The 72,089-nt window shown below is 39.1% G+C and overlaps 1 protein-coding gene across 1 annotated transcript; it reads left to right on the top strand.

Moving 5' to 3' along the window:
* Positions 1 to 46,897: 46,897 nt before the first annotated feature.
* Positions 46,898 to 71,049, top strand: OCIAD2 (OCIA domain containing 2). Its single transcript, XM_072620730.1, has 7 exons — positions 46,898 to 47,202; positions 53,517 to 53,629; positions 60,254 to 60,353; positions 63,155 to 63,208; positions 65,156 to 65,203; positions 67,678 to 67,795; positions 69,850 to 71,049. Exons 2-7 carry the CDS (start codon positions 53,561 to 53,563, stop codon positions 69,929 to 69,931), a joined length of 471 nt encoding a protein of 156 aa, XP_072476831.1. The 5' UTR covers positions 46,898 to 47,202; positions 53,517 to 53,560; the 3' UTR covers positions 69,932 to 71,049.
* The last annotated feature ends 1,040 nt before the right edge of the window (positions 71,050 to 72,089 follow it).

Genomic DNA, 72,089 nt, shown 5'->3' with positions numbered 1-72,089 from the left:
ATAATTAAATTTATTTATTTAACTTTTAACATTCATTTTCACAAAATTTTGGGTTACAAATTTTCTCCCCTTTTATCCCCTCCCCCCCCCCCAGACCCAAGCATTCTAATTGCCCCTATGACCAATCTGCTCTCTCTTCTATCATCCCTCTCTGCCCTTGTCTCCATCTTCTCTTTTGTCCTGTAGGGCCAGATAGCTTTCTATACCCCTTTACCTGTATTTCTTATTTCCTAGTGGCAAGAACATTACTCGACAGTTGATCCTAACACTTTGAGTTCCAACTTCTCTTCCTCCCTCCCTCCCCACCCCTTCCCTTTGGAAGGCAAGCAATTCAATATAGGCCATATCTGTGTAGTTTTACAAATGACTTCCATAATAGTTGTGTTGTATAGGACTAACTATATTTCCCTCCATCCTATCCTGTCCCCCATTACTTCTATTCTCTTTTGATCCTATCCCTCCCCATGAGTGTCGACCTCGAATTGCATTCTCCTCCCCATGCCCTCCCTTCTATCATCCCCCCCCACTCTGCTTATCCCCTTATCCTCCACTTTCCTGTATTGTGAGATAGGTTTTCCTACCAAAAGGAGTGTGCATTTTATTCTTTCCTTTAGTGGAATGTGATGAGAGTAGACCATGTTTTTCTCTCACGTCCCCTCTTTATCCCTCCACTAATGAGTCTTTTGATTGCCTCTTTTATGAGAGATAATTTGCCCCATTCAATTTCTCCCTTTCTCCTCCCAATATATTTCTCTCTCACTGCTTGATTTCATTTTTTTTTAAAGATATGATCCCATCCTATTCAATTCACTTTGTGCACTCTGTCTCTATGTATGTGAGCGTGTGTGCATGTGTAATCCCACCCAGTACCCAGATACTGAAATGTTTCAAGAGTTACAAATATTGTCTTTCAATTTAGAAATGTAAACAGTTCAGCTTTAGTAAGTCCCTTATGACTTCACTTTGCTGTTCACCTTTTCATGGTTCTCTTCATTCTTGTGTTTGAAAGTCAAATTTTCTTTTCAGCTCTGGTCTTTTCATCAAGAATACTTGAAAATCCTCTATTTCATTGAAAGACCATTTTTTCCCCTGAAGTATTATAGTCAGTTTTGCTGGGTAGGTGATTCTTGGTTTTAGTCCTAGTTCCTTTGACTTCTGGAATATCCTATTCCATGCCCTTCGATCCCTTAATGTAGAGGGTGCTAGATCTTGTGTTATCCTGATTGTATTTCCACAATACTTGAATTGTTTCTTTCTAGCTGCCTGCAGTATTTTCTCCTTGACCTGGGAACTCTGGAATTTGGCCACAATGTTCCTAGGAGTTTCTCTTTTTGGATCTCTTTCATGCGGTGTTCTGTGGATTCCTTGAATATTTATTTTGCCCTCTGGTTCTAGAATCTCAGGACAGTTTTCCTTGATAATTTCATGAAAGATGATGTCTAGGCTCTTCTTTTGATCATGGTTTTCAGGTAGTCCCATAATTTTTAAATTGTCTCTCCTGGATCTATTTTCCAGGTCTGTTGTTTTTCCAATGAGATATTTCACATTATCTTCCATTTTTCCATTCTTCTCTCTTTGTTCTGTGATTTCTTGGTTTTGCATAAAGTCATTAGCCTCCATCTGTGCCATTCTAATTTTGAAAGAACTATTTTCTTCAGTGAGCTTTTGAATCTCCTTTTCCATTTGGCTAATTCTGCTTTTGAAAGCATTCTTCTCCTCATTGGCTTTTTGAACCTCTTTTGCCAATTGAGTTAGGCTAGTTTTCAAGGTGTTAATTTCTTCAACATTTTTTTGGGTCTCCCTTAGCAGGGAGCTGATCTGCTGTTCATGCTTTGACTTCATGTCTCTCATTTCTCTTCCCAGCTTTTCCTCCACCTCTCTAACTTGATTTTCAAAATTCTTTTTGAGCTCTTCCATGGCCTGAGCCCATTGGGTGGGCTGGGACACAGAAGCCTTGATTTCTGTGTCTTTGCCTGATGGTAAGCATTGTTCTTCCTCATCAGAAAGGAAGGGAGGAAATGCCTGTTCACCAAGAAAGTAACCCTCTATAGTCTTATTTCTTTTCCCTTTTCTGGGCATTTTCCCAGCCAGTGACTTGACCTCTGAATATTCTCCTCACACCCACCTCGCCTCCTGATCTTCCCAGCCAGCGTTTGGTGTCTGAGATTCAAATGCTGCTTCCAGCCTCAGGGCTTTTGGCGGGGGCAGGGCTGCTATTCAGTATGAGATTATGTTCTGGTGCTGAGGTCGGGGCAGGGCCACCTCTCAGGCTCAGTTCCCTCAGGGGGTTTATGCACAGACCTTCCACAATGGATTCAGGCTCCCGCCCGCTTGGGGAGCCCCTGTCTGCAGCCGCCTCTCAGATTCTACCTCCCGGGGGGGCCTGAATTATGGGGGCACCCCACTCCCCTCTTGACCCGCCAAAGAGACTCTCTCACCCACCCCCGTCACCTGTGGGTGGAGGGACTTGTGCGGCCGCTGGAGATCTCGTCCCTGAAGCCTGCTCGGATCTGTTTCTCTCGGTGCCGCAGCCGTGGCCGCAGCAGGTCTGGGCTGGGCTCTGCGTCTGCAGCGCGACGGACCTTTTGCAAGAGGTTTGCAGATCCCTCTGTGGGTGGAGGGACCCGCGTGGCCGCTGGAGATCCTGTCCGTGAAGCCTGCTCGGATCTTTTCCTCTCGGTGCCGTGGCCGCTGCAGGGCTGCACTCAGCTCCCAGTCCCAGTGCCTAGTCCGCAGCGCGAAGGACCCCCCGCGAGAGGTTTGCAGGTCTCTCTGGAACAGAAATCTCCCTCGCTCCAATGTTCCATGGCCTCTGGGTGCGGAATTTGCCGTGACTTACTTCCCTGTAGCCATTCTATGGGTTGTGGGTTCAGAGCTATGTGTATGTGCGTCTTTCTACTCCGCCATCTTGGCTCCGCCCCAAGAAATTTATTTTCTGATGGAGAAGCCAAGATTTAAGTAAGTAGGTACATAAAAAACATATGTGAACCTAATATGTGTATTCAGAGCAGATGGAAGGAAATCTCTGGAGAAAAGGTAGAGGAAGAAACTGGGAAAGGCCACCTGCAGATGTGGAATTTGAGCTGAATCTTGACAGATGCTCAGGAAATTAAGAGGCAGAGGTGAGAAGGGAGAGCATTCCAAGAACAAGGGACAACTGGTGCCAAAATAGAGACAGGAGATAGAGCATCATGCTTAAGGAACAGCAAATGGGCCAACATAAAGTGTAAGAAGATTGAAAAAGTAGAAAGGGGCCAAGTTGTGAAGAGCTTTACATGCCAAACAGAGTCCCAAAAGTCTTTGTGCATTTATAAGCTGTTAAAACTGAAGCCACTGAATCACTTGAGCTAGCTACAACTCTGGTTACAATTCTGGTCAGATATTTGGGAAATCAGCAAGTTATCCAAGGCTGTACCAAAATAAATATAAATCATAAGAAGTCAATCTTGTTTCCAATACAACTTGAAATTGAATTTGAAATGCTGTTTGTTCTATGGGATGTTTATCTGGAAAAGGTAAGGAGAGGAATACCAGGGGAAATTTTGGTGATGTAAAAAACAACAATAACAACAAAAGACATTAAAAAAAAATCTATTTAAAAAAAGCAGTTGAAAATAGAAGTTTGTGTAGGTTGTGAAACAATGGACAAACAAATCAAATTTAGAAGTATAAAGGTCCATCTCTTTCTGCTCCCTAACATCTACTAATAGAATTCATTGAATGAAATAGCAGCTGACATTTGTGTAGTGTTATTTTTTTTCAACCTATTTGTATCAGCCAGATATTATTAAACATGGGGACAGGCCTTTAAAATCAATGCAGGTGGCTAAGAAAACTGCTAAGCTAAATCTGAATGACACCAGATAAAATTCAAAGTTGCACGTAGGCTTTTTTTCCTCAGAAATCTTGGTCACTCTTAACTATATTTAAACAAAATATTTTATTGAAGATAATGAAATTGACTAGCATGTATAACTTCAAAGACTAATAATAATGAGAGGAAAGTTTATACTTAAATCATTTGTAGAAAGAATAGATATTTCATATGAGACATAATGCATGCTGAACTTATCATGCATAAAATTACTTGAAATCAACAAAACAACTGAACTCAGACTTTGTATAGCAAGCTTCACTAGTTTCTTCATGTTCTCATTCAACTTGCAATTTTAATCATTTGAACACATTGTAAGATTGATGGGTTTTAAACCGTGTGTTGATTAGTTAACATAAATGAAAGATCATCTGCATTTGGAAACAACTTGGAACTACTTCCATTCCTGGCACAGAATATTTATTAAATTTTCTGAGGGAGTTAGCCCTTAGCATAAAAATCAATATTATGTCTTTTTAGTTTGGGTTTGATTCATGATACAATATAATGTTGAAATTTTATAGAATTTAAGAACTGAAAAGACCTCAGAGATCATCTAAGATTAGGTGAAGAAGGAAGGGAGGAAGGAAGGAAGGAAGGAAGGAAGGAAGGAAGGAAGGAAGGAAGGAAGGAAGGAAGGAAGGAAACATTTGCTGTGTGCTAGGCAATGTGCACGTGGAAATAAACAAAGACAGTTCTTGCCCTTGAGGGGCTTACATTATAATAGGGGAAGATAATGCACAAAAGAGAGCTGGAAAGAGGGTGAAGGGGGACAACGGGACCCACTACTGGGGCATGTTTTTGAAGTACGGAAGCCAAGAATGGGATCTAGGGGAGAATGAAGGTCTTCTGAGGGCCCCTCCGCAAAATGGAGGCCCCAGAAAGAAATCAGCAGTGAGATGGGGCAGATCTTACAGAGGGTTATTCCAGCTTGAGAAGTCTGCAGGGATGACTGGATGTTCTGGGGAGAGGGCTCCCAGGTGCTAAGTGAAGTTCCATGATGAGACAGTGGTAGAGGTTTTGAAGATAAGTAGTGAAAGTATTATCATCCTCACATTCAATTTTAAAAATCTTACCTGTCATTTCATCAGTATAGAAAGCACTTGGTAATGAATTTCTTCTTCTGATGCAGATCAGTACCCCCTATGCAATTTATAGTCTTAGGGATGTACTTAGGCCACTGAGAAATTAAGTGATTTGCCCAGTAATATGCAATTATGTATTCAAGTATGTGTCAGATGCCACACTTGAACTCAGGTCCTCCAGACTCCAAGGCTAGCTCTTTATCCACTATACCTCAGTGCTTCTCATCCTCATTTTACTGGTGAGCAAACTGAAGTCCAGAGAGGTTAAATGACTTGTTGCTCCAATAGTATGTGGCAGCAAAGGAAGGGCTGTATTTTATAATTCTCTGATGGATTTGGTTGGTCAGCTAGGTGATGCAGTGGATAGAATATCAGGCCAAGAGTCAGGAAGACTCCTCTTCCTGAGTTCATATCTGGCCTCAGACACTTTCTATCTGTGTGACCCTGAGCAAGTCACTTAACCCTGTTTGCCTCAATTTCCTCATCTGTGAAATGAACTGGAAAAGAAAATGTCAAAACACTCCAGTATCTTTGCCAAGGAAATCCCAAAAATGAAGTCTTGAAGAGTTGGACATGATTAAAAAAAAACTCAGCAACAAAAGCATTTGGAATAGTGGAGAAAAGACAGGCTCTGAAATCAAAGGACGTTGGTTCAAATTCCACCTATGATGATTCTACCTGAATGACCTTGGGTCTCACTTTCCTCAGCCATAAGACAAAGGAATTAGACTTGATGACCACTGAGGTCACTTCCAACTCTATAATACCTTTCATTCCTGACTTAGAGGTAGTGTGGGATAAAGGAAAGGGCTGAACAAGAAAAAAGAAGACCTGAGGAACTAGCTACGTGACCTTGAGCTAATCATTTAACTTATCTTCGTCTTAGTTTCCTCATCAAACGTGATCTCTCCAGATGTAAGGTACTATGTCTAAAATATTCCTTAAAAATTGAATAAGAGACACACTTTCACTCTCTGTCTTGGTCTCTGTCTGTCTCTCTCTGTCTCTATCTCTGTCTGAAGGTCTCTCTGTCTCTGTCTCTCTGGTTCTCTCTAAATGATAGTCCTGAGAAAGAAACTCATTAAGAATCTTGCAGTTCTATTTGGAACTATGCCCAAAGGGTTAAAAAACTGTGCATACACTTTGATCCAGCAATACCACTACTAAGACTAGTCTGTATCCCAAAGAGATCATAAAAAACGGAAAAGGACCCACATGTACAAAAATATTTATAGCAGCTCTTTTTGTGGTGGCAAAGAATTGAAAAATGAGGGGATGCCCATCAACCGGGCATCTGAACAAGTTGTGACATATGATTGTAATGGAATATCATTGTGCTACAAGAAATGATTAGCAAGGTGATTCAGAAAAAACCTAGAAAGACTTATATCAACTGATACAGAGTGAAATGAGCAGAATCAGGAGAACACTGTACACCATAACAGCAATATTGTACAAAGAACACTGTGAACGAAAGCTATTCTCAGCAATACATTGATCCAAGACAATCTCTAAGGATTCATGATGAAAAATACTATCCACCTCCAGAGAAAGAACCAATGGCATCTGATTACAGACTGAAGCATACTATTTTTCCTTTTCTTTCCTTCCTTTCTTCCTTCCTTCCTTTCTTTCTTCCTTCCCTCCTTCCTTCCTTTCTTGTTGGAGTTTTATTCCACAAAATGACTTAATAAGGAAATGTTTTAAATGATTGCTAATGTATAACCTATATTGATTGTTTACCATTTCAGGAAGGGAATTGGGAAAGGAAGGAGGGAGGGATAGAATTTGAGACTGAAAACTGAAAACTGAAAAAAAAAATTAATTGTTTTGCATATAATTGAGGAAAAAATAATTTTTTAAAAGAACCTTCCTATGTTTAATTCTGCCTTGTCCAAAGACCTCTGAGGTTAAGGTTTGCTGAGGTCATCAAATTTTCCATATTGTAGCATAGGAATGAAAGAGGATATTTTGCTTTCTCCATTTCAGTTTTAATAGGTAATTAATACTCCCTTCAATAAATGTTAAATAAATGGAAGAAAGAGAAGATGTCCATAAACAGTCTTCTACAGTCAAGGGATGACAATGAATTATTAAGACTTTTCAGGATTAATAGTAGCATTAAAGGGTAAAAAAGTGTCCTAAGACAGGAGTTCTTCTGTAGATTCTGTGAACTTAAAAAATTTGATAACTATCTCAATGTAATTGGTTTCCTCTGTAATCCTCTGTGCCTTATTTTATGTACTTTTTGTTTCCATAGGCTTCACCAGCCTGCTAAAGGGTCCCATGACACAAAAAAAGATTAAGAACCCCCTGCTTTAAGGGGTCACCCCACCCAAACTACCCTCTCTAACAAAGAAAGATAACTATTATGTTAGAAAAAATGAACAGAAGAATTTAAATCAATTGTTACTAGGAATTTTTAAAAATTAATTTTACTTATTTTCATTGTTCTACAATCACTACCATATAACTTAGATTTTTTTCCCCTCCCTCTCCCCTCCTTCTCCGCAACGGCATACAATTTTATATGGGTTCTACACATACATTCCTATTAAATGCATTTTCACTATAGTCATGCTGGGTAGAAGAATTATAATGAATGGGAGAAATCATATAACAAACCAAAACGTAATACACACAAAAAAATGATCTGCTACATTCTGGATGGTTCTTTCTCTGGATATGGAAGGCATTTTGCCTTTAGAGATCATTGGGAATTTTTTTAAGTCCTTGCATTGCTACGAAGATCCAAGTCTACCAGAAAAAGCTCTTGCACACTGTGGTCGTTCCTGTGCACAAAGTTCTCCTGGTTCTGCTCCTTTCACTCAGCATCAGTTCATATAAGTCTTTCCAGGCTCCTCTGAAGTCTTCCTGTTCATCATTTCTTATAGTACAATTGTATTCCATTACATTCATATGCCTTAATTTATTCAGCCATTCCTCAATTGATGGGCATCCTCTTGATTTTGGCCACCACAAAGAGAGCTGCTGTAAATATTTTTGTACATGTGGAACCCTTTCCTATTTTTATGATCTCTTGGGGATACAGTCCTAGAAGTGATATTGCTGGGTCAAAGGGTATGCACTTAATGAATTTTCATTGACTGACCATACTGAATGACATCAAGTACTTTTGAGACCTCAAGCAAGTCATTACCTCTCTGGGCTTCAGTTTTGTCACCTGTAAAATGAGAGGGTTGGAGGAGGTGACTTCTTAAGTCTCTTCTTGATCTAGAGCTATGATTCTATAATGGTTTTATGCCACCTCTTGAGAGCAAGTTCTTGTTGGGAATGTACTGCAGCTCACCCCACCATAGGTCTGTTCCAATACCCTTAGGTAATCCACAATAATGATTCTTTGGAAATCAGAGTATTCCATGACTCACATACATATAACAACACTGGAATAATATCCATATTTAAAAGGGTTTTGTTTCTTTAGGGAGCAGCTTGGATGTTTTTTTCTTTTTAAATTCACAAACAACAAATACAACCCAGCTGGAACTTGTATTCCGTATAACCTCTTTTGGTCAACTGTATGACTGTAAGGATAGGGTCTGCTATGGAGAATCATTTGTGGAAGCACGCCTCTTCTCATGTTTTTGTCAAGTACACCCTCAATAATCCTGGAGAGGTTGCTCAAAGAGATTTCACAGACAAAGGCATAGAGGTTAACAGCTCCTGATACACTCTTTGGTCACCTTTTGGTTTTGTTTTTTTTTTTTTAGAATTATACAATCCATTTTCCCTCCTATCCTTTAGCAGCTTCTCCTCTTTCAGAAATCTTGAGGATCAATCCATCAATGCTTTTAGACTGTATCACCTCCAACACAGATTTCTTCTACATTTCCTTGGCTTGTTCCAACTGTTCTAGACTTTGCCTTATCTAGTGCTGCTTCCATTTGTTCACACAGTATATTGGGTCTAAATCCTAAGTTTGAGTCCTGGCTCTGATACTTAATTAGGAGGGACTGTGGACAAGTCACTTAACCTCTCTGAGCCTCAGTCTCCTTATCTATAAAATGAGCATAAGAATATTATCTCTACTTAACTCATCAGGTTGTTGTAGGATAAAATACAAACCACTATATAATATAAGTTGCTGCTGTTGTTACTGCTTTAAAGGTTGTTGTTAAGCAAGTGCTTTGTAAATTACACTGTATGGTATAAATATGATCTATTAATATGTGTAGGGAAATGGAAAATGGATGACTCTGAGGTTCTTCCCTCACACCCAATGAATTGGCAAAGATGATGGAAACAGTTGATGTCAGTGGGATAGGGGGAGGACAGTTACCCTGCCTGCACTCTTGGTAGAGCTTGGAATTGATTCAACCATTTTGAAAGTCATTTTCCAATTATGATAGGAAAATGATTAAACTGTCTTTACTATTTTTCCCCACTGACTTCATGATTGGACTTACATACCAAAGAGGTTAAAACGCACAAAAGTAGGAAAAGACCCATATATCAACTTTTTAGCAGTACTTCTGTGGAAAGGAAAAAAACCCAACAAACCTGGAAACAAATTGGATGCACGTCCACTGAGGCATAGCTGAATAAATTGTGGTGCGGAATGTAATGAAATAATTAAGACTAAAAATCAGCTCCATGAGCACAGCATGATGGAGATGTGGCTAGAAAACAGTTCATCCGAAAATATGTTATGAAGGACTTGAGGCCCAGTATCCTCACTATGAGTCAACAGTAGGTTGGAATAAGTCACTTAGAATGAAGAGATAACATTCCCAATGCACTCTACCCTGGTCCACCCTCATCTGGATTATTTTGCTTTGTTCTAATTACCACAGAAGGCCACTGATAAGCTGGAAAGCTTCCAGAGGAGGGCTTCCTCAGTAGTAAGGCTCCTGAAAATTATACCATATAAGCATCACCTAAAGAAACTGAGGATGCTTGGCCTAAACCAAGAGAAAACACAGGAGGAACATAATAGCTCTCTTTAAGTATCTGAAGGACTACCATGTGGCCTAGAGATTAGATTTGCTTTGCTTGACTCTGGAGGACAGAACTAGGACCAATGGTGTGAAAAGGCAGATTTAGGCTTGATGTGAAGAAAAACCATGGGATGCCATAGTGGATAGAGTGTGGGACCTGAAGTCATCAAGACTCATCTTTCTAGTTCAAATCTGGCCTTAGACACTTACTATGGGACCTTGGGCAAATCACTTCCCTGTTTGCCTCAGTTTCCTCATCTGTGAAATGAGCTGGAGAAGGAAATGGCAAGATACTCCAGTATCTTCACCAAGAAAATTCCAAATAGGGTCATGAAGAGTGGGATACAACTGAAACAAAGAAACAAACAAACAAAACAAAACAAAACAAAACAAAACCACAAACTTTCCAACCATAAGTCGAATGAGCAACCTTCAGAGAGGTCTTCAAAAATAGGGTAGATGATCATTTATTGGACATGTCAAAGCAGAGATTCTTGTTCAAAGACTGTGGGATCATGAGCAAGTCACACTTTCTCTGAGCCTCCTTTTCCTTGCTTAAACATAAAGAAAAGACTACTTGTACAACCCACCTTACAGAGTGGCTGGGAGGTGTTTTATAAGCCTCGAAATTCTGCAGAAATACAAGTTATTATACATGGAATGCCTACTATGTGCGAAGCACCATGCTAGATGGTGGATGTATATTGCATGTCTCCAATGGATTCTACATGACCACTGAAGTCTCTTCCAAATCTGAAATTCCCTTATTATTTGACCTCTTATAGAGGGTTGCTCACCCTCCCCTTCTAGATGTTCTCTCTCCTCTTGGTTTCTGTGACGTTACACTATTCCAATAGTTCTGCTATGCTCTCTGCCTGCTTTCTACCTCCTGCACCCAAAATAACCATTCTCCCTTTCATCGTCACTTTGTGGATAACTCGCCAATTCATATTTTCAGTGTTGACGTTTCTCCTGACCTTCAGTCCTGTGTTTCCAATTGCCTGCTATATATTTCCAGCTACCAATGTGACTAACTCCAAATGTCCAAAAATAAACACATTATCTTCCTCTCCAAATCAACTTCTGCTGCTGACTTTCCTATTTTTGCTAACAGCACTACTGCCAGATTTATCTTCCTAAAGCAGAACTTTATCCATTTTTGTCTTCTGTTCAAAACCCTTCAATGGTTTCCCAGTAATGAAGGAATAAGTCATTCTGCCATCAAAGACCCTCTGTGATCTGGCCCCAAATTACATTTCCAGCTTTATCTCAGGGAATTTTGTACTTTTGAGACCACCGTAGTAATTATGAGACACAAAACCCTAGGAGGAGATCATTCCCTTCTCCTTCTTTTGACAAATGTCACTGAGTGGCTAAGCTGTCATCAGATTATCTAGTTAGATTAAGCATCAGTTTAGCCAATAGTGACTTCAGTGGGTTGTTACAGTTTCACTGCCTGGTCCAATACTGCTGAGCCGGTAAGCATAAGAGGACACAGGAACCCTGGAGAAAGCTGGAAGTATCTCCTTTCTCCTTCTCTAGAAATGCCATAGTGTGATTATATCCTTACTTCTTTTCATCCTTTTTTTTATGCTTCTTAAAAAACATTGCTGTTATTTCACAATAACACCTAGAACTATCTCAGCCTCAAAAATGTAAATTAAGGATGGTGAGCTCCCTGCCTCTCCCCCAGAAGCACTGTATACTTGTCACCTTGATACCCTAGTATTATAGACAGTATATTTCTAGAATATTATAGATTAAATGGTCGGGTAGATGGCACAGTGAATAGAGTGCTGGGCCTGGAGTCAGGAATATCTGAATTCAAATCTGGCCTCAGATACTTACTAGCTGTGTGACCCTGGGCATGTCACTTAGCTGTGTTTGCCCCAGTTTCCTCATCTGTAAAGTGAGCTGAAGAAAGAAATGGCAAAACATTCCAGTATCTTTGCCAGGAAAACCCCAAGTGGGGAATGTGAAGAATCGGACACAACTGAAAAATGACTCAACAACAACAAAAAATTACATTGATTTTTGTGGGCTGGCATGGAAATCTTACTATATTTATAACATTCCCCCATTGGAAAATGTGTTCCAAGTTGGGGTCATATGCTAGAACCAGCATTGTTGTGGCTTCTAGCTAGCCAGGTAAGCATGGAAAAGTCACTTAACTTTTCTAGGCCTCAGTTTCCTCATCTGTATCTAAAGGAATTTTGCCATAGTGGCAAGACCCAGCAAAGTCCCACAAGCTCAGTCTCTACCCTTCCAGTATTTAATAATGCCTCCCTCACAGTTTGTCGTATGGATCAGATGAGATAATAATTGTAAAGTGCTTAGTATAGTGCCTAGCACATAATCAGTTCTATATGAACATCAGTTATTTCAGGTACTTTCTGAGGCAAGTAGGTGGTGCAGTGTTATAGAACACTGGGCCTAATTTCAGGAAAATCTGAGTTCAAATGCAGCCTCAGACACTGGGGCAAGTTACTTAACCTATCTGCTTCAGTTTCCTCATCTGTAAAATGGGAATGATAATAATAGCACCTACTCCCCAATGTTGTTGTAGAGATAGAATGAAATAACATTTATAAAGCACTTTGCAAACCTTAAAGTGCTATTAAATGCTAGCCATTATTATTTATTATTTCTGGAAGCTTATTAGAGATTTTGAGCTATTTGTATGGCTATGTATAACAGAGGAATGGAGACTGCTCAAATTTGCCTTTCTTGGTGAATTATACAGGGTTTATGCAGATGTTCTATACCTGTTTGCAGTCCTCCTTGTGAGAGCTTCAAAGGTCATTATATGCTACTTGCCTCTCTTACAGAAGTTATGGTTGCCACGGGGCAGGACCTGAAGAGATAAATGAAAACAAGGTGCAAGTCTTTATCTTTCATTCTCATAAAGATTCAGCAGAAAGTGTTGACCGTGTAGGAAGGACTCTGCAGGAAGAACCAGGGACTAGGGAGCCTGTATTGGAAGGACAAGTCCAAGTCCCATAGCCTTCTCTGTGGCAACTAGACAGAGCCATGGTCAGATCAAAAGAATGCTTAAGGATTAAGATGAGTTGACCTCTCGCCTCTGAGCTTCAGTCCCACTGAATAATGGACATTAAAAAGTCCCAGAGATATTTCAAATTCAACGTATTCAAAATGGAACTCATTATTTCCCTCCTCCCCAACCTCTCCTTTTCCAAATTTCCATTTTTATCAAAGTCACCATCACCTTTCCATTATCCCATGTTCTAATAGTAGCATTATCCTAGACTCCTCATTCTGTCTTACTGCATACATCCAAAAAAGAAATAAATCTTGTTTCTACCTGCACAATATCATGCACATCTGACTCCTTCTCTCCATCCATATAATTCTTACCTTGGTTCAGACCATCATAATCTCTTGATTAGATTATTGCAACAGCCATCTAATTTGTCTCTCTACCTCAAGTCTCTTTCCATCCCAGTCTATCCCATATCCTGCTGGGAAAGTAATTTTCCTGGAGTTGGTTTTTATGAGAAAATCAATAAAATTGATAAACCATTGGTTAATGTGATTTTAAAAAAAAAAGAAAGAAGAAAACCAAATTACCAGCGTCAGAAATGAAAAGAGTGAATTCACTACCAAGGAAGATGAAATTAAAGCAATTGGTAGGATTTGAAGGAAGCCAGGAGGGAGAGATGAGGAGGGAAAGTATTTCAGACATGGGAGACAGAGAAAATGTTCCAAGCATGGAGATGAAATATATTATCTGAAAAACAACAAGGCCAGTATCAAAGGGTCTCAGAGTTCATGGGACGAATAAGGTGAATCAATTCACAGCTTGTGGCATGGGGACCAGTAAAAATAATTCACTTTATATTTATGCTGTATATATGTGTGTATGTATATGTATGCATACATACATATATGTTGTCTTCCCCATTAGAAAGTAATCCTTATAAGTAGGAATTGTTTCATTCTTTGTTTTTGAATCTCCAGCACCTTGAACAGTTCCTGGCACATTGTAGGGGCTTGATATATATCTGTTGATTAACTGATTAACCTCTCATTTCCCTGGGCAATTCTGTAAGACAAGACACAGAGAATGTACTGATCTTTATTAGCAGAGAAAATTCTTCACTATTCCAATTAAATAACAATTCAGGTTAAAAACACCCACACCCACACAGTCTGCTAATAGTGAAAACACTCAGTGGGCATACAAGCTAAATACTGACCCCAACATCAAAATGAAGTAGCAGAATAATTATAGAGCTGAGTTGTCTACCTTTTACATGTAGCATGAGGGGGTCAGATAGATGTGCTCTAAGAATGTTTCTGGATCTAAAGTTTTATGATTTTAAGTGCTAACTTACAAATTAACTTTTAATAAGTTGGGGACTATCTGTACTTGCTAAACAGAAATTAAAATGGTCAAATTGTGTCTTACTTCAAAGATCCATGAATTCATTAGTGTGAGCATATTATAAACTCCTTATGCCTTGGTAAAGTAGATGATCTTTCTGAGTTACCATAGCTAAGAAATTCATTACCCAGTGACCAACCATGGTAATCAGCCTCTCTAGGCATATCAAAGGCATACAGTGCATCGTTGGGTCCATGGAGGTGCTGTTATAATATGAGGAGAAGGTGTGTCTTGAGACAATGAAGGACTCACACCAACAATATTAGAGGTAGTATTCTGAAATTATCGATCTCCTAAAGCCAATCTTTTTGCAGTGCTCATCATGACCAGCAGGTGGCAGTGATGTATAATAAATAATAGGTTCGGTCAATTCTAATTAAAAAGTCAAGTCAACAAGCATTTCATAAGCATTTATCTGTATATAGTAAGCACTTATCATGTGCCAGCACTGTGCTAAGTATTGGGTAGGCTTAGGTGAAAACAATGCCTGCCCGCAAGGAACTCCTACTCTAGTTGAGGAGATGACATGCAAACAACTATGTACAACAGGACGGATAAACAGGATAAATCAGAGATAATCTGAGAGAAAAAAGCACTAAGGGGGTTGTAATCAGCATTAAGGGAGATTTAACCAGCATTAAGGGAGACTGGAAAAGAATAGCAAATGGAGCATCAAGAGGAAAAGTTGTTTTGTGTGTATACCTCTTATACCTTGCTAAAGGAGAAATTTTGGGAATAAACTAATCTAAAAGTGATACAAATAACAAAATGCTCATATTTTCTACATTTGATTATTAGCAGTACATGGTACCTACCTGCCCATCTGATGCTTCAACATTTTGAAAACGATACGCTAGAGTGACTCAGCCTCAAATCAGATTGTAATCGAGAAAGAAAATATTTTTCTTGGGGATTTTCTTTGTTAGCACCCTACAGGATATGCAGGACTTTTTGGTTATTTTTGGTTAATTTTGCTTATTTTGGTTTTGCTCCTAGGAATTTAGCCTGTCTCAAATTCCGAAAAGAAGAAATTCATTGGGAAATGTTATTACCTTCCTCACTAAAAATAATTTCATAGTATTATAAAAATTATTGTAATATTCAGGCAGGTATCAAGAAGATGACAGAATAATTATGACTGTTGATTTCCTTATCTGTTTGAAATGACTTTGCCAATATTGACTGAATCTGTCTATACGTACTATAAAACCTATCATAACAGAACAGCTGAGTTTAAGAATCAAAAGTCAATACAATATCAAATTCATCTTAGACCTATCTAATTAGTTTTAGTCACAAAATACCAAAAGCACCTCACCATGAAACAGTCCTTGACACAGTTACCATGTGAGTAACACTTATGCATTAATTCATTATTTAATGAGCAGAGTGATTATCGATAGTAACAGTTTCTCTTTCCCTCCCAGCTGGATTTAGTTATTTTTTTCTTTTGCTCATTAAAAGGGACATTCTCTGACTACCTCTTAAAAAGACCTATTCACTCAATGAGCGTTACCTCCCTTAAAGTGAGTATGTCAAAAAGCATAGCCTAAAAAGGCCAAGGTCTCCTACTGCATCCTGGTCCATCTCCAGTCATCCTGATAAATATCTGGTCACTGGATCCAGATGGCTCAGGAGGAGAAAGTGAGGATGGTGACCTTGCACAGCCCTCCCTCACTCAAAACAAAGTCAAGTGCAAGTCATGTCATCATTTTTCTGCTATCATGTTCTTCTTTAAGAACAAAGGATGAATACAATAATATGTGAAAAGTATTATAATAGATATATGCTGGGGTTGATGGCTGGGGGAAAGGGAGGAGGAAGGAGGTAGCATAAAGATAAGTAAAACAAGTGTCTGCTCTTCACGAGTTTACAATCTAGCTAATAGAAAGTTCCCAGAGGATTTGTGTTCAAATCTTGCCTCTTCTACTTACCATTTTGTGACCTTGAGAAAGTGGTTCTCCCTCTCTGGAATTCAGTTTCTTCATCTGTAAAAGGAGGATGTTAAATTTAAGTCTCTATCAGATCTAAGTCTGGGAATCTTAGGCAAGTCCTTTCATCTCTCTGAGAGTGTTCTTCACCCATAGAGACAATAATACCTTCATTAAATGGCTCAGGACTATTGTGAGGATCAAGTGAGGTGCTGTATGTGGAAATATCTGTAAACTCTAAAACATTGTACAGGGTGTTCCAAAAGTCTTAGTGTAGTCTTAAACTTTTAGACCTTAAAACTCTCATATTATTAGAACTTAGAACTGTTACTACTAATAAAGTTTCAGTGGAATTGGAGCCCAACTCAAATAACACCTCCATTAAACCTACCCTGATCTCTACAGGGACAGGAAACGACCATTTCCTCCTCAAAGCTCACTAAGCACTTTACTTAAATCTCTCTTAAGAATTTATCATTTATTATATCTCCTTCAGAGAGGGGAGATGGAGAAATGGATAGAAGATGGATGGGATTTTCAGGCAGGAAGATCCTTAGATATTGGCTATCTATGTCACCCTAAACAAGTTACCTAATCTCTCTGGGTTTCCATTTCCTCACTTGCAAAATGAGGATAATAATAGCACCCTATGTCAAAGGGTCATTGTGAGTGTCAAGTGAATAATAATAATACCTGACATTTATACTGCACCTACTATGTGCCTCCATTTATATTGCACCTACTATGTGCCAGGCACCATGCTAAGGGTTTTACAAATATTATCCCATTTGAACCTCACAACAACCCCGAAAGGTAGGTGTTACTATTATCTCCATTTGAGATATGATGAGATGGTTTATATTAAAGTGCCTTGCAAACTTTAAAATCCTATTTAAGTTAGAATAATTTTTTCTGTAAATATTATATATATAGACTGTCATCTAAACTATAAGATTCATGACAGCAAGGATCATGTCTTATGGAAATGCTGAATGCTGTACAGGGCTCTACACACATGAATTGCTTAATAAATATCATAACCCCTATGACAATAGTCTGCTAGATTCTCCCCTCCATTTGGAAGAAGCCATATTCCCCCAAGTACAAAAGGAAAAGCAGTTTTGTCCACTGGCCTTTTTCCTAACTATCAGCTCTTAGTCTCACTCTTTCTACACTGCCTTCAGGCTTCCTTCAAAGACATCTATTACGATGAAGAGTTTAGTACTTTCATTCTCACCCTATGAATAGTGACCACGTTATATAACATATATAGGAGCATCTTTGAATTTTTGCAATTTTCCCTTTTCTGGGTTGGATAATTTCCTAACCTAGTACAATAAAATCTTGGAGTTTTGATAAAAAAGAACCTAGAGAAATTGGATTTGGAATTATCTGTGTTGAACTCTGTGTAGCAATTGTACTGCAGACTAATAGCAGAGCCAGTCAGAGAGGGAACAATGAAAACGACTGCTGAGGCAGCCAGTGTCAGATTACTGAGGCTTAATTACCCTGTTTTCCTGATAATATTATATATGGAGGAAATAGAACGTTACACTCTATAAAACATTAATTAAAATGCAAACTTGGTAATCATTTGAAACGTCACGAGTACCAACAAACAATTGGGAAGTTAATTGAAATAATAGCTAAGGAACCAAGGGCATGTCAAGGTCATTTTAGAATATTTGCTGGCTTCAGTCAATTCTATTATGCTCTATAAAAGGAATGTCCTTTGAACAGCAAATGATGTCCACAGGAGGAATGCCACCATCCTGTCTCCCAAAAGAAGGTGTTTCCATATGGTCAGTCAGCAGATGCGATGACAATGAGAAGCTAAAACCTTTTTTTTTTTTAAGTGATTTTCTTTAAAAAAAAAAAGAAAGAAAGAAAGAAACAACTGGGAACAAGGTAGAAGGAAGAAGGACACAAGGCAAATTAAGGACTGAATGATTCTGGAATTTTTGAGGAAATCTTCTCTGTATAGAGCCTACTCAGCTAAGAGCTGTTTTTCCCTTTTCTACCAGGGCTTCTTATTTAATTTTTGTGTCATAAATCCTTTTATCAGACTAGAGAAGCCTAGGGATCCATTCTCAGAATAATGTTTTAAAATGCATAAAAATATAGTAAACATAATTATTAAAAACTAATTATACTGAGATATAGTTATCAAAATGTGATTTTTGATATAAATTTAGGGATCCTAGATTAAGAACTCCTGCTTGGGAAAGAAGCAAGCAGAGCCAAGAAAAAAAATGCACATGGCTACATTAATGGAAGTGGAAAGAATAAATACACACACACAGAGGCACAAAATCAAAATTGAATATTGCAAAATGACAAAGAACAAACATGACTTGGAAAAAAAAAGCTATGAGAGAAGACAATGGTGCCCCATCCCTCTGCAGACCAGGGAAGCCAATGAGTGTGGTATACTGCACCTCATTTCAGACTTTTTCTATGTATTGATCAGTTTTGCTTATTTTTTCCCTCTTTTTTTGATACTTTCATTCTCACCCTATGAATAGTGACCACGTTATATAACATATATAGGAGCATCTTTGAATTTTTGCAGTTTTCCCTTTTCTGGGTTGGATCATTTCCTAACCTAATACTATAAAATCTTGGAGTTTTGATAAAGAAGAACCCAGAGAAACTGGATTTGGAATTATCTGTGTTGAGCTCTGCCTGGAAGTTGTATTGAACAATAATAGCAATTATTGTTTTATGGGATTGTATGGGGAGATGGAGAAGGACAGATACTGGAGGAAATGTTCTAATTTAAAAAAAAAAAACAAGTAGCATCAATAAAGACTTATTTTTTAAGAAATAAACCCTGCTTTAAACCAAAGTTGGTAAATACCATCCTGGTGCCTGGAAATATAAGATCATTTCCATTTTTATACCTAGTAGATGAAGGAAGCAAAGTGGTAGCTTTAAAACACAGAAATTATCTCCAGCAGGGGCCTAGGTTTAAGTTCCAAGTCATTTTGCAAAGAGCACACTTTTTTGCCTACTAGGCATTGTTCCTTTCTTAAAATCCAACCATCTTAGCAAGTATACCAAAAAAAGAGAAAAAGGAAAAAAAAGCAGTCGATGTGGATGGAACGATGGAAAGATAGACGCTAATATTTTATGAGGAAGTGAATTGACACAACTGTTCTGAGAAACAACGTGTAATTATAAGGGGAAAATGACAACAGAGTTCATCACTTTGGATCCGATGATCCCATTATCACACAGATATCCCAAGGAAGTCAAAGACAGGAAAGCCCAATAGCAGAATATTCATTACAACCTCTGTGGCAGTCAAAACAATCTACTTTCTTTTATGACATCTTTCCTCCCCTAGCCATAGTTGTGAAAGATATGCTCCCTAATTATTCATATGGACCGATATTTTATGTTCAGGTCTAGAAACCTTCTTTAAGGCACGTGGCTGTCTATCCACTACTATGATACTTTCAGGGCTAGCACTCTTGATCTGCCTCCTTCCAAGGATGAATCTAGATTTCCTCCTTTCCATCTCCTACACACTAGGCAACACCATGCAGATGGCACCATTGATAGGGAATAGGCCCTGGAAGTGCCTTTAGCCTAATTTAGGCATCAGTCAGTCCCACCTGCCCATGCCTCAGCTCAGCAGTGACACTGACAAGACCAGCTCCTGTCACCCTCAGTCACAAGAACCAAGGCCCTCCTTCCTCAGATTTGTTGTTGTGGTTACTGTTCAGTTCATTCAGAAGTGTCCAATTCTCTGTGACCCCATTTTGGGAAAGATAACAGAGTGGTTCGCCATGTCCTCCTCCAGCTCATTTTACAGATGAGGAAACTGAGGCAAACAGGTTTAAGTGACTTACCCAGGGTCACACAGCTAATAAGTCTCTGAGGGCAGATGTTGAACCACCTAGTTGCTTTGTGCCACCTAGCTGCCTTTCCCCAACTAGTCAAGAACATTCCACTTTGTCCAGGTTGCTAGTGGCTAGGCATTTGTCCAGGTTTCAAGTAGGGGAATAAGCATTTTATTTAGCACTTACTATGTACCAGGTACTGTGCTAAGTGCTTTTTACAAATATTATCTCATTTTATCCTCACAACAACCCTGGGAGATAGGTGCTATTATTATACTCATTTGACAGATGATAAAACTGAGGCAAACAGAGGTTAAGTGACTTACCTAGGGTCACAAAGCTAGTATGCGTGCGTCTAGGGTCATATTTGGACTCAGTTGCTCCTGGTTTCAGGCCCAGATGTGCCTCCAACTGTCTCTCTGTTGGTACCCTTGCTCTCCTGTCAAAAGAAGTGCAATTTTACTCATGTAGAATTGGTACAATAAGGAGCAGATCCAGCAAAGAATTCAAAATTCTGTAAAAAATGAGGCTTAAAATAATTGTGCAAAAGTGATCCCTACTTCATGAATTCTCCAAGATTAGCATTTCAAATGTAACCCTCTTTCCCTAGTCCACATTCCCCACTAGAAATCAAAGACCTAAATTAGCATATGGAATCTCCATCTCTGGCTCCCCTTCTTGAGTTTCTGAAACACTAACTTATCTAATAGGTAGTTTAATATCTTTAGCAGAAGTTTTATTTTTTAAAAAATCCATTTTTCCTCCCCCAAGTTTCCACGAGGGCTAACGCTGACCTTCTCCTATTAGGGGACCTCGACATGACCTCTTCAAATACGGAGACTTTTCCTTAGCCCAATTACCTATCAAGAGAATCCTTACAAAGAGAAAGAAAGTGAATTGGAAAGAATAGACCAGTGGTAGGAAGACCAACTAGAAAGCTATTAAAAGAGTTAGTCTAGTCATGAACCGGAATGTCAGGGGATTTCTTTGTTCATATTTATCTGCCCCACTGCCTATACTTAATAAATACTTATTGAATTGGATCAATATTAGCTGAACTAATGATGGTTATGGGGTCCCTTGAATGCTAACAGCTCCTCTGAGTTGCAGGAACATGCCTCAGTGGTACCTCCATATTCCCACTCTCCTGAGTAAGCCTTCTGGCATCCTAGGAGTCTCTCCATTAAATCTCCAGCCTTTAGAGGCACTCTCTCCCAGTGCCCCAAGGGTTTTGCATGTGCTGCAGCAGCATGACCTCTATAGTGGCAGCAGCTGAGCTCCACCATTTGTTCAGGGGACTGCTCAGAGGCCTCCAGAGGCTTGCTGAAGAAAGCAAATCTAGGAGATGTCAAGAAATATCATCACATGCCTCGCTCCCTCTAGGCTCTTCCGTATGCTGAAGTAGGCACAGGGCTATTAATAAATACCTCTCTCCTTTGGCTCAAGGTGAGTGCTGATACACATCTACTGGGTGCGATCACCCAAGTTGCTGCGGCTCTCCTTCCCGATGGCATCCAAGTTCAAGGTGTTCAGTCATTTCAGTTGTGACCATTTGGGGGTTTTTTTCCTTGGCAAAGATATGAGCTGTTTGTCATTTCCTTCCCCAACTCATTTTACAGATGAGGAAACTGGGGCAAACAGGATTAAGTGATTTTCCCAGGGTCACATAGCTAATAAGTGTCTGAGGCCAGATCCGAACTCAGGAAAATGAGTCTTTCAGACATTAGGCTTGGCACCGTGCTGCTTAGCTGCCCCTCAGGTTTCTAGGGTCATAGCAAACACTCCTAATATCTTCATTTTTCCCCCACAAACCACAGGGATATCTATGCAAATGAAATGCTAGGACTAGCCACTCTGGTAGTATCTCAGGATAAATTTATAAATTCAGCTCTAGGAACAATCCTCATAATAAAATAGCTAACATGAATTTAGATAGATATATTTTATCTTTAAAATATGCAAAATGTTTTACATACATTACCTCATTTAATTCTGTGTTTTAAAAAAGTGCTATTATTCACCCCATTTTAAAAATGAGGAAATTGAAACTCAGAGAGGCTAAGAGATTTGCCCAGGGTCACACAGCTTGTGTCTGAGGTGGGAATTGCACTCAAGTCTTCCAGAGTCCAAGTCTAACAAGTCTAACACTACATACTATACTATCACCCTCTATTACATTTATATTAGGATGTATTTACACTATATTTATATTAAGGCAGCAGTGCCTTCTCAGAAATAATTAATGGAGCCAGGATTTGAGCCTAGTTCTTCTGATTAGAGGGAGCATGGTGTACTACAGAAGTGTCAAGTTCACAGCCCTGATGTGGCCTGTAACACTTCAGGGTGAGACCCAAACCAAATGGAGTTCCTAACAGATTCTAATGTGTTGGTATATTTTTTTTATAAAAAAAGAAATAGATAAATGTGTGGTTTTCTAAGTCAATAAGTGGCCTGAAGGATCCTTGCGTTCTGGTTTAGGGGACCCTGATTCTATTTGAAATAGGCATCACTCATTTAGGGAATTCCAACTGCTAAAGTTTCTTGTTCTCTCTTAATGTTGCCACTTTTAATGAAATTCACTGCACCAAATCTCTAAAGCCCGATCTCAGTTAGGAAAGGTAGTACTTTCATTTTCGACCAGAGGATCTTATTTCAAACAAACAAATATGTAAGAAATAGGAAGTTCCATATATTTTATCTGTGCTAAAAAAATAAAATAAACACAAAGTTTAAATGATGCTAAGTGAGATAGAATCTTCGAGTATGAACTCTAGTGCTATTTAATATAACATTATAAAACTGCACAATCACTATTGGCAAAAGATTCGGTCCCTGAGGTGAGCCAAGGGAGGTGTCTTAGGACAGGCTTGTGCTGCAGTCAGCATCTGTGTACACTTGCTAGATGAGCCCATGGTTCAGAAGACAGATGTGTAAGAAAACGACAAAGGAAATAGCTAGGTAAGTCTCTATCAAGCCTGCAGCGGCCTGGCTACGAGTTCTGTGTTGTCCTTGTGTGGCCTGGCCTGCTAATGCTCTGGGGAAGGTGGTCAGGAACTCAGTGTCTGTTTTGACTCAGGTGTGTACATGAAGATCTATGGTGGAATCCTGTATTGCTCTGGAGCTGGTGAGCAGGACACCAGATGGAAGCTAAATTAAATGGAGGACAGATTTGCCCTAAGAACCATGTATCTAATCCTCCATAACAGAGTTAAAGCCCTCACTGTCTAGGAAGGGTACCCAGCAAGAGACACCAAAGTTGAAAAATACATTTTTCTAATTTGTGGAGGAGCTGGAAAAGCTTTCAGGACTGTTCACCTTTACTACGAGCCAGGAGGAGGCATCTTGTACCCCTGGACAATAATTGAAAATCATGTCCGCATTACTTCACATTTGAAAACTAGGTTACTTGTGGTTTCCTTTCAACTAGAGATTTTAAAATTTTCCCTACAAAATGTGACTTGATTTTATCACATAATAAGTAATTACTTGCCATGAAGAATGAAATCTTCAGGCATTAAAAATATGTGCATTTATAAAAAGAAATTTCCTTTGTTTTGTGGTTGATACAGTCTAGTTAGATTGGGGCTTTTACTCAGGGGAGAAGATGCATGGAGATAAAAGGCAGAGAGGTTGATGAATATTCATGATACAGGCCTTGACTTCAAAGAAAGTTTAGAATTATTTTCCTCCTTCATATTTGGATGATTCAAAGGTACGTGGGATTTGTTCACCTTGGACTGGAGCTTTGAGTGTTTTATCAGTAGAAAACTCCATTGACCTCTATACAAAGGAAAAAGAAGAGAAGGAAATACACATTTATAGAGTGCTTAGTGCGTGCCAAGCACTGTGCTAAGCATTTTGAAAACATTTCATTTGATCCTTACAACAACCCTAGGAAACAGGTGCTATTATTATCCCCATTTTACAGTTGAGGAAACTGAGGCAAACAGAGGTTAAGTGACTTGCCTAACTATGTGACCTTAGGTCTCACACTCAGGTCTTCCTGACTGCAGACTAAGTGTTCTTCCCACTTGGCCCCCAGGTGCCACAATGTAAATGGAAGGTGATACATAAAACATTAGCATTTCTGCATATTACCAATAAAACCCAGCAGGTATAGAGAATAAGAGAAAGTCCATTTAAAATAATGACAGAATACATAAAATACTTGGGAATCTACTTATTAAGACACACAGGAATTATATGAATACAACTGTAAGACAGTCTTCACAGAAATAAAGATATAGTTCAAATAATTGGAGAAATATAATTGCCTGGGGCAGACTGCAAGGGGCCGTCAACATAATTAAAATGTCAACCTATCTAAATTAGTTTACATGTTCAATGCTATACCAATTAAACTACCAGGATATTACTTTACAGAGCTAGGAATAATGACAAAACTCATCTGGAGCAATAAAAGGTAAAGAATCTCCAGGGAAATAACGAAAAAAATGGAAAGGAAGGGGGCCTTAGCAATAACAGATCTCAAATTATAGGATGCTAGCAATCAAAATGACTTAGTATTTATTTTTTAAAAAGGGGGGGTTAATAAGTGGGAACATATTAGTAACACACATACGGAAGACCCTTGCTACTGGAATAAGAATGCACTAGTTGATTGAAAAAAACTGCTGAGAAAATTAGAAAGCAAACTGGCAGAAATTAGGTATGGACCAGTCCCTCACACCATATAACAAGATAAGCTCTAAGTGGATACGTAACTTAGATATAAAATGTTATATCATAAGTAAATTATAAGATCAAGGTAAAAATTACCTTTCACATCTATGGATAGGGGAAGAGTCCATAAACAAAAAAAATGGATGCAGAAGACAGTAAAATATAAAATAGACAATTTTGATTGCATAAAATTAAAAAGAGTTTTTCAAAAAAATAAAATGAAGCTAAAATTGGAAGGGAAAAAAATCTTGTAGCAAATTTAAAGTCTGATTAAAGTCTCAATTCCGGGATAGCTAAAGACCTGATTTCAAATCCCCCTTAAACACTTACTGGCCATGTAACTTATAGGTAAGTCATTTAACATGTCTGTGCTTTGGTTCCTTCAACAGTAAAATGAGTGTGCTGAGCCTGATGACCTCTAAAATCCTTTCTACTCTCAATTCATTGTCTTATGCTCATTTTTTTTCACTTATGAATCTTAAACCTTTTATTAATGTCCAAAGAACTGTTGGTGGTACGCAGGAATGTGAACATGTGCTCACTGAGATTATGAACAGAGGTTTCTACTCACATCAAGCAAATAACCAAAAATGACAAAAGATGGGAATAATCAATAGTTGGAGGACTGTGGGAAAAGAGGTACCCCAGTGCATTGTTTCTGGAACTATGAGTCAGTGCAATAATCATCTTCCAAAGCAGTTTAGTTATTCAAGTAAAGTTGCTAAAATGTCGAGGTCCTTTCACCCAGAGATTCTACTGCTGGGCATATGTGTGTGTGTGTATGTATGTGTGCGCGCGCACACACACACACACACACACACACACACACACACACACACACACCCATATCCTAAGGAAATCACTGAGAAGGAAGGAGTTGCCATATGTACTGAAGTATTGTATGTAGCACTTTTTGTAGCACCAAAGCACTGGAAACAAAATCGATGTTCATCCATTGAGGAATGGCTAAACAAGTGGTGGTACTTTAGTATCGTGCTGTAAGAAATGACAAGTATGATGAATACGGAAAAGTATGGAGAAAGTCTTACAGGATCAGATGCAGCCTCAAGTAAGCAAATCCAAGAAAACAATATATATAATGGCCTTCCTCACCTTCCCTTGACCTCTTAAAGACATCAATGGAGCATTTGTTGCCACATAACAATGTAGAGAAAACATTAACATTTTTAAATGAGCCCTTGTTTCAGGCAGAAGCTTGGAGTCATTCAAAGGATTTCCAATTTTTCCAAGGAAATCTAGCTTTTTTCCCCCTTCCCCGTTGAAATGAGCCCAATTTATTATCTATTTGCAATGACTGTCCAGGATGTGTACAGCTAGATAGAAAGACATAGATAGATAAATAGATAGATAGATAGATAGATAGATAGATAGATAGATAGATATCCCAACAACTATAATCTCCCTATACATACATATACATACATGTACATATATGTCTGTATGGAGAGAAAGAGTTTAAGTCTCTTAAAATTAAATATTTTAAGCATCTCAGTGATCTTAGATACAGCCAAGGACCAGTCTAGCTAACTCTAGAATGGTTCATTACTAGACGGTTGCCACAAGGGGATAAATGGTTGGGTTTTTTTTTTCCATCTGTATCAGCTCATAAAAATGGTCTACTCATCCACAAAGTGAATGCCACCTCAATCACTGGGGATCATGCCTTCATTACTATGTTAACCTGAAGTAGTATATGACAGTTTTCAGGGTTTCCTGGAATACAAACCCTAGTGTTTTATAAGAAGTGTCCATGAGACTTACTCATATCCTGGAGAACACACATACACACTTTAGATAGATAAATATAGATATGTATGTATATATATATAAAATACATAGTATATGTATATGTATCTGCATATGTATACTGTGTACGTGAATGGTACCCCTGTCCCGAAGCCCATTGGTATAGGGCTTTCTCCTTAATGATGGAGATGAATGCCTTGCCCTGCGTGAGGATTGGGGCAGAGTTGTCAAAAGATCAAGAGAGCTTTAGTTCTGGATCGGTTCCCCCTTCCCCACCCTTCCCCATTCCTTGGACTCATCAAATTTTGAGTCTTCCAGACTCTTGAAGCATTGAGTAGCTGAATTGCTTTGGGTGCTTCTGGCTTCCAGCTTTGAGAGGGAAGATAGAAGAGGCCAACCCCACTTCAGGTTGCTGAAGGATAAGATTTTGGGCAGACATAAGAGGAGCTGGCAGACTCCATCATGTCCCTATCTTCAGTTTGCTACACTAAAAGACTTCAGGGAGTTTCCCCTTGGGTGAGATCAAGGACAACCTCTCTCAGTTGAACTGAGTTATCTTGAGAGAGCTCCTTCAATTTGTATTGTCTGGTGTATATATCTTCCTAAACATACTATCTCTGAATTCTATTTTGCTATGATCTGAAAAAATGTGTTTCATTGCCATTTGCTATGTGTGTACATTGTGGAACTGGTATTTTGTAGGTAAGGGGTCAAACCTTGGATAGAGGGCTTGGTGTTTCCCTTACCCACAAAATGACAAAGTGATTGAAAATTAGATGGAATCTAATTATATCCTCTAGATTAACGACAATTAAGAGATTAGATAGATTTACTTCTAACCTGGCAACTTCTCTCTCTGAGAGACTTTCTGCTTCCCCTTCTGGCAGGAATTAAAGTCTCCTTGGAGAAGGGTGAGGGGAAAAGGGGATAAAGATGTTTAATCTGCCTCCCTTTGAGACACACAAGAACAGCCCTCACCATATATGGGGACCTATCTATATCCAGGCCTCTCACAGCTCATAAGGTCTCTTTTTACATGTGGAGTTTTCACTACACACACACATATATATTCACATGTATGCATATAATATGCATGTACAGGTAAGTATTTTTGTGCCAATACATATATACACGTGTATATTGTGTAAGTATATACAGATGTATATATCTGTATTCATGTACATATGTAATATACGTATAAATATGTACATATATGCTCAATTGTAATGTGTTAGGAAAAGAAAAAAGACCATGACCTGTCCTCTAGTAATTTCCTGCGTACAGGATGTCTAATAGCTAGATTCAAGCAAAAGTAGCTATAATTAATATCAGTAAAGTGAATCTTATTCTCTAATGATCAATAAAATTAGAACTGTTTCAGAATCACGGAAACCAAGTTCCCTAGCAAAGTGAGCTGAAAACTTGTGGTGAGCCAATAAGCTTCTGCCCTAATTTAGCAGTTCTCTAAGCAGAAAGAGCCCTGAGCTTGGAGTCAGAAGACCTAGAGACCTGGTTTCTAGTTTCAGCTTTCCTCTTCCTCACCTTTGTAACCACAAGAAAGTAGCTTCACTTTTCTGGGCCTCATTTTCCTCATCTATGAATTGAAAGGGGAGGAAGCAGCACATTATCTAGAGTCAGAATGTTCCATAGGTTTAATGCTAGGAGGGACCTTAAGAGTCCAACTAGTCCAAACTCCTCATTTTACAGATGAGGAAACTGAGTCCTACAGAGGTTAAGTGACTTGCCCGTATCATACAGGCAGTAAGCAACAGAGCTAAGATTTAAATACAAGTCTTCTGAATCTACATCTAAAACGCTTTCTAGTACACCACACTGCTTCCTAGGAAGTGATATCTCTACCCATTTCCCTGGTCGTGGGGCATGTGTGTGAAGGCCTCACAAGTCATGCTCTTATGAAGACATCCCTGTTAACTACCGTACTGACTTACTGAAAATTTCCATGATTATGAAGTCAGCAAAAGGGACTTTTATTGATATTTATTTATTGACCATTGCCTAGCTTCCCACCTATAACAAACACCTGGATCAAAGAGGAAACTAGGATTGCTTTTTCATCTTTATGAAAAGCTATGGCCACTAAGGAAGAATGATTGGTCCCACTACATAGGAGGGAAGGAAACAACTACTTTACAAATATTATCTCAATGCTTACAAAAACCTTGGGAGGAAGGTGCTAATTATTATTTCCTGTTGAGGAAACTGAGGCAGACAGAGGTGAACTCATTTGCCCAAGGTCACACAGCGAGTAAGTATTTGAGGACATGAACTCAGGTCTTCCTGGCATGAGACAGATAGTGTTCTATCCACTACACCATTTAGCTGCGGAAAGGAGGGCAGGGGGAAGACTGAGTGACCCAACACATTGAGAGAAAAGAGGCAGAGTTCAATGGAACCTGGATATGTTGAGTCTGAGGGCAACCTCCCCAGAGGATCATCCCTGCATCCTGAGATCCAGCCCACCTGAGGCTCAGTTTAAATGACTCTTCCAGGCAGCCAATTGCATCCTTTACCACAAGACCTCCCTTGTTGTCCCTGTTCCTATATACCTCTGTTCCCTGGTCTCTTGTTTTCACCCTTGAGCTCTCCTCTGTGAGTTAAAAATGTACTGTAAGAAAGGGCCTGTAGTGGAGAGGGCACTGGATTAAGAGTCTAGGAATCAGGGTCTGCATCCAGGCTTTGCCATATACTATCTTCATGACCTTAGGCATCACATTCCCCTCCGGACCTCAGTTTCCTCATCTGTAGAAGGAGGAGCACTATTGAGCACTAAATTCCCTTCCAACGTTAATCCCTGACTTGATGAACATTATGATAGCAGATCACTTGGGGCTGCTTCACCATCCATTTCATAGATGAGGAAAATAAGGCATAGAGAAGTGAAGGGATGTGTCCACTGTTACAAGATGAGGAAGAGCAGACCTGGAACTAGAAACCAAGTCTTCTGAATCCAAGCCCACTGCTCTTCCTCTTTAGAGAATTGCTAAATTAGGCCATAAACTCCTTTGACTCACCACAAGTTTTAGAGATGACCTTTAGACCTTCCAGCTCTATGTATACTCCTATGATCCCTATTACTTTATCCATTATTAGTCTCCCTGGTTCTTTGGTGAAACCTTTTCTAAGTCTACTGAGGATTGGGACAAGAGGATTATATGAATTCAGGGGTGAGCTGGCACCAACTCTAATGGGAAGACTACTGTTAAATTTACAATGTGACTGTGTATAACTCAGAAAGCAACAAGAACCACAAATCAGAGCTGCACGAATTCTGTTATCAAAGTGATGGAGAAACTATTAATAATGCAGATTAAACTTAAAAGTGGGGGGGCGGAGCCAAGATGGCTGAGTAGAAAGACGCACATACACCTAGCTCCGAACCCACAACCCATAGAACGGCTACAGGGAAGTAACTTACGGCGAATTCTGCACCCAGAGGCCATGGAACATTGGAGTGAGGGAGATTTCTGTTCCAGAGAGACCTGCAAACCTCTCGCAGGGGGTCCTTCTCGCTGTGGACTGGGCGCTGGGACTGGGAGCTCAGTGCAGCCCTGCCGTGGCCGCGGCACCAAGAGGAAAAGATCCGAGCGGGCTTCAGGGACGGGATCTCCAGTCCCTCCACCCACAGAGGGACCTGCAAACCTCTTGCAAAAGGTCCATCGAGTTGCAGACGCAGAGCCCAGCCCAGACCTGCTGCGGCCACGGCACCAAGAGAAACAGACCCGAGCAGGCTTCAGGGATGGGATCTCCAGAGGCCGCACAAGTCCCTCCACCCACAGGTGACGGGGGTCGGTGAGAGAGTCTCTTTGGCGGGTCAAGAGGGGAGTGGGGTGCCCCCCATAACTCAGGCCCCCCCCCCCGGGGAAGTAGAAGCTGAGAGGCAGCTACAGACCGGGGCTCCCGAAGAGGGCAGGAGCCTGGATCCAGTGTGGAAGGTCTGTGCATAAACCCCCTGAGGGAACTGAGCCTGAGAGGCGGCCCTGCCCCAACCTGACCACCTGAACTTAATCTCACACTGAATAGCAGCCCTGCCTCCACCAAAAGCCCTAAGGCTGGAAGCAGCATTTGAATCTCAGACCCCAAACACTGACTGGGAGGATCAGGAGGTGAGGTGGGTGTGAGGAGAATATTCAGAGGTCAAGTCACTGGCTGGGAAAATGCCCAGAAAAGGGAAAAGAAATAAGACTATAGAAGGTTACTTTCCTGGTGAACAGGCATTTCCTCCCTTCCTTTCTGATGAGGAAGAACAATGCTTACCATCAGGCAAAGACACAGAAATCAAGGCTTCTGTGTCCCAGCCCACCCAATGGGCTCAGGCCATGGAAGAGCTCAAAAAGAATTTTGAAAATCAAGTTAGAGAGGTAGAGGAAAAGCTGGGAAGAGAAATGAGAGACATAAAGTCAAAGCATGAACAGCAGATCAGCTCCCTGCTAAAGGAGACCCAAAAAAATGTTGAAAAAATTAACACCTTGAAAACTAGCCTAACTCAATTGGCAAAAGAGGTTCAAAAAGCCAATGAGGAGAAGAATGCTTTCAAAAGCAGAATTAGCCAAATGGAAAAGGAGATTCAAAAGCTCACTGAAGAAAATAGTTCTTTCAAAATTAGAATGGAACAGATGGAGGTTAATGACTTTTTTCAAAACCAAGAAATCACAGAACAAAGAGAGAAGAATGGAAAAATGGAAGATAATGTGAAATATCTCATTGGAAAAACAATTGACCTGGAAAATAGATCCAGGAGAGACAATTTAAAAATTATGGGACTACCTGAAAGCCATGATCAAAAGAAGAGCCTAGACATCATCTTTCATGAAATTATCAAGGAAAACTGCCCTGAGATTCTAGAACCAGAGGGCAAAATAAATATTCAAGGAATCCACAGAACACCGCATGAAAGAGATCCAAAAAGAGAAACTCCTAGGAACATTGTGGCCAAATTCCAGAGTTCCCAGGTCAAGGAGAAAATATTGCAAGCAGCTAGAAAGGAACAATTCAAGCACTGTGGAAATACAATCAGGATAACACAAGATCTAGCAGCTTCTACATTAAGGGATCGAAGGGAATGGAATAGGATATTCCAGAAGTCAAAGGAACTAGGACTAAAACCAAGAATCACCTACCCAGCAAAACTGAGTATAATACTTCAGGGGAAAAATTGGTCTTTCAATGAAATAGAGGATTTTCAAGTATTCTTGATGAAAAGACCAGAGCTGAAAAGAAAATTTGACTTTCAAACACAAGAATGAAGGGAACCATGAAAAGGTGAACAGCAAAGAGAAGTCATAAGGGACTTACTAAAGCTGAACTGTTTACATTCCTACATGGAAAGACAATATTTGTAACTCCTGAAACATTTCAGTATCTGGGTACTGGGTGGGATTACACACACACACATGCACACACGCACACATACATAGAGACAGAGTGCACAGAGTGAATTGAAGAGGATGGGATCATATCTTAAAAAAAAAATGAAATCAATCAGTGAGAGAGATATATTGGGAGGAGAAAGGGAGAAATTGAATGGGGCAAATTATCTCTCATAAAAGAGGCAAGCAAAAGACTCATTAGTGGAGGGATAAAGAGGGGAGGTGAGAGAAAAACATGAAGTCTACTCTTATCACATTCCACTAAAGGAAAGAATAAAATGCACACTCATTTTGGTAGGAAAACCTATCTCACAATACAGGAAAGTGGGGGATAAGGGGACAAGCAGGGTGGGGGGGATGATAGAAGGGAGGGCATGGGGAGGAGAGTGCAATTCGAGGTTGACACTCATGGGGAGGGATAGGATCAAAAGAGAATAGAAGTAATGGGGGACAGGATAGGATGGAGGGAAATATAGTTAGTCCTATACAACACAACTATTATGGAAGTCATTTGCAAAACTACACAGATTTGGCCTATATTGAATTGCTTGCCTTCCAAAGGGAAGGGGTGGAGAGGGAGGGAGGTAAAGAAGTTGGAACTCAAAGTGATAGGATCAACTGTCGAGTAATGTTCTTGCCACTAGGAAATAAGAAATACAGGTAAAGGGGTATAGAAAGCTATCTGGCCCTACAGGACAAAAGAGAAGACGGAGACAAGGGCAGAGAGGGATGATAGAAGAGAGAGCAGATTGGTCATAGGGGCAATTAGAATGCTTGGTGTTTGGGGGGGGAGGGGATAAAAGGGGAGAAAATTTGTAACCCAAAATTTTGTGAAAATGAATGTTAAAAGTTAAATAAATAAATTTTTTTAAAAAAAGAAATCTGCAATATAAAGTATAAAAAAAAGAATAATTTGTATGAAACAAAACTATTTTTCAAAATAAAAACATTCTGGGAAGAAAAAACAAACAAACAAAAAAAAACTTAAAAATGCATCACAGGTACACTCTTCATCCTCCCCAGAGGAGATACTGTCTAAAGTTTCTTCCATCTCTAGCAATCTATAAGTTTATGATGCTAAACTGTGTTGGTTTTACTCAAAATGAAAGGACCTCATATAGGGTTATGTACACTGTGAATTGCAGGAAAGCTGGAAAACACGAAGATTATTTTTTCTGATTTTTCCTTCTTTTGAAAAACAAGAACTTAAGTTCCAATGATTATTATGGAAGACTGAAAAGCAAGCTTATCCAGCTACTCATAATTGAATAGAAAAGTGGGAAAGGGCAGGTTTGTGATATCTGGAACAATTTTAAGACTGTTATTACAAAGATAAAAAATGCTTTATGTCAGCCAAAATGATTCAGAATCGAGAGATACCATATGATTTATGAGCTGAATTTGGCCAGGCTTGGCTTTCTCAGGAGAAAGTAAATACCAAGGGCTAGATTTGAGAGAATGGAGAAATTGCAGTATATATGAGAATAGAAAGTGTCATTGTTCAAGTATACTAATGTTAAAAAGATGTCTGACATCACTGTTGATTCCAGGGTGAAAATCTGAGGTCACAGAAGAGACAACAACTCAGTCAACAACTGAGGCAAGCTTTGCTTTCTACCTAAATGAATTATTAGCGGGAATACATTCAATTACTTATTGAATTACTTATTACTTATCTCATTACTTATTAGTCAACACCATAATTAAGCAATTACATCTAGAGCACCATAGAAGGAACTATGACAATTTATAGTTCTAAATCACAGGAACGTATATGTCCAAGTATGACCTGCTCTAATGCCTGGAAGCATCTATGACAATTCAAAATGATTAATGTTGCTGCCTTTGAATTCAGATAAAAAGGATAAACAAAGCTCATCCCAGACCAGAATTAGCCTTGAAGTTTTCTTTTTCTGCCTTTCTAATTTGGTATAGTCAAGTTCTCAAAGCCTGAATTTCTCCAAATAATCTTCTAATGGCATTCCTAGACATTGGAGGGCAATGAGGTATGACTAGACAAAGTAATAAAGAGACCTACAGGTGAATCCTGCCCTTGAATGAAGTGGGTACAATGGATAGAGGGTTGGACCTGAAATCAGTAGGACCAGTGTTCAAATAAAATCTCAGACATTTTCTAATTGTGTTACCTTAGGCAAGTCACTGAACCTCAGTTCACTCAACTGTAAAATGGGGATCACATAATAACATCTACCTCCTGGAGTTGTTATGAGGATCAAATGAGATAGTATTTGTAAAGTGCTTAGCACAGTGCCTGACACATAGTGTGTGTTCATCCTTTGTTGCTGAAGAAAACCATGCCATCAGAGAAATAACTACATGACTTGCACTTAACTTTGTTTTGAGTGAGGGAGGACTGTGCAGGTCACCAACCTCACTTCTTCTCCACAGTCATCTGAATCCAGTGACCAGATATTCATCAGGATGACTAGAGATGACTCAAGATGAGGCAATTGGGGTTAAGTGACTTGCCCATGGTCACACAGCTAGTGAGTGTCAAGTGTCTGAAGCGAAATTTGAACTCAAGTCCTCCAGACTCCTACACTGGTGCTCTATCCACTGCACCACCTAGCTGCCCTGCCTGGCACATAGCAGGCTCTTAATAAAGACCCTTTCCCTTCCCTTTGTTTATGACAGTTGCATCGCTGGTGGTTGTGGTTTGTCCTTCATTCTTGAAGAGGATCACCGCATCAGGAAGTTGGTGCCATGACTCGCAGAGAATTGGATTTAAGTGAGGCAGGGCTGTGCAAAGTCTTACTTTCTCATCCAGAGCCATCTGGGTCCAGCTGCAAGATATAAATCAGGATGACTGGAGATGGCCCTGTATATTGCTGATAGATTTCTTTTAAAGTACGTTGACATTTCTGTTGATTTTAAACAGCCTTTGATATTATTAATATTTGGGCAGGCATGACTGGTTTTATCTCCAACAATTGCACGGCTCATAGATTTCTTTTAAAGTACATTGACATTTCAGTTGATTTTAAACAACCTTTGATATTATTAATATTTGGGTGGGCATGACTGGTTTTATCTCCAACAATTGCACGGCTCATAGATTTCTTTTAAAGTACATTGATGTTTCAGTTGATTTTATACAACCTTTGATGTTATGATATTTGGTAACTGACTTTATCTCCAAGACAAGCTCTATCAATAAACTGGAAGTTTCTGCATACTGGGCCATAACATATACATAATTATCTATAGTCTAACAAAGCTACACACTCTTTAAAAGACCGGCATTGTTTGAATGGAATAGCTAGTTAAGATTAGCTTTTGATTCAGAGATCTCATTGTGAGACATACACCCCAAGGAGATCAACCACAGAGAAAAAAAGTCCCATGCACAACAAAATACTCATAGCAACACTCTTTATGGCAACAAAGAACTGGAAATAAAGTATATGACTGTTTGACTGGGGAATGATTAAATAAACTGAGAGTAAATGGGATGGAGTATTACTGCATGCTAAAAAACCAATATGAAGAATTCTGAGAAATTCAAGAAGATTTGTACGAACTGATGAGAGTGACGTAAGCAAAACAAGGAAAACCCTACACATATTGACTACAACAATGACAACGTAAAGAACAAAAAAAATTAAATACCACATTCAATCATAATAAAGACCAAGCTTAGCCCAAGAGGAGGGTTTAGAAAATGGGCATCTTTCTTATCACTGCAGAGGTAGAGGACAGTGGGTAGGAAATGTTTCATAAATGATCAGACACAGCGTTGTCTTGTTTTGCAGAAGGGTATTTTTTTCTTCTTTCTTTTTTAGCCTTTGCTACAACTGTAACAAATTAATGTAGACACAGAAGGGGTAGGATTTTCATCAAATTAGTTGATTAATCAAAGGTGTAAACAATGTTCAAATTAAGTCCCTACTCAATTTAGGAAGAGGACCTTACTTCAAACTGTTCCCCTGTCATTTAAGGATCCCAAGAAAGCAGGGCAAATGGGGTCGCTCCATTTATAACTCACTGAAGGAAATTGTTCTCAATAGGCATGGCTAAACGTTTGCAGTTAGTTTAGCATCTCCTTGTGGGCTCTGTTTGGTGATTAGATCCCAGGCTTTCAAAAGACAACATCTTCTTATTCTTCCCCCCTAGTGAAACATGTGATTTCCCCTGCAAATCACCAGGGTACTTTGAGAGCTTATTTTTTCATAGTACTAAATTCTAGGTAGCTCTCTAGTGACTAAGTTTCTAAATTATATGCAATATATATTATAGGCACATAATCACAGCAGTAATGCAGAACCATACCAGCAAAAATGCATAATCTATAAAACAAAGTGATGTAATAATAACAGCAGTAATTCTTCATTTTAACAGCATATATTAAAAAGCAGTGTATATGCATAAAGATGGATAGCAAATTATGCATAGTAAATAGGCAAATGTATCTATGGCATTGAAATGTGCAGTAATTACCATGTGCATCAATGGGTATATGTAATTGCATTCAAGGCACATCTTATGTAGTTAAACACTAGCACTGTCATCTGGTGACTATATATATAGCTACTTCACTAGTTTTCCCTATGACATTATAAGTTGTCTTGTAGAAAGATCTAGGTAGAAAGATCTAGTCTCTTGGGATTTGCTGATTTTGCTGTCTCTCTACCGGAATTAATTGATGGTAGCAGCAACAGAAGCACTATAGTCTTGCAACTTTAAACCTGGACTTATGAAGGGTCCAGGCTGACTCTGTAGGTTATCTCTGTACTTAGGAGTCTCTACAACTGAAATTCTAGGTAGGCAAGGTACCTCCTCTGGGTTGAGTCCTTTCCACTATTCAAATTGGTTATTGGATTACAGATTTGCAAATCTTTTTCATTTGGTAATTTCTATTCTGAGCCAGTCTGATTCAGACAGTATTTGTACTATTTGGAGGTGGTCTCTTTTACTAAGGGTCCGCTGAAGTTACTATCAGTTCATAGCTGCTGATGGGAGATTCCAACTAAATCACCTATGGGCACTATGTGGTTGCAGTGGATTGTCTTTACAAGGCTCCCAACAGACTCAATCTTATTGTGTAAGCAGGCAAGTTGCTTAGTCTGTCCACAACAAGGTTAAGGAGTAGCTTTCCATTGATCTGATAATTTGTGTATCCCATAAACACTAAGTTGTGTTTTGGGAGTTTGTTTTTGTTTTTTTTTTTTTAGCAAAACTGTCTCATTCAAAGTCTTGACAATGAAATTTTTCTTTACCTTTAGGTAATCAAAGACTCCACATAAATCAAGGGCAGTACATGTGGAAAGTCTAAAATGCTACCCAGAAATGAGTAAAGTTGAAAGAAAAGGTATCTAATATACAAACATGAATCAGGTATGGAATAGGTTGTTTGACTCCCACATAGAAAAAGGAATGCCAAGCATAAAAGAATCATAGTGTGCATTACAGAGTGATTAGAACAGAATTCAACTAATTAGTCCTTGATATATCCACCTGGGAGGCTATTATCAAGCTTTGTTGAGACATAAAAACGTTTTTTGCAAGATTGCTAATTATCCATGTTACATTAACTTCCATCGTTCAATCAAAGAGCCAGCCTTGATCTTTCTTGTTGCCTTTCTCTAAAACGGATTTGTCCCTTGGTACTGGTCATTCTCGCCACTACTTAGGCATTGTCTCTGACCATGCTACTTGAGTGCCAGGTAAAGGGAACATTGCACATCTTGTTGCTGCATTCTTTCCAGAACTTTCAGTGCTCACAACGTTGATGCTTTCAATGTTCATTTTTTTAAATAAGATTTTGAATTCCAAATGTTTTTCCCTCCGGTCCTCCTCTTCCCCCTTCCCAAGATGGCAAACAATTTGATTTGCTATCATGTCAAATATTTTCATATTAGTCATGGTGTATATTTCCTCATTTCTTAAAACATATTATTATTCCATCACTAGTGTTTGGAGACAGGAACGGTAGAGAAAAAGGAAGAGAAGGGGAAGGGGAAAGGACAAGGAAGGACATGGAATAACCATTTATATACTGCCTACTGTGTACCAGGAAAATATTATAAATTAGAAATATTATCTTGTTAGTAGATTTCCCCTTTTTTGAAATTTTTCAAGCAAGGACTGAATGACCATTCGTGTGATAAAGTGGATTTTCAATTAGCTATGGGTCAAGCTAAAGAACTTTTGAGGTCCCTTCCTATTAAAATCTGGGATTCTGTAAATCCCTGGGAAACTCCAAACTCCAGTTCTAGAACCATGATCAAATCAACTCAGCTATTGCTCCTGGAAGGGGTATGTCAATCTACACTACATATTACCATTCACCATTCCTGCACCTTTCTAAACCAAAGTGCCTCAAGATTGTTGATAAAGGAAGAAAACACAGAAGAGAGACAAAGGCAGCCAAAGACCCTGGCATGAGTCTGATTAGTTGAATCTATGATTCATAACATTAGGTTAGGATGGAGGAAGGCTATCCTCCACCTTTTGCTGAAATCACATCTTATGATTTGCATCCAGAGTGGGGCACGAACCGGAAATCACCTCTCCTATCGTGTGATACTCTGAGACCTCAGGTTTAGTTAGTCCTTTAGGCTCAGCAGCCAATTAAGAGACTTGGAAGATTAGTCATATATAGCCAAAGCTGGCCCCAAAAGTTCCCTCTCAGTAAAGTGAAATTGCAGCTGTACATGTCCTAGGAAAAGGGGGAAAAGAATCCATTATACAAGCATTCTTCCAACCTAGTCTCATCTAATAGCAAGATGCAACTTTACGGCAGATTGGAAAGTTATTTTCTAATCCTGTCCTTAAATTGTTTTAAGGAAAATAACTTTCTATTCCTAAAAGACTCCTAAATACACATCTCAGTTCCACTACTTTCTCCCTGTATGACTTTGGGCAAGCCATTTAATATCTCTAGGTCTCAGTTTCCTCATCTAGAAAATGAATGAGGTCAGACAAGATTAACTCTAAGGTTCATTTCAGCTATAAATCTATGATCCTAAGATACCTATACACAGGGTTATAAAAAGGAAATGATTCTTTAAAGCAACACCCTCACATTATTACCAAAATATGTGGATAACATAAACAAATGATACTGTAAAGTGTTTGATGAATGAACTTTGTCCTGATATTTATTTGAAAGAATATTCAGGCATGCTGATAAGACTATAATAATCAAATAACTGCACAGAAGACTGGTGGTAATTATATCAAGCAATAAAAGTATAATAGAACAGGCAGTTTACTGAAGAAGAAAGCAAAGCTATCTATAGTTATATGAAAAAATGCTCTAAATCACTATTGATTAGAGACATACAAATTAAAACAACTTGGGGATACCACCTCATACTTTTCTTATTGGCTAATATGACAGAAAAGGAAAATGACAAATGTTGGGGAGGATATGGGAAAAATAGGCAAATTAATGGACTATTGGTGGAGTTGTGAACTGATCTACCATTCTGAGGAACAATATGGAACTATGCCCAAAGGGCTATAAAACCATGCATACCCTTTGACCCAGTGCTACAGATCCACTATTAGGTTGTACCCCAAAGAGATCAAGAAAAAGAGAAAGGAGATATACATGTAGACATATAGATATACACACACATATATACATACATATAATATATATTTATAGCAGCTATTTTTTGTGGTAGCAAAGAATTGGAAAGAGTCGCCTCAATTGGGGAAAAGCTGAACAAGTTGTAATACATGATTGTGATAGATAATTATCTTTATTTTAATATTTACTAATATTTATTATTCTTCATTTTTTGCAACATGGCTAATATGGAAATATTTTGCATGATCCTACATGTGTAATCTATATCTATATCAAATTGCTTTTCTTCTCAAGGAGGGGGGTAGTAAGGGAACGAATTTGGAACTCAAAAATTTTTTTAAAAAGAAATGTTAAAAATTTTTGTTTACATGTAATGGAGAAAAAAATAAAATAAAAATTAAATGTAAAAGAAAAGTATAATAGTACCAGGCTTTTGATTCAGGAGGCTATTTTTGTCAAAGTACAGTCTTAAAGAATAGTCTCAGTGTGACTTATTCAGTATAGAGGGAAGTCAATACCACAACCATCTGTTTATAAGCAACAGGAATAGAAAATTCAGATCTAGAAATACACGACTGTACTATATGAAATAATGGTGTTCCTTAGCTCAGGACAGTCCCTAGGAGAGTGCCAAGTCTTATGTAAATCTCACCATGCCCTTTGCTCCTACCTTCACTATGTTTATCCAGGTAAATTCAGCTGAACATGAAAATGATTATCAGTAACAGCCTTGAAGTTGGAGTGGAATGGGGTGAGGAGTCTTAAAAGCGCAACCTAGATTCATGGGAAATGAAGCAAGGCGAAGGGAATGATCCCACTTGCTTTGCTTTGCTGTTGGAGGGAATGCTTATGGACCTCAGAAATTGTGTAGCTTCAGTTCCTTTTCAGTACCAAGTAGGGCAGCTACTTCCAAAAGGAGAGGACTAAATCAGATAAACCCTGAGATCCTTTTCAGCAATAAATGCTAGATTCCTTTTCTCCATCTGCTTCGTTCATGAACTATTGTCTATAACTAACAACAAAAAGCTTTGGGGGTTACCCCTGTGCACTCTGCCCTAGGGAGGGACCTGCTTCTACTTCCACAGGATAAAAATTTACATTCTCACTGCCATCGTTTTACATTCATGTAAATTCTTCTCCTCCACAGGCATAGCAGCTACTTCCCCCTCCAAGGCAGACAATCCAAATGCAGTTACCATTTTACATAGTTTATGCACATGGAGAAAGGGGCCCTCTAAACTGAAAATATTAATTTTGAAATTAACTAACCTTGGATTGCACAAAAATGTCACCCTACTTACCTACACCAATAAGAACATGTAATTCCTTATACATTTATTTTTCAAGTCTTGTAAAGCTGTAAAAACAGTACATTTGGAAACGTTACCAATTCAAAATTCCTTTGATATAATAAAGGAATTGGATCTAGGATTTCATTGGTATGAGACTCCCAGATGAAGTTGCTTCTACTTAGCAAGTGTTAAGCTGATTGGCTTTGCTAAATCAGTTTCCGTCATTATAAGGGAAGGTTCATTGGATGAGGGGTGGTATATTTGAAGAAAAGAGTCCTCTAAACTATATGATTATGTACAGTTATGTATGGAAATGCCTGGTATAAAAAAGATGTCAATGAAACATATTTTTTCTTTAGTAGTACATGTTGGGTTTAAGGGAAACTTTTGAGATTGCATGATAAAGAGAAAAGGAAAGAAATCCTTGCAATTCAACATAGTTCTTAAGAGTTTGCCTCAGGATAACTTGTGACCACATTTTAGTATATTTAGAATCCCTGTGATCTACTGTAAAAAGTCTTTTTCATTTCCCCTCAAGGATATGATAAATATAATGAGAGCAAAAGGAAAAGGTTACTCAGGTTGCTAGGGCACATTATCTATGCATTATTTCCTTTTGCTGATTCATGTGTGTTCAAATGCTAGGGGGGTATTATCATTACTAATAACTCTCACATAAATACCTTTAGTTCACAGTAGTATTTTTCCTTTGAAAAGTTCCAAGTATTCTGTTCAAGATAATTATGGAATATAGTCAAGATTCTAGGATATTTTGGGGTACCTATTTCCAGAACATCACTATACATAGTAAGAGCACAAACCTTTAAAATCCCATCTTCTGTCATACCCCCACTGACTAATTTAACTATTAGAAATGCAAAATGCATGGAAATTTTGAAACATTTGAATTTACTTTTCCTTTAGGGTAGAATTTAAATTTGGGGAGAAATAGAAGTCCATGGAATACTTCTTATTTTGTTTTGTTTTGGGCATATTTTACAGACCTAAAATTACTTTGTTGGGTTAAAGATACTAAAAATCTTATTTATTTAGCAATAGCTCTAGATTTAAATTGTCTTTTTGAATTATTTTATTATTTCAGAAATTAATAAATAACATCTCCTAGACTGTGGATCTTGGCATAGAACAATCTCCAACAAGCTAAAATTGTGGGTAATTCAAAGGAGAGATACTTAATAGGCTTAAGCACGGGGTAGCATATTACCAACAATGACTTGCATAAGGAAAATGGCACCAAGAGATATTATCATGGAAATATATGATCATAAAAGAAAGTAGGAAACAAGGAAGGAGACTACACAGTCCATATGGTGCTCATATAATGTTAAAAGACTTAGAAGTCCTTTAGGATATTGGCTAGGTTCTGTATGGAGGACTTGTGGAAGGAAGTGAACAAGAGTTGACCAAGATGAGAAGGAGTAGAAAGGTTAGGATAAAGATATTCTGAGTGCAGAAAGTACTCATGCTAAGATTACGGAGCCATTACAGCCTTTAAGTAAAGGATTCAAGGTCCTGATCTTATAGTGTGAAGAGCACTGTTCCAGGCCTTGAGATACCACATTTAGATGAAATACAGTCCGCCTGGAACCCACAAGGAGATAAGGCACATATATATGTAACTATAACATACAATAGGATGCAATAAAGGCCTCGAACAGAGTGTTATGTAAGGTGCTCAAGTTTAAAAGCTGTTAAAGAGGGTTAGAGTTTAGGGAAGACTTCCTAGAAGAAATGGTCTTTGAGTTGGGCTTTAGGAAGGGAATTCGACAAGCAAAGAGAAAAAACTATGTTGTGCCCAAGGAATAATGAGTTGAACTATGGTTCAAGTGTAGAAGACGGAGAGGGAAACAACATGAAGATTTTGCTAGTTTATGAGAAGCAGGCAAAACCGAGAAGACACAGTGGAGGACATATAAATATATTTTTATTCTTGGACCTAACAGGGTCTATGTTATCAAGAAGATTTTTAAAAAATTGAAAGGAGAGGGAAAAAGCCAAAATTTGCTTCTTCTTCTTCTTCTTCTTCTTATTTTGCTACAGAGGAAACTTGACCAATAGGTCTCATTTTCTGAGCTATCAGAAATTTCTGCTTCTTTGGATATTTTAGCTCTTTTGTGGATCTCAAGGTCATGAACCTAGGAGGGGCCAGGTTCTAACTTTTTTATAGTTATAAAACCATTTGTTTTTTTACAGTTACAAAACCTTTGCTCATAATCCTTTCTGTCCTAAACCCTTTGAGTAATTAGAGCTCTGAGCTCACTGTGTCTACCTTGTCTAGAGATAAGTGAATTCTACTACCAGCGTCCCTGTACTCTCGGTCTTTAGAGACCTATTCAGGAGAGGTGTGGATCCAATTCCCAGATCAAAAGTCAGCAAAAAGAGGCCGACCTGCTAGCAGAAAAGGCACCAAGTCCTTTTCCCTTCTCTCCCTGGAGACAGAAGTACACATTATTCTTGCATTCAAAGTATACTTGGTTGCTTGTTTTCAGCAGATTGGAATTGTAATTATGTAAACAGTTTCAGATGTTTACTAAATATTTTTCATCCTATTTAGTAGGTTTTTTTTTAATTGTTTTGAAAGAGTAAAGGGCTAGTATTATTTGAAGTAATGTCATGTGGACAAGGGAGTCGACTATTCTCCTTGCCCCAGGGGTTGGAAGTAGCAAAAAGTCAAATGCTGTAAGGAAAATCTTCCTAACGGAGCTCTCCAAAAATGAAATTGGTTATCTAAGAAAGTAATAGGTTTCCTCCCTTTACTGGTCTTTATATGAAGGCTGAGTGACCATTTTTTAGGTATATTGTTGAGAGGATTCTAGTTCATAAAATTGATGAGTCGAGGTCCCCCTACCTCTGAGCATCTGGGATAATATTATATGGGCATTTTAACAACTACCAAGAAGAAACAGCTCTCTCAAAGGGAGTTATCCATGGTTTTGTGATAGCATCTGTTTGACTTTCTTTTCAGCCCAATCTACAACCAGCCTAACTATATTTTCTCCTATTTACCATTCTCCATTTACTATTGTGAACTTTGCTAACACTAGCCTGCGTGACACTGTCCTATGGCCCTGCCTGACTCTGCATATTTACTCTGCCTTGCATGGTTTCCAATTAACCAGACTAGCTCTCCTTTTCTTCCTTCCTTTTTTTCTTGCTGCTTCCCTCCCAGGTTGACATATTTGTTTTTCTTTGCATCATTAAAGGGGCCATGCCCTGGCTACTTAAACAGGCCTATTCAATGAATGGATGATACCTCACCCTAGGTGAGTACCTGCAAAGACCTTGGCCTAAAGGGGCCAAGTCTCCCCCTGCATCCTGGGTCATCTCCAGTCATCCTGATGAATATCTGGTCACTGGATTCAGTTAGCTCCGGAGGAGAAGTGAGGCTGGTGACCTGCACAGCCCTCCCTCACTCAAAATAAAGTCAAGGGCAAGTCATACTATCATTTCTCTGATGGCATGATCTTCTTTGGCAACGAAGGACCAACACAACCCACAACCTTCTTAAATAATTTTTATTGATGCTTTCTGCTTCTAATGCCATTGGAAATATCCAAGTATCCCTCCCTCTCCCCTTCCTAGAGAATAGTCACATATGACAGTATTTTTAGAGAGGAAAAAAAATCAGCACAAAGTATGGATGCATTGAAAAATTCTGAAAAAAAAAAAGGGCAACGTGTAACTTCTGTGGACTTTTCACCCCCACAAAAGGGTGGATTGGGAGTGTCTTTTCATATCTTTTCTTTTAAGTCCTGCTTGATCTTTATAATTTTGTTACAATTACTTTTGACTTTTTGGTGTGTATTTTTTCCTTTCCTTTTCATTGTTGTAGTTACTGTGTATATTGTTTTCTTGATGCTGCTTATTTCACTTTGCATCAGTTCATGTAGGTCTTTTCCATGCTTCTGTTTTCATCACATTCATCATTTCTTATAGCACTGTGATATTCCATTACATTTATGTATCACAATTTATTTAGCCATTTCCCCATTGAGGAACATCTACTTTGTTTCCAGTTCTTTGAAATCACAAAAAGTACTGCTATAAATATTTTGGTGTAATGCGCACTTTCTTATTATTGATGGCTTCCTTGGAATATAAGCCCAGTAACAAAGTTTCTGTTTCAAAAGAAATGTACATTTTAGTCATTCTATTTGCATAATTCCAAATTGCTTTCCAAAAATGGCTGAACTATTTCATGTCTCAACTAACATCTTCCCACAACCCCTCCAACATTGTTATCATTTTTGTTGTTTTGTCACTTTTATACCATTTTTTAAATAACAAAAATTGTTTCTGTCTCCTCTCCCATTGAAAGAAGAAAACAAAACCTTTATAACAAATACGCATAGTCAAGGAAAACAAATTATTGCATTGCTTATGTCCCCAAAAATACATGTCACCTTCTGCACTCACCTCTCTGTAAAGAGGTAGATATAACATGCTCTCTCTGGAACTGGTCCTCTGGAATCATGTCGGTCACTGCATTGGTCAGAGTTCTTAAGTCTTTCAAAATTGTCTTTACAATGTTACTTATTGTATAAATTGTTCTCCTGACTTTGCTGTGCATTAGTTCCTACAAGTCTTTCCACGTACCTCTGAAATCTTCTCTTTCATAAATTCTTCTAGTACAAAAGTATTCTATTACATTCATAGACTATATTTTGTTCAGTCATCCCCCAAATGATAGACAGCCAGTTCTCTGCACTAGAAAAAGCTGATTTGAATAATTTTGTACATATGGGCCTATTTCTCTTTCTTTTATCTCTTTGAGATATAGGCCTAATAATGGCACCACTAGCCCAGTTTTTCAATGTAGAATTAAAAGTCCACAACGGCAAGCCAGGGATAATTCTCTTCATTAAAAGAAGTGGCACAATACCACAATTCTGTGGTCCTGCCTACCTGGATGAGAGATTGCTTTAACTGACACAAATTGGGAAAACAAAGAGAGGAAAAAGGCAGCCAGCTTTTTTTTTTTTTACAGTAATCCAAAATTGTATACTAAGTTGATAACTATCTTCTGGAGAATGGCTAAATAAATTGTAAAGAGATATTATTGTGCCCTGAGAAATTTCTCCAGCTGCTCTATTGTAGTCACTAATGACATTTCACACTGTGACCTTAAGTAAGTCATTTTTAACCATTTTAGGTCTGTTTCCTCACTTATAAAATAAAGGGACTGATCATATTATCCCTAGAATTCCCCTCCCCTCTCTGGACCTGTGATTTTACTAGTGTATTAAACTCCCAGTAAGGAAATTCTACTGGTCAACCAGATTCATTAAGCACCTACTGCTAGGCTTTGTGTTAAATGACCGGGAAACAAAACCCTCCAAGGCTGTCCTCAAGGCGCTTCCAAACTAATGGAAAGACAACTCCAGCTACTAATAGAGAGCCACACCTTCTCTGCAACTTATAGGCTTAGGGAACTGCCGAGAGGCCCGAGAAGCTGAATGTCTTGCTCAGGGTCATTAAACCAGCGTGTCCGGCTAGGGATTTGAACCAAGATTTGGTTCCCTCCGAGACCCGGTCTCTATCCATCACACACGATCTCTCCACCACTCAAAAAACAAAACAAAACAAAACAAAACATTCTTATCCTAAAAGTTTTGATTTACTCTTATATATCGTGAGAACTTGCGTATAAAACAAAAGATAGAAACTGAATCAAGGCATCGCAGGAGTCCAGCCAAACCCGTGCCTGTTCTCATGGCGAGGGCCCTGCTGCGCAATTGGATTGATTTAAAGAGGAGCGTCAGAGCTTGTCTGGCCTGCTTTCTACGGCAAGCTGCTGGTACGAGCAGGGTTGTCCAAGTGCGCCTGCAGCTGCACGTTGGCTCGGGTGCCCAGCTCACGGGGGGAGCCAGAGCTCCCGGCCTTGGCGTGATGTGCCATCGTGGTGCCGCACGCAAGGATCGCATGACTCACAAATTCCTGTGACTCACGCCGCCTCTGCCCTCAGTGCAGGGGCCAACAAATGGCGGTGGTTCTCCCGAGCTCCATCGGTACGATGGACAGGCTGTTGTCCCAATGGGCACCTCCTTGGCTTTAGGGTGCACACGCCTCCTCCTCCTCCCAAAAGGGTGGGCATTGGGTGGGCCCCCCCGCTCCCAGGCTAGTGCTGCGCTATCGGACTTGGGGTTCGGTATCTCCCGGGTATAGAACAGCATTCCCTGGGCTGTCTTTAACGTTCTAGGTCCCGGGAGGGCTCAGCTGAGCGCTTGTCTCCGCCCTCACCCCTCCCGAGCGTGGGTTAGGGAGCGCCCAGGGGGGCGGGCCGAAGGAGGGGGGAAGGAGGGAGGAGCGGAGGACACGTCTGGCTTAGCTTGCGAACGGAGGGCTGCGGTCTGCAAAGGGGATCGGAAGCTGGAGGCTCCCTACTCCCCAGAGGTGAGCAGAGTCTGGCACAGCATCTTTCTCTCAGTCTGGGTTGGGGAACATCCCTTAAGGGCCGGAGTCCTGGATCCTTTGCCCACCCTGCTGTCCCCTGACATTCCTGTCTATACCGCCAGAGGCAGCCCTGGGGAAGGTGGCTGGGGGCGCTGGTTGGTAGGAGCTGGGAGTCTGGGCTGCATTCCAAGTCCCCCAGCCTCTCTGAGCGCACTCGGTCCGGGTCGGAATGTGGAGGCAGAAGCAGGGCTGGGGTGATGCCGAGAGGATGCATCCGAGTCTTTCTGCGTCAGGCAGCAAACGAGGCCGCTTGTTTACCTTCCTGCTCTGTCCTCCATGTAGGATCCTAGCAAACGGGAGGAAGGTTTTGCACTAGAAGCGCCTGGGGAGGGCGCGACCTTGGCTGACAGGCTAAGGCTAGGGGACCCACGGAGGTCGTAGGATCTTAGATGAAGAGCTGGAAGGGATCTTAGAGGCCGCCTAATCCAAACTCCTCGTGTTACAGATGAGGAAACTGAGACACATAGAGGTTAAGCCATTTAGCTAGTAAATGCCTGAGGTGACATTTGAAAACAGTTTTTAAAAAATTATTTTAAAGTTTTGAGTTGCAAATTCTATCCCTCCTTCCCTGTTCTCCCCCCTCTCTGAGACTGTCAACAATCAGACATAGGTTATACATGTGCAGTTATGTAAAACATTTCCATACTAGTCATTTTGTATAAGAAAACCTGAATAAAAGAAAAAAAATGAAAGAAAGTGAAAAATAGCATGCTTCAGCATATATTCTAACAACATCAGTTCTCTCTCTGGAGGTGGATAGTATGCTTCATCAGTAATCCGTTGGGATTGTCTTGGATTATTGCATTGTTGAGAATAACTAGATCATTCACAGTTCTTGGTGGGAAAATATTGCTGTTACTGTGGACAGAGTTCTCCTGGTTCTGTTCACTTCACTATACATAGGTAAAAGTCTTTCCAGGTTTTTCTGAAATCATCTTGCATATAGCAGAATGATATTCCATTACAATCATATACCACATCTTGTTTAGCCATTCCCCAACTGATGGATATCCCTTCGATTTCCAATTCTTAGCCACCAGAGAAAGAGCTGCTGTAAATGTTTTTGTACAAATAGGTCCCTTTTCCTTTTTTTGGATGTCTTTAGGATGTAGACTGAGTATTGTTGGATCAAAGGGTATATGCACAGTTTTATAGCCCTTTGGACGTAGTTCCAAATTTCTTTCTAGAATGGTTGGATCAGTTTGCAACTCCACCAACAGTGCATTAGTGTTCTAGCTTTCACAAATTCCCTCTAGCATCTGAACATTTTCTTTTTTTGTCTTATTAGCCAGTCTGATAGGTGTGAGGTGGTACCTTACCCTCAAAGTTGTTTTAATGTGAATTTCTCTAATAGTAATTTAGAACATTTTTTCATAGCTTTGATTTCTTTGTCTGAAAACTGCCTGTTCATATCCTTTGCCCATTTATTGATTGGGGAATGACATATTCTTGTACATTTGACTCAGTTCTCTATATATTTTAGAAATGAGAAAGGCCTCATTTCTCAAATATATAGAGAGAACTGAGTCAAATGTACAAAAATACAAGTCATTCCCCAATTTAATGAATATTAGGGAAATTGGTCTACAATTTTCTTTCTCTGTTTTGGCACTTCCTGATGTAGGTATTAGCACCATATTTGTGTTGTAAAAGGAATTTTGTGAAATTGCTCCTTTGCCTATTTTTTCAAATAGTTTATATAGTATTGGGATTAATTGTTCTTTAAATGTTTGATAGAATTCACTTGTGAATCCATCTGGTCCTGGGGATTTTTTCTTGGGAAGTTCATTGAAGTTCAATTTTTTTTTCTAAGGTTGGGTTATTTAAGTATTTTATTTCTTCTGTTTAAGTAATTTCTATTTTGTAGCGATTCATCCATTTCATTTAGATGGTCAAATTTATTGACATATAATTAGGCAAAATAATGAAATTATTGATTGTTTCTATGATTTGCTTTTACTCATGTTTAGATACTTAGGAAGATCACTTTGACAGCTGAATGGAGGATGGACTCCAGTGAGGAGAGATTTGTGGCAGGGAGACTATCCAGAAAACTATTGCAATAATCTGGGCAAGGAGGTGATGAAGGTCCAGATCAGGGTGTGGTGGCAGTGTCAGAGGAGAGAAGGGGGCATATTCATGAGATGTTACAGAGGTAAAATGACAGGCCTTGGCAACAGACTGGACATTTATGAAACATCTAGTTCCAGATGTCCAATAGGCAATTAGAAATGCAAGTCTGCTGGATAGGCCTTTCCTTGGCAGGAGCTTCTTTTTCCCATGGTCCCTCCCTTCTTGTCATTCCCTTCCACCTATTCCCCTCTTTATCCAGTAGCCTATGGCAGGTTTGGGGGTGGTGGTGGAGGAGATGTCCAAAGAAGTGGGTTGGTCTTGCCTTCTCTTCTGTCCTCTGTTCTTCCTCTCTTCCTCAAAAGACTCACCCAAAGTTTGGGACTTGAGGAATGTGAGTCTGCTGATCAGAAGAAAGGAAGGAAGGAAGGAAAGAAGGAAGGAAGGAAGGAAGAAGGAAGGAAGAAAGAAAGATGCAAGACTGGAGGACAGAGCCAAGATTGCAGAGTAAAAGTGGGGACTTACTTGAGCCATCCTCTAAACCCCTGCAAATATCTGTAAAAAAATTACCCTAACCAAATTCTAGAACAACAGAACCCATTAAAAAGAGAGAGTGAAACAAATTTCCAGCCCAAGACAACTTGGATGGTCCTTGGGAAAGGTCTGTTGCTCTAGACTGGAAGAAAAGCTCAGTCCAGAGTGGGCCACAGCACATACCAGGCACCAGCAAGGCCGAAGCAGGCCTCGAATTTGAATCACTGGCAGCTAATGTGGTTTCCTGACTTCTCAACCCACAAACACCAAAGACAGCTTAGAAGGTCTGTTGGAAAGGTCTGTCGGACCTGGGTGAGATAGGAGTGCAGACCAGCTCTGACCCCAGCATAGCATTGGAGGAGGAGGCCAAGCAGCAATAGCAGATGCTTCCAGAGCTCTCAGGCTATGGATGGCGTGGGGATGGAACTGATCACAAGGAGTTTACAGGGATCTCTTTGCAGACACTGAGGCAGGATTCTGTTGCTTTGCCTATACTTGGATCTGGGTTGTAGTCCTGGGTGGCATTTCTGGGACAAGGAGCACTGGCATAGCAGACCTTGTTTCAGCAGTGGAGAGGTAACCCTCCTCATAATTCTAGGGCAGAAAAAAGTGCTTGTGGTCACTCACAGACTAGACCACAGACCAGGAAAGGAGTAAACACCTCTCCTTAGATCATACCACCTTAGAAGAACTGAAAACTTACAGGTCCCTAGAAATATTTCTGAAAACAGCTAACAAAACTCCTGAAGCTTGGAGTAGTATGCTCTCCACATTGGAAGCAGAGCCCTATGTTAACAAAGAGTCAAAAAGTCAGGTAATTGGCTGGGAAAATGAGCATGAGAAAATGAGTGGAAAAAACTTCGGACTATAGAAACTTACATTGGTGACAAGGAAGATCAAAACATACACTGAGAAGAAGACAATAGAGTCAAAGCTCCTGCATCCAAAACCTGCAAGAAAAAGATGAATTGGTCTCAGGTCATAGAAGAGTTCAAAAGGAATTTTGAAAATCAAGTAAGAGAAGCAGAGGAAAAATTGGCAAGAGAAATGAGAATGAAGGAACAAAATCATGAAAATTGAGTCAGTTGCTTGCTAAAGGAGACCCAAAAAATACTAAAGAAATTAACTTAAATAGACTAGACCAAATGGCAAAAGAGGTACAAAAAGCCAATGAAGAGAAGAATGCCTTAAAAAGTAGAACTGGCCAAATGGAGAATGAGGTCCAAAGGCTCACTGAAGAAAATAATTCCTTAAAAATTAGAATGTAGCAAATGGAAGCTAATGACTAGATGAGAAATCAAGAAATTATAAAACAAAACCAAAAGAATGAAAAAAATAGAGGACAATGTGAAATATCTCATTGGAAGAACAACTGACCTGGAAAATAGACCCAGGAGAGATAATTTTAAAATTTTTGGACTTCCTGAAAACCATGATAAAAAAAAGAACCTACACATCATCTTTCAAGCAATTATCAAGGAAAACTGCCTTGATATTGTAGAACCAGAGGGTAAAATAGAAATCGAAAGAATCTACCATTAACCTCCTGAAAGATCCCAAAAGGAAAACTCTGAGGAATATCATAGCCAAATTCCACAGTTTCCAGATCAAAGAGAAATTATTGGAAGAAGCCAGAAAGAAACAACACAAGTATCGTGGAAATACAATCAGGATAACACAAGATTTAGCAGCTTCTACATTAAAGGATCAGAGGGCTTAGAATATGATATTCTGGAGGTTAAAGGAGCTAGGATTAAAACTAAGAATCACCTATCCAACAAAATTGGATGTAATCAATGAGGGGGAAAATTGATATTCAATGAGATAGAGGAATTTAATGCATTCTTGAGAAGCCAGAGCTGAATAGAAAATTTGATTTTCAAATACAAGAATAAAGAGAAGCATGAACAGGTAAACAGGAAAGAGAAATCATAAGGAATGTATTAAAGTTGAACTGTTTATATTCCTACATGGAAAGATGATATTTGTAATTCATGAGACCTTTCTCATTATTAGGGTATTTGGAATATATATATATATATGCACACACATATAATATACACATACATATATACAAGTAATATATATACACAATATATATATACATATATAAGGAATATATATATACAGAGAGAGAATATAGAGGCAGCATATATATACAGACTATATATATATATGTACATATATGTACACATAGAGAGAGAGAGACAAAGGCACAGAGTAAGTTGAGGGATGATATCTAAAAAGTAAAATTAAGAAGTAAGAGAGAGGAATGTACTGGGAGAAGGAGAAAGATAGAGGTAGAATGGGGTAATTTATCTAAGATAAAAGAGGCAAGAAAATGCTTTTATAATGGAGGGGAAGAGGGAGGAGGTGAGAGGGAATGAATGATCCTTAGTCTCATCAGATTTGGCTTTAGGAGGGAATAACATATACACCCAAATGGGTATGGAAATCTGTCTTACCCTGTAGGAAAGTAGGTGGAAAGGATATGTTGGGGGGCTAATGGAAGGGAGGTCAGATTGGGGGAGAGGGTAATCAGAAGCAAACATTTCTGAGGAGGGACAGGGTCAAAAGGAGAGAATAGAATAAATGGGGGCAGGGTGGGATAGGATGAAGGGAAATATAGTTAGTCTTTCACAACATGACTGTTATGGAAGTCTTTTACATAACTTCACATGTATAATCTATATTGAATTGCTTGCCCTCTCAATGAGGGTGAGTGGGAAGGGAGGAAGGGAGAGAATTTAGAAGTTAGAGTTTTAAAAAATGAATGTTAAAAATTGTTTTTACATGCAACTGGGAAATAAGAAGTACAGGCAATGGTTTATATAATCTAGCTTACCCTACAGAAAAATAAAAGGGGAAAGGGATGAGAAGGGGTTGGAGAGTAATAGAAGGGAGGGCAGTTTGGAAGAATCAGAATGCACTCTGTCATGGGGTAGAGGGGAGAGATGGGGAGAAAATTTGGAACTCAAAATCTTGTGGAAATGAATGTTGAAAACTAAAATAAATAAATTGGAAAAAATACAAAAATAAAAAATAAAAAGAAATTCAAGACTGGAGGTCAGCACTGTTTGGTCTCTGTTTCCTCATCTGTGAATGAAGGGGTTGGTCTAGATGACCTCTAAGGTCCCTTCCAGCACTAAAGCCTTGATTTTATGAAATCAGCAAAAATATATTAATATACGCATACACTCTATAGAAAGCGTATAAGTATTGTGACAGTTCCGTAGATTCTCTGGTGCTAACAGTTTTCCATTAAGAAGTTAATTATTTTAAAAACTGGTAGCAGAAATTCTTTTGAAAAAATGTTGTGCATGACTAATGCAAAAATATGTTTAACATGATTGTATATTATTCCCTTGCTGTTTTGGGGAGGGGGAAGGAGAGGAAAGGAGATTTTAGAACTCAAAATATTACAAAAAATGAATGTTGAAACCTGTCTTTACATGTAATTGGGAAAAAAAATAAAATACTATTTAGAAAAAAAAACTATGAAAAAAAATTGATTTGAGGGGGAAAAGATGTTTTGAATAATTGCCGAGTAAGGTCAAATACCACACAGAACTTTTCCAAAGGGGTGTGACTGATATTAAGTAAATACTAACTGGGAGAAAACAATGATTCTTTTCCACTTTCTTATGCAGCCAAATAAGAGAAGAGCTTAGAGGCAAGCCTGAACATTACTACCATGGCTTCTGAACCTCCTCAGGAAAAACATGCTAAAACTCCACACTTCCCATCAGATAAGAACTACCGGGTAAGGCTTTTTATTCTGGGAAATTAAACTACAACATTTAAATGGAGGGCCTCAGGTAGCCATAGCTTTACAAAGTTCTATGCTTCTTTTTGCTTGTAGATTGCACCTTTTTAAAATTAGTACAAGGAGAATTAAGAAGGAAAGACTTCAGAAGAAAATTCTTTCTAAAAAATTTTTTTAGTTTTATTTAGATTCATTTTCTATTTATTTTTTACTTATTTTATTTTATATTATTTATATTTTATTTATTTTTATTTTTATTTATTTAGGGCTATTTAGGTTTTATTTTCTCTGGCTTGTTTTCATTCAAGCCATATATGAAGATTGGCTGTTATTGTCCAATGAAGTTTATATTTATTAAATACCTAGTATGTGCTGGACCCTGAGGATTCAAACTAAAAATGAAATAACCCTTGTCTTCAGGGACTTGGTTCCATAGCAGGGGTGGGGAGAACAACCCATGTCATCACTTGATAAATTATGTTTGCTTCCTCCTTCAGGGTAAGAAGTAAGCCTTTTGGTTGAGAACAAGTGTTAACCCAGGCAGCACCATCAACATTTATCCAGTCTGGAGGATGCAGATGCATAGTGTAGATAAGACCAGTACCCAGCCTCAAGGTGCCAGACTCAGGGAGGTAGCTGGGCGAAGGTTAATGTGAATGAAGTTCATATTCAAGGTTTAGGTGAAATTTAAGAATATAAGGGATAAGATCTAGAGGAGGGAAGTTGAGAAGCAGTTCCAGGCAAGAGGCCAGTCAATTCACACTGTGGAAATAAGAATGTGAAGGCTTAAGTAGATAGCTGCCACTGTGAAACTGAGAGCTAGAAAGCATTCTTGGTTAGAAAGAAAAGGAGCACTTGCAATCCTCCCAAGATAATTTGTAGGGACATTTATCTTCACAGCAGCACTCCTGCTAATCCAGAGCCCCTGTGGGATGTTCAAGACGACCTGCCAGCAAGTTCCCCTCCCCTTGTTGCATGCGGCAGCAGGAGCCAGCTTGTATCTCCATGTCTGTGCCATGCTTGGGGATTAGTGTTTTGTGGAGGAGCCAGGGAACTCCAAGGTCAAAAACTGTCTTTTTTCTCCTGCAGCACCCACTCTTCATCTCTAGCATAGAATCAGATGGTCCAACGTTGGGCTCATTGGGAAAGGAAGAAGAAGAGCAGTTGGGGTAGAGGAAAGGGCTTGAGATATGTATGAGCCACTAAAGAATCCGAGGGTAGACTTGAGTCATAGCAGAGTGGTCCTCATCTGAGGGAAGGGACCACCTGATTTTTGTGTTCATATCCATAGGCTGCCCCATAGTAGGCACTTAATGAATGTGTTTGTTGATCAGTCTCTCCCTGATCTAAACAGCTTCACAACTCAGTCCCAGTTGAATCATTTGAATGAGGGGAAATATGAGGGGAAAGAGACAGTATTTAACAATGTTGAAAGATTGAGCCAGAATAGGAAATAGGGAAAGACTTGTCCACCTTTTTATCAGACCTGTTGGAACAGAGACTGATGAGGGCCAGGAACCAGTCTGTTGTCCCCAGTGCCATTTTTTGTTTTTAAATTTGGAAGTGGTAATCCGATCCCTAATTTTCATTAAGGAAACTCCCTCCACAGAGGCAGATAACTATTCTAATGTTAGTTACTTAGTTACTTAGGGTACTAAAGTTCAGTGACTTTTCTGGTGGTCACATGGTATTTATTAGATCTTGGACCTGACCCCTTCCTGACTCCAAGGCATTGGGATGGGGAAGACATTCTCCAAGAAAAGACCTACCTGTTGGTAGGCCCATAATTTCCTCTGAGCAAAGCCCTTTGATCTGAATAGCAGTAGTAATACCATCCATGCCCACTCTAATGATTGCCTAGAAGGACTCTTTCTTTAGGAGTCCCCCTTGACTCCTGGCACTGAAGTTATAGTTTGATATTGGCAGTTTTTCCATCCTATGGATCTTGCTTCTTCACCTGAACAGCTACTCTTGTTCAGATCTTTACAATGATTCCCTGAGTATAGAAAACAGGCAGGGGTGTGCTGGTCAATGTTTGACAGCTGGCTGCCCCCCAAAATATCCATTTTTACCCCATATGCACGTTTTTGGGGGGAGGCAGTCAGGGTTAAGCCACCTGCCCAGAGTCACACAACTAGTTAAGGCCGGTTTTGAAGTCAGGTCCTCCTCACTCCAGGGCTGGTGCTCTTACCTTCTTCACCACCAAGCCATCATTTTCTAATTAATCTTCCAATCTAATTAACCTTCTAATCTAGTTAATCTAATTAATCTTAATTTTAATTAAACGAATCTAATTAATCTTAATTATTGACATTTTCTCCATCCCTTTCTTAAGTTTAGAAAATAATGAAACAACAGATCAAGCCCTGATGTTTAGCATTTGCTGATTTCCAAGGTGGAAATGCTCACCCTGAAAATAACAGTCAGCTCTGAGAAGGTTCAAGCTGGCCCCAGCACACCCCTGCATACGGATAATGATAACTTGTTTCAGTTTACTGGCCCTTGTCTGCATGCTGGTGTGACATTTTGTTTCTCTTCAGACCAACAAGCTCTTTTCCCCCTAAAGCCACAGAACCACCTTAAACATCCTACATACATCTTATAAACTTTAACTGCATTTGCAATGGAATCTGCCAGTGAGAATTCATTTCTCACTGGATATAATATACAAATCACATCCGTTGCCACTTGAGTCCCTGAGGGGCTTCCCATACCCATTCCTTCTGTTCTTATCCTCCCAGACATCTTAGTTCAGCATATTTCCATAACTCTAAAGCCTTGGAGCTTCAAAAGTGAGCTATCTTCCCTCTTGGAGAATCAATATTGCTCCGGCCCACCGGCCTACTGAGTTTCCATTGTCCAGCTAGGTCAATACAGGACTTCCCTTCCCATGTATGCTTTCAGACTTATTTCATCAGCTGTCACTGGCAGAGCCATAGCATTTCCAAGGTAGAAGATTTGGAAGGTGACAGAAAACAAGCCTCAGTGCTAATTGTCAATAAAAACCTTTGGCAGGAAAGACAGAAAATAGGGCCAGCCTCTGAATCAGGAAGACCTTGGTTTGTGCCCAGGGTCTGACACATACCAGCTGTGTAACCTAAGCAAGTTATTTAACCTGTTGGTACCCCAGACATTTTTAAGACTCAGAATAGATGCCGATCTACATTGGTAGAAAGAATTTCCTCACTAGAGTTCCCTACTTATTTCTTCTCTTATAATAAGCAAGTGGGTCATACTGCAATACAGTCATAAGCGTGATCCAAAAAAAATTCACACATATCTGAATTTTAAGAAATACTCTAATATTTTGTTTTGTTTCTATTTTTTGTTTTTACATGAACTGTAATAGCTTCCTCCCTTCCCTCCTCAGTGAACTTTCCCTAGTAACAGAAAAAGAGCTAAATAAAAACTGACAGGTTTACATCTGACAGCACATGGTAACATTTCACACTTATGATCCCCTCACTTTTGTAATGAAAGGGGCGGGGAATACCTTTACTCATCTCTGCTCTGGAACCATGCTTGCTCATTATAAAGATAGTTTTAATTTATTGTTCCTTTCATCTGTGTTGTACATGTTATTTTCCTGGTTTGATGTACTTCAGGTTGCATCAGTTCACACAATTCTTGCCATGGTTCCCTGCATATCTTATTCCCTTCCCATGAATACCTCATTTGTTGTTTCTTGTTCTATGATTTGGTCATGTCTAACTCGCCATGATCTTGTGGATCATACTGTCCTTGAGGTCTTCTTGCAAAGATACTGGAGTAGTTTGCCATTTCCTTCTCCTGTGGATTAAGGCAAACAGAGGCTAAGTAACTTGCATAGGGCCACAAAGCTAGTAAGTGTCTGAGGCCAGATTTGAGTTTCGGTCTTCCTGATTCTAGGTCCTCTATTCCCTGAACCATATAGTTGTTTCTTAAGGAATAAAAATATTTCACTAGACCAGTTTGTTCAGTCATTCCCCAATCAATGGGTGCTCACATTCATTTCAATTTGTTGCTAGCAGAATATAGGACATCCCAAGTCTCAGTGCAGTGTGAAGCTATTGAAGACTTTTGGAACATTCTTTCCTTTGATGTGTATGCAGGAATTTCTGTCATTTACATCCTTAGTATGGCATGTCTAGCAATGGAATATGAATCAAGGGGTATAGATTCTAGTCACTTTTTCTCTCATGATTCCAAATCATTTTTCAGAATGGCCAACCCAGTTTAGAGTTTCACCAACTAGTATGCCTATCTTCTCAGAGCTCCTTCAATATGAACTGCTTCCATCTTTTGTTCATGCAAAAGCTTTTCACATTTTTTTCAAAATTTCATGTAATCAAAATGGTCTACAATCCTTTTGTAAGCTTCACTATCCCTGATTTGGTTAAGAATTCTTCTCCTGAAGGGTAATTTTGATTACATTAAATTTAAAAGATTCTGCACAAACAAAACAAATGCAGCCAAAATTAGAAGGAAAGCAGGAAACTAGGAGGAAAATTATAGCAAATTTCTCTAGTAAAGGCCTTATTTCTCAGCTATATAGGGAGCTGAGCCGAATTTATAAAAGTAAGAGCCATTCTCCAGTTGTCAATGGTCAAAAAATACGAACAGTTAGTTTTCCAAAGAAAAAATCAAAGCTATCAATGGTCACATTTTAAAAAATGTTCTAAGTCACTATTGATTAGAGAAATACAAATTAAAACAACTCTGAGGTACTACCTCATATCTATCTGATTGGCTAACATAACATAAAAGGTAAATGACAAATGCTGGAGGGGATGTAGAAATACAGGGACACTAATGCACTATTGGTGGAGTTGTGAACTGGTTCAACCATTCCAGAGAACAATTTGGAACTATGCCTAAAGGGCTATAAAACTGTGTATACCCTTTGACTCAGCAATGCCACTACTAAGTCTATGCTGAAAAATCAAAGAAAAGGGAAAAGGCCTTATTGTACAGAAATATTTGGAGTAGCTCTTTTTGTTGTGGCAAAGAATTGAAAATTAAGAGGATGCCCATCAATTGGCAAATGGCTGAACAATTTGTGGTATGTGATGGTGATGTTCTCATTCTATGAGGAATGATGAGCAGCTTGTTTTCAGAAAAACCTGGGAAGTCTTATGTGAACTGATGCAAAGTGAAGTGAGCAGAGCCAGGATAACATTGTACACAGTTAACAGCAAACATTGTAAGGATGATCAGTTGCGAAAGACTTAGCTACTCTAATCAAGACAGTGATCCAAGACAATTCCAAGGGACCCATGATGAAAAATGTTATTCACCTCCAGAGAGAGAACTTTGATGACCTCTGAGTACAGATTGAAGCATATTTTGTAAACTTTCTTCATTTTTCTTACTTTGTGTGTATGTGTTTTCTTTTGTAACATGGCTAACATGGAAATATATTTTGGATGACTTCCCATGTGTAATTGATATCATATTCTTTGCCTTCTCAAGGGGTAGCAAAGGAGCAGGAGGGAGGGAGAGAATTTGAAATTCAAATTTAAAAAGGAATGTTGAATTTTTAAAAAAATGTAACTGGGAAATATTTGACAAAGTAAATAACAATATATTAAAAAAGAAAAAGAATTCTCCTATGCTTAGCAGTGAAAGGCACCTCCTTTCATTGGCCTCCAATGGGGGTGAAACTTTCTCAGTGATTTGTCATCTTTTTATATGACTTTTAATAATTTGTGATTGCTTTTTTGAGAGCTATTTATATCCTTCAATGACTTAATTATCATAATGGGAATATATTAGAAAATAGCAAAGGGAGATGGATAGATAAATAGAGAGATGACTTTAAAAGACAACAACAAAAAGAAGCTAGTTCTTGGTCTTAGATGGGATGGGATGGGACCAGTGATTTTATTGATAGGGAATTCCCAATGAAGAAACTCCATCTACCAATGCAGATGAACACCTGCTCTGCAAATTGGTGTTCAGAGAGTTGCCTGGGACACTGAGAGATTAAGTGACTTGCCTAGGATCGCACAGACTTGAATTCAAGTCTCCTCAGCTTCAAAGTCAGCAAAGCAAGGTTGTTTCTCTGTTAATAAGATTAATTATATTGTCTCCCTAATGTTGAGCCATCCTTGCATCTCTGGTATAAATTCAATTTGGTAACAATGAATAATATTTAGATATGTTGCTTGAAGTTTTTTCCTCTGATTATTTTTACATTCATATGATTAAGTGGTACAGTGGGTAAAGCACTGGGCCTGGAGACAGGAAGACTCTAGTTCAAATCCAGTCTCAGATACTTACAGGTGTACTACCCTAGGCAAGTCACTTAATCCTGTCTGCCAGTTTCCTCAGCTGTAAAATGTCGATCATTATAGCACCTACCTCCCAGAGATGTTAAGGATCAAACCAGAATAATATCTGTAAAGTGCTTGGCACATAGTAGGTTCTTAATAAATGCTTTTTCCCTTCTTTTCAAAGCAGTAAATTGAATGTTCATATCTAACCTTTTGTGATACTATAAAAATGAGAGACCCTAGTTACTGCTGGGATCAGGCATCAAAATAGCTTGGTGAAGTGATTCCCTAATGTCTCCTCCAGAGAAACCATGTGGAATACTTTCCTGATGATTTCAGTAAACAAGCTACACAATTTTCTTTGCAGAGCCTATTGTTTTGTCCAAAATCAAAGGTCCACCACATGCACCGAGGAGAGATCTCAAAAATCATCCGTGAGTGTAAAGAAGAGAGTTTCTGGAAGAGAGGTATTTCTAGAAGTTTTTAAATCCTTTGTTAAAACTATGTTCGTTAGATATGTTACTGACAGTTGTCCAAAAATTATATTATAGCCTGAAAATTATGTTAATACTTGATAATTTTTTCATTTTTTAATAGTAAACGTCTTTAAAAAACAACGATGACAAATAACTCCTCTGGTTTTCAGTGTTTTAAGGTTGCCTAAAATTTAAGTTCTAAATTTATTCAGAATAGAATCACAGCTGTTTAACAGGATGTTTTCATTGCTTATCATATGCCTTTCTCAGTGCTACCTTAAGCACTTTCATTTCAAGAAAAGTTTATTAAACGGGATACTGTACAGAATGCTGGAGACTCCAAATCATCAAGTAAGCAGCTCCTGCTTCATGAGTAAAGGCTTTCTGGGAGAAAAATGGGTGTAAAACATAGAATGTGTCAATTTCTAGACTGGTCTTATTTCACAAATAAGTTCTACCTTAGAGTATGCTTACTAGAGTGTAGTTATACCACGGTAGCATTTTTATAAAATGGAGTCTTATTTGTATTGTCCTACTAAAATTTTTATCTGATACATGCATTCAAAAATCACTTAATGGCTCTGGACCTCAGTTTCCTCATTTATAAAATAGATTTACATAGCACTTTAAGGTTTGCCCTGTACTTAACATAGATATGATCTCATGGGATTCTTATACCTGGCCTTGAAGTCTGGCATGCTCCTAACAGGCCACTGAGCTAGTGGCCAAAAGGATGTTGGAGCAGATTGTGTTCAGATCTAAGTAGATGCCATTCAGCTCTAACTTTACATGAACTGAAGAGAACTTGGCTTTAAAATGGCCAACTCCACTTGGTCTTAGTTCATTCTGCTAGCCTCATCTTGGCACAATGCTACTGCCTTCCCTCTGAGATCACATCTAGTTTGCCCCGTATATATCTGTGAAGCCAAGCAAAGTAGGATCTTTTGCTGTTTTTGTTTATACTAAGAAGTATAATGTCTCTGAATAATGTGATTAAGGAAGATCTTTCCCACCCTTTGTTGGGTCTGCCCGTTGAGGGAAGCTTGATAAGGGGAGCTATTTTGTAGGAGGGTCTCAAGTGCCTTTTGTTTTTTGTATTGAGGCACTGAGTCAGAAGGTCATGCCCTCTGGCTCTGAAAAATGTATACATCCTCTGAGGGTAAGGTTTTATGTTGAGGATTAGTTTGTGAAAGAAGGTTTGTGTGCTACATGAGAGACTCTGGGAAGCCTCTAAGCAGCCCCCCAGCTTTGAAAACCGAGGTCGGTTGCTTCCCATCTCTTAACTATGGTCAGACAGTTGGATCTATCTGTTGAATTGTTATGTATGTATTGATTGTGGTCAGACAGAGGAAGCCATGTCTGTTGATCTTTGCTTTCTCTGTATTTTCTCTGAAGTTCAGGATGCTGACTTTTTCCCCTGAACTAACTGAGTGATACATGTGCTTGATTACAGTGATTGTTAACCTCTCAAAAGTTGCCTTTCCTTTTTTGAATGCAGATCTAAGAACCTGTGGTAGCAGGCCCCCCGAGTATGCTAGGGTGGTTACTGATACAATATCTTGTAGGTAGATAGTGGTTTGCATACTGCCTTTCTCCTTGTGAACTCCTTGTAGTCAGGCTTTTGCCTTCTGTGATTCTCCAGTGCTTAGCATGGTGCCTGGCAACATCTTGATAAATGCTTGTTAATTTGATTCCACTTGCTCAGTGTTTGCAAGTTTTGGCATACGTGGCCATTGTAGAAATGCCTCTGCTGACTCTCAGATCCCTCTGCATTCAACTTCAACTATCTGAAAAATTAGTCTAGAAGTTCCCATTTATTTTGCTTCAGCATGACTATTCATTGTGATCCTAGAAGCTGACACCTGATCATTCCCCAAGAAACTTAGATGATTTTTTAAAAGCAAATTATGATGTCCTAGTAGGCTTATTGGAGAAGGAAATGGCAGACCACTCCAGTATGTTTGCCGAGAAAATGCCAGACGGGGTCACAAAGGGTCAGACATGAATGAAACGACTGGACCAGAACAGTAGACTAAGACCTTTGTATGCCCCACTTACTGTTTATCATCGAGCCATATAAGTACTGAATGAAAAACAATGTTGCTGTTGGATTCTTTTCAAGGTTTCTACAAAGAATTGTGTTTGTCACTGTGTTCTGCTGTGTGTGAGAGGTCACTTTGACACTTAAATTAAACAGAAATAGAACTTCTTGCCAGACAGTTACCCATCTCAAAAATCCTAAAATTCACAACTAGTACCAACTTTGCTGAATGAGTATGTGTGTGTCTGTATACCACGTAGCACTTAGTACATTGTGGGTGAATGATACATGGAATCAGCAACTGAACTGCTCTCTGACCCAGAGACTTTGGAACTATGTACCCTCAACCAGAAACTTCAGTTAAGCCTGGGTACACTGAGGTTAAAAAAGATCTGGACAGGACCTCCCACTCCTTGTGCTATTAATGTTTAAAGGGAATAAACTCAGAGCAATTCTTACTAGTTTCTCCTAGGCCAGGTCTTCAGAATGTGAATTTCTGGGAATGGAGACTTTTAAATTTTATTTGGGAAACTTTAAACATTATTTACTTATTAAATATTATAAACTATTTTTATTAATATTCAGAAATTTAAAGTGAATAAAATTAAAGTTCATTGAATTCATTTGTCAAAATTAACATTGAAATATTAAATGAAATGTTATTGTTATTGAATATTACTTATTTGATTTGAGAGACTTTTATTTTAAAGATGTCAAATATTATTATTCAGAAGTATCTTTGCTTTTGCAGCTCTGCCTTTGTCCTTGGTAGGGATGCTTGTGACTCAAGGACTTGTTCACAAAGGTATGATTTAAAATATTTGGTTTTCTAATTCCAGAGAGGCAGTGCGGTGTTCTGTAAAGAGAAAGCTGGCTTCATGGCCAGGAACTTCTGGGGTCAGGTCCCTTCTCTGAAACCTCTTGTCTATATGACCTCAACCCTGGGCAAGTCATTTAACCTCAATTCTCTAGGTCCGCCGTATTACTATAAGCGGTAGAAATGTTGTCAACAGGCGGTGATGGAGGAAGTTGCTCGTAGGAAGCTTTCTGAGCCGCTGAAGTTACAGAGCTCCTTTCCCTGCTTTATTTGAAGTAGTCACACACTCTGGGACTTCTGCGTGAGCCACAGCAGTCTCCCTGCAAGCTGCACTTCTGAGGTGTGCTAAGGGTCAGAGCCCATTTCCCCTCTTGTCTTTCCTTCCCCTTCCCAATGGTCCCTTCGTTTAGGCAGGCTACTTCAGCGTGGAACACCAAAAACGATGACAAGAAACCACTTTTTTTAAATTAACCAAGTCACCTATGTACTTTCTGGCAGCCTCAGTAACATGGTTTACTTTGTATTCAACTGAAACTAATTAAGTTTGAGCAGCCTTAAAAAAAATCTAAATCTCTGTGACTATGGCTCCTTTACTGTCCTTTGAATTAGAAGATGTCCCTAAACATTCAGCTCCATTTGTGAAAGTTTTGTTTGTGCCTTATGGTGCCCACCTCTGGGCTAAATGCCCCTTGCTGGGTCCTTAAAATAGCCATTAAGACATTCTGCTGCTCTCCACTATTTACCACCCACTCCAACTCTTTCTCCATTTTTTTTCCCTTAACATCTATTTCCTTCTCTACCTTAGGCATTTACCTCCACAGGTGGCAACTAAGGATACTTTTATTCTGCTGACCCCTGTTTTAACCCATTTTATTAAATTCACTGCTCAAAATGGGCCACCATCTCCTTCCAGGGACAATGGGAGAAAATGTCCTAGTTCATTTTTTAAGACTCCCATTGAGAATGTTGGCAGCATATTATAATGTCTTCAAGAGGCTGAGTAAAAGCCATAGAGCTGACTAAGCTGCTTTAAGTCCTCTAAGGCCTTTGTGACAGCAATTAGGTATCCCCAGGTGTTGTACCAAGTACAGTTGAAATTAAGATACAGAGTGCTTACTAAGAATGAGTCTGAACTATGCGGGCTGGGTAGAGATGGAGACTACACCTGTGATTTCATTAGTTGATGCGGGTTGACAACATATAGTTTTAGAAACTATCTGGAGCACAAAAGCAGCTGGGTGACTTGTGTAGAGTCACACAGTGACACACATAGTGTGAGGGGCAGGATTTGAAGCCAAGTTTGTGTGGCTCTGAGGCCCTGTGGCTCTGGACAACATATGGCACAAATGACATCTCTGTCCAATATTTCTTAACCTTTTTTGTGCTATGGGCCTCTTTGGCAGTTGAGGTGAAACCTGTGCACTTTTCTCAGAAAAATATTCTAAAATGCATACAATTCCAAAGGAAAACAATTATATTGAGATAAAATACAATTTTCCTCATCCAAGTTGATAGAGGTCTTGAAATCTGTCCATGGACCCTAGGTTAAGAACTTCTCTGAGCTGCAAAACGATGCAGGCTAAATATGTTGTGAAAATTCAGAATGGTCAGGGTGCTGGACTTGGGACTATGCATCTGGATTTGATTTTATTTGCTGACCTTAGATGAGGTCCTGAATGTTCTGCTTCAGATCTAACTACATGAGATTTCTTGCTCATTCATTTAAACCGGGTGTTTGAGTTACCAATTTTGAGATAGTTTTGTTAATATATTAAGCTCAATGAATCATAGCACAGGTATTTTTTTCATAGAACTGTGTAAGAGTTTCCGAATGATTCATTATGAAGAATGAATGTACCAATTTTCTTGATTTTATGAATTTAAATTACCTGCACATTTAAATGATTTATCACTTTCTATTCTGTTGCTCCTTAGGTTATTTAGCATCAAACCCAAGATTTGGATCTTTGCCAAAAGTGGCACGTAAGTCTTAAAAACTAACTGGAAAAGGAGTCAAGTCAAGAGGGGGATCATCCATCAATAAGCATTTATTAGGCATTTGTTATTTCTGAGGACAGTGCTAAGCACTGGAGATACAAAGATAGGCAAAAATGAGGTTCCTGCCTTTAAGAAGCTCATATTCTAATGGGGAAGACATGCAAATGTTCATCATCTCAGCAGGAAGTAGTGTTTTAGCAGTGACTTGTGTTCTTCCTGACCTAGTAGGAACAACTAGGAAATGCTTCCTAAACATGGTAGGATTTGAACTGAGTCTTGAGGGAGTTAGGAGATAGCGGTAGGAGGGAGAGCCTTCCAATCATAAGGAAAGGTACAGGGTCACAGGACAGATGCAGGGGTGGGAAACCTGTGGCCTCGAGGCCATATATGGCCCTCTAGGTCCTGAAGTGTGGCCGTTTGAATCCAAACTTCACAAAACAAATCCCCTTAATAAAAGGATTTGTTCTGTGAAACTTGGACTTGGTGAAAGGGTCATACTTGAGGACCAGGAGGGCCACATGTGACCTTGAGGCCACAGGTTCCCCACCTTACATAGAGTATTGTTCTGTGAGGCACCTCGAATAGGCCAGTGTAGATGGATGTGTAGGAGTAAAGTGTAAGAAAACTAGAAAGAGAGGAAGGACCCATGTTGTGAAGGGCTTTAAATGCCAGAGAATTTGGTATTTGATGCTGGAGACAATAGGGAGCTACTTGCAATTTATTGAGTAGGGGTAGGGGATGGCCTTGTCAGATCTAAAGGAATATTTACCTTCTGTTGGTGGAGACATCAAGTACATTTCTAAGTATCTGTAGAGTAAATGCAGAGTAAATAGAGTAGTGTTGAGAAAGAAGGCACTCATAGTTGGTGGAGTTGGGAAAGGAGGTGCTGCTTGTACCCCATCTTGTACTGCAATGAAGGAAAAGAGGGATTCTGTCAAGGGTAAGTGAGAAAGATATGAGAGGGAAAAGCTTTCATTAATCACTTACTGTATGCCAGATGCTAAGCTCTGGGGATGAAAATACAGAGAGATAGTCTTGCCCTCAGGGAACTTATATACAAGTAATGGAAGGATAGTGTGACTGGGCAGTAGAGTGCAGGAAGCTGTCGAAAGCAGTTAGAAACCTTCAACTGCATCACAGACAGTCCTCAGGTCCTGAGGGCTTCCTGTTTTTCTAGTGTTTGGTTAAAATGAAAAATTTCTGATTGTTGTCTAGTAGAAATGTAGGTTTCTCTCCTTGTTGTCTTTACCCATGCATTTAATGGTTTCACTATAGTGTCCCAGCAGTAATAACAGCTAACATTTATTTATGTAGGGCTTACTGTGTGCCAGGCACTGTACTAAACGTAGTAGGTGTTTTATCATTCCTGTTTTACAGATAAAAAAACTGAGGCAAACAAAGTTAAGTGACTTGTCCAGGATCACAGAATTAGTAAGTGTCTGAGGACAAATGTGAATTCAGGTCTTCCTGATTCCGAGTCCAGAGCTCTGTACACTCCACCACCAAGCTACCTGGTCAGAATTTCACCTTATGGCAGCCCAGCTAAATGTAGTCTCTAGGAATGTAGTATGAATGAACACGGGGACTGATTGTGATATATTTACCAGAGATTGTGTATGGACCCCTAACTCTAGAACACAATGATATCTCTAAAATAAATCATACTTTTCAGTGATACTGTTGTCAAACTAAAATATCAGAAGTAGAAATAGTATGCAGGAATTAGGGGACAGAGGCCATGTCCAAACCAGGCTGCCTATCCTTCTTCCTTCTCCCACCAGAACTTGGACTTTGCCCCCTGGCACCCTGGGTTCTGATCGATGAACTTTTGCCACACCTTTCCTAGTATCCTTGCCACACTTTCCAACTCTACCTCGATTTTATGTGCTGTCTTTCCACAAGGTTGAGAGCAGGGTCTATTTTATTTGTTTGTATTTGTACCCCAGAGCTTAGCATAGTGTCTGGAATATAGTAAGTGTCAAATAAATGTTTTTTTTCTTTCATTCATTTGTCCGTGAAAAAGGCCTTCCCTCTTTTCTTGGGATGGTTATCCACCCAATATCGTGGAAGCCATACATGAGATAATATATGATGTGGAGATCATATATGACCAAAGGCAAAGTAGCACCTCCTTCTACTTCTAGGAGAAAGCCCTGTCCTGGAAATGATACCTTTACTTCAGCTGGCCCAGGGCTATAGCTGGGACAAGCCACCTCATCATCATCCCTCTTCCCTCTCCCTCAGCTGTTACTACTACCAATTTCTCCTAGTCTCTTCTGGGCCTGGATAAACTGTTAATAAGAACATTTTCTAGGAGGATTTGTAAATCAGTTTCTTAAAAAGATGAGAATTGCTTCTGCTTTAAAGCAGTACATAGGTAACCACTGGATAGGGGTCTGAACATTAAGTCAATTTATTTTTTTTAACAAAGGCTAACATTTTATAACCTGCTTTCACAGTTGCTGGTATCTTGGGATTCGGCTTAGGAAAGCTGTCCTACATAGGAGCATGCCAGAATAAATTTCACACCATAGAATTCGAACTTCGGGGGGCAGGTTTTGGTCCAGGCCATAACAGGTAAGTGGTCTGTCCTACTGAGGAAAGATACTGGAAGTGATGGGGTGCCAAGAATTGAATGAAAACTCACAGATCTTCTGCAGCTGCCCAAATAATTTCTAAAAAACGATTTACACCCTTCCACCACCACCCCTCCTCCCCTCCCCCCCACTGAAGGTCTAGCCAAATCTAGATTGGTCTAGCCCACATTTTCTGACAAGGCCTCTTCTTGACCCACCCCTCCTTAATAGTTCCCTTCCTGCTAGAAAAACAGGAGCTCTTCTAATTGTAATTCTAATGAACAATTAATTCTAGTTAATTAGTTCTAAATTAATTCTAGTTTTCTAATTCTCTAGTTGTGACAATAATACCCTCCCAACTACTTGAATTTCATTTATTTCTTTTGATTCTTTATATCAACCCTATAAGACAGGCAGACAATTTTAATATCTTCCTTTTACAGATGAGGAAAATGAAACCAAGTTGCTGTCTCTTGTCACACTGGTCACACTGACAAACTAGAGCCCAGAAATTGTGACTTCTAGCGCAGTAGTTTTTTTTTTCCTTTGTTAGTTTTTTGGTTTTGTTTTTGAGATCGACTCTTCCTATCTTGCCCAGGCTAGAAGTTCAGCAGCCTCTCATGGGCAATCCCATCACTGATTAGCACTGGAACTTTGATCTACTTCTTTTTCCAGCCTGAGCTGATCGATTCTCCCTTCCTTAGGCTGCCTGGTGGCTCTTGGGGACTCACCATATGTGTCAGTGCTGGTCATAGTGTGGACTCCTGAAGCGGGGTAGCCCTCCAAAACTCTGCATTCCTGAACTTATGCAATGCTCCAGCCTCAGTTTCCCCCGTAGAGTGCGCGCGCGCACACACACACACACACACGTGCACCAACCTGCTTTGGTACAGTCCTTGTTCTCAAAGTGCCTACATTCTGTCATGAGACATGTATAGGCATATATAAAGTGCACATGTGGTAACCATACAAGGTAACCTTGGAGAAGGGGTGGTAACAGCAGGGGAAGAGGTAGACAGACCAGGAAACTGCCCAGATATATAGCAGTTGGGAGCTCTATACTGGCACAGAGTAGAAAATAAAAGAACTATGGACAAGTATGGAAAGTAATATATTGTACACACATACACATATCTGCATTAACTTCAGTTTTTGAACAAACGCTTTTCCTTTTAGAAAAATTAGTTACTAAATAAGCATTGTTTTTGGTGTGTGGCATAGCATTATTAAGAATATCAGGTGTAACATCCTCAATGTTGCTTCGCATGTGGGGGAAGCTTGATACGCACACGCACACATACACACATACATATAGTACACATACATACATATACACGCATACATACACACACACACAGCAACTGGGTAGGATGTGGACAGAGCACTGGGTCTAAAGTCAGGAAGACTTACCTTCTTGAGTTCAAATCTGGCCTCAGATACTTACTATGTGTGACCCTGGGCAAGTCATTTAACCCTGTTTTCCTAATCTGTAAAATGAGTTGGAGAAAGAAATGGCAAACCACTTTAGTATCTTTGCCAAGAAAACCCCAAGTGGGGTCATGAAGAGTCAGATATGACTGAAACAACTAAATATGCTCATACTTATATATGTACATTTATGAATTGGTGTATATGTGTATACAAACATACATACATATATGCTGTAGATATATGTGTAAGCTGCATTGCATTGTATATATATATCTTTTCTATATAATATAGACATGTTTGCAGTTATCTCAAAATAATTGGACAGGGACAGGATTAGAAGTCAGTTTTTTTATTTTATTAGTTTGAGTCTACTTTTATTGTATTATGAAGTTGATTATATATAAATAGGAAGGTACTAGCATTATTTAATATATTTATAGCTCCTGGCTTTAGCAGGAGTTCTTAAAAATATGAAAGATATATACCTGCTACAGTGATTAGTTCTGGAATAGGGGTTTTAAATAGGAGATCTGTAGACTCCCAGTGCATGTCCCTTAATGGTTTGTCAAAAGCAGAGACTCCTGAGAGAAGCTTGAACAATCTCTTTGTGCTTTCTGATTTTAGGCACTGCCTTTACACCTGTGAAGACTGTAAAATAAAGCATGAACTGAGTCAGAAGAGTGGTTCACAGCCCTCTGCTTCCTAACCTGGTCCTGTGCCTTTAAAACCTTCCTAGGCCTTTGCATTTCTATGTATTTCATGTTTCCTTTGCACTTCACATACGATGTGTATACCAGACTGGAATGAAATGTATGCTACTCTGCACTTGTCAATACTCATGTCTCATACGTTGACTCATGATATTAAATCTTAATATAGTGAGACTCTCAACTTAAGTACAAAGCTTTTCATCTGAGCATTAAAGTTTTTCTGTTATTTAAAAGCATGTTGGACCAGAATTTTCTGAAATAAGATCTTCTCAAGCTTTCCTTGAGTAACAATATCTGACTTCTGTCTGTCCCATATGGATCCAAGTGCTCAAGTACTCTGATGAAATGGGAGAGAAGGCGGGATATGGTTGTGTAAAGAGATGTCCTGGGGTGAGGGTGATCATAAGGCAGTAAAAGGAAAAGGGTGGGAAAGCACCTTCTAGGACTTCAGAGCCTGAATTTTTATTTAAACCAATGAGCGTGGGCTGTTTGGAAAATTATGGTATGAATACATTGTACTCTGGACTCTTTAGATGATTTTATGGCAAGATACTCAGGTAGTATTTTGAAATGATTTCTGGCCTCCCTGACTTGAGCTTTTGAATATGTTCTCTTTGGGTTGCCTGTTTAATGACTTTATATCCTATCCAGCATTTGAGCAGCAGTCTCTTAGTAAACTGTTATTTCATTGCACTGCTAATGGATTGAGTTAAAAATAATTTCCAAAAATATTTAACTTATTTACAAGGAATTAGTTTAGGACCTGGGAGAACTATACTAAAAGAATCACTTCCTTCCTCCATGTATCTTTAGACTCCACTGCTGGGTTCTCAGCACATACAGAATAAACTGGTTTCTGGGAGGTATTTTAGCATATGACCAGGGTCTCTTGGCGGTGATTTTTCACAAAAGGTTAAGTTTTTCATGTTAGTATCTGTAATAACGCATCTTCATATCTTGAACATAAAGACACAAAAACTTTATTCAGCTTTAATGACCTGTTTAATAGGATATTGTAGAACAGAGGAAAAAAATGTTCAACAGATATTTTTAAAAAACAAGCCTCTTTAGATTGTAACCTGTTTTTCAGCAAATAAAGCTCTCTAAATCAGAACATGGAGCCAATCTCTTTCTTGCTTCTTGGATATTATTTGGGACTTGGCACTGATAGCTTACAGAGTGAGTCAATGGCAACTGACAACTCTATCTCTGCACTGTTGGCACAGCACAGAGTGTAGAACACAGTGTAGAACTGGGCATATTTTGTCTCCCGTTCCATAGAAAATAAGCACACAGGTGCCAGAAATATTTAACACTGTTAAATAGCACCTCCAAGTCATGGGGCTAAAATTGGACTAGGGGCATGTGGGGCACCAGGCAGATGAGAAAATTGGAAAAAGTGTCCCTTGCTAAAGAGATGTGACATCTTAATAGCTCTTCTCCATCAAATTCAGCTCTATTTTTGAACTGCCCTTTGTCGCTACATAGCTGTGGTATTAAAGTAAACCTGGTACAGTGATTAGTTCTGGAATAGGGGTTCTAAATATGGGATCTGTAGACTCCCAAGGAATTCTGGTAGAATTTCAGGGGATCTGTGCAATTGGATGGGAGAAATAAATTACATCTTTTTTCAGTTATTTAAATTTAACTTATTTCAAAGTTATTGGACCTTATAACTTATTTCTCATTCTAAGAAGAGGTCCATAGGCTTCTCCCTATTGCCAAAGGAATCCATGGCGCACGCGCGCACACACACACACACACACAAAGACTATGAATTGCTGTCAAGTATGAGAGTCTAAAGCAGAGAAAAGGTGGAAAATATCCATGATTTATTGTTTCTTTTAGAGGGGGGATGTATTATATATATATCATCTTTCTCCAAAAAGACAATCTACATATATATACTTGTGGCAGTTGGGTGGAGATACACACACAGAGAGACACACTTTAAACATATATAATTATATATATGATGCTAAGAGCCAAGCATCTTTTTTAGCATTTGGAAATTAATGCTCTTGCCTAAAAACTGACCATGGGCCTGGGAAAGCAGCAGCTTGATGCTAAAGAAAACAAAAACAAAAAGCAGGCAAAGAACAACAGACTAAAGCTGTAGATAATATCTACAAGAAGGTAAGGAAGATCTAAGGG

This window comes from Notamacropus eugenii, chromosome 6, assembly GCF_028372415.1.
Source record: "Notamacropus eugenii isolate mMacEug1 chromosome 6, mMacEug1.pri_v2, whole genome shotgun sequence".
Classification (NCBI taxonomy): Eukaryota; Metazoa; Chordata; class Mammalia; order Diprotodontia; family Macropodidae; genus Notamacropus; species Notamacropus eugenii.
This window is presented reverse-complemented; position numbering and strand designations above follow the sequence as displayed.

Bases quoted from the DNA above. Each gene is read 5' to 3' on its own strand.
- OCIAD2 (XM_072620730.1), top strand. From the start codon at position 53,561: ATGGCTTCTGAACCTCCTCAGGAAAAACATGCTAAAACTCCACACTTC. The intron at 65,204-67,677 runs GTAAGTCTTAAA...CTGCTTTCACAG, and splicing joins ATCTTTGCCAAAAGTGGCAC to TTGCTGGTATCTTGGGATTC. The intron at 67,796-69,849 runs GTAAGTGGTCTG...TTCTGATTTTAG, and splicing joins TTTGGTCCAGGCCATAACAG to GCACTGCCTTTACACCTGTG.